This window comes from Odontesthes bonariensis, chromosome 24 (assembly GCF_027942865.1).
Source record: "Odontesthes bonariensis isolate fOdoBon6 chromosome 24, fOdoBon6.hap1, whole genome shotgun sequence".
In the NCBI taxonomy this organism is placed as follows: domain Eukaryota; kingdom Metazoa; phylum Chordata; class Actinopteri; order Atheriniformes; family Atherinopsidae; genus Odontesthes; species Odontesthes bonariensis.
This window is the reverse complement of record NC_134529.1, coordinates 20,472,830-20,544,918: the sequence shown is the minus strand read 5'-3', so window position 1 is coordinate 20,544,918 and position 72,089 is coordinate 20,472,830. Positions and strand designations below refer to the sequence as shown.

Here is a 72,089-nt window from a genome sequence, read left to right as displayed (position 1 = left end):
CAGGACGGTGTGGGAGAAGTCAGAACCTGTGTGAGCGTCCATGCCTGAGAAAGTGAAGGGACGGTGGAACGGAAGAAAATGAAAACCAACAACAATAATAGCACTATGGACACGATGAGTGAGAAGGAGAGAAACCAAGCTCCACAACTGCAAAACAAATGTGAATTAATAAGCCCTCGAGAGATTTTTATGTAACCTCAGCTCTGCCTTGCTTCAACATTTTGCAGGGGCTGTTCTGTGTGTATGTGCGTGTAACTGTGTGTGTTTCCATGGTTCAAAAAAGGTCATTCTCACTGCCAGAGACCACAGTCTATTTGTGTGTGAGCTTTCAGCACACACATATATTTGTAAGCCGTTTCTTGAGGAACTGCAAAACGTGGATGCTGTTAATATTCCGTGTTTTTCCTTCTATACACATGCATACGTAAACTTCATTTGCATAGCTGAAAGTATCATTATGAGTGCACGCATAGTCCCGCGTCTGTGTGAGTGTGTGTGCAGCGTTGGTTCAGAGGAATGCTGGCTTGCCTGTAGGACTTGGCGAGCTTCTCGGCGGTCACATTAAATGAGAAGAGAAACCCCCTTCTGCTTCCTGCCTGTAATAAATGGATCCCCAGCAACCATTAAGGCATATTTTAACACCAAATAACTCCCCAAAACCACACTAGAACAGACACGGTCAACCCCCGCCCTCTCAACATCTCTCACACTCTCATTTCTTCTATAACCCTGTCACTTTAGCACAGAAAAAAACGAGAAAGGCGCTAAATGTTAAAATAAGATCCTTTTGCTGGCACAGCATGATGTACTTCGCAGTCAGACCACAAGAGTGTTTAATGTAAGTTATACTTCTTGATTGCTCCTTCAAAAAAAAGTCATTTTCTTCAAACTTCTTCAAATGTTTTAAAGCTTACATAAAAACTTATGTTGTAACAGTTGGAAGTGCAGAGTTTGAAAACAGGCATCCAGCAGTTTTACACAAATAATGGAATTTAAGTCATTTTTATTTTTCAATCATAATCATTAAAGTGACTGTAACAACCAAAGATGAAAAGTGTTGCAACAAACAAGCTAACTCTCGAACATTAAGGACAACAACCAACATGTTTCTGTTATGCAGCTGCATGACTGCAGTGCATGTTGACAGAAAAGTAGTAATACACCCTGATCAGGCATAACAATGTGACCTTCTACTGAGTAGGTGCTCCTCAAGCTACCAAATCTACACTGCTGATGTCCCGGAGTGGGACATAAGCAATGGATCCTTTGGGTTATGTGGGTTGTGGGGCTGGCTTCCCACAGATGCAATCAGCTCCCATTAGATCCGGAGAGTTCGGAGGTTCCTCAGACTCTTTGTCGTGTTCTTAGAGGCCCTCCTAAGCAGTCATTGCAGTGGTCCACAGCTCCTCTGCTGCAAGATAGCGTTCATGTGAATGCCAGGTGGCAGGTTCTCCCCGCGGAACATTGTCATGTTACAGGACAAGCAGTGTTACTCGCATTACCTGTCAGCGGTTCTAATGTTGTGGATGTAAGAGAATGAAAAAAAAAATTCTGCAAATATATATTTTTAAAAAAAACAAATGTTTGTGTGTATAAATGGGTGCAGTTTGTCTGTCAGAGACAATGCTCCTCGTGACATCAGAAAAAAGAAAGCCAAACAATTTAGATCTGTTACATCGTGCATAAATTAGTGCATGTACTGTTCACACTGATGCTGAAATATAAAGTATTGAACAACTGTTACAGATATTGACTGAGATTTGTTAGTTATTGTAGCAACGCTTTGCATCCTAACATTGAACGTCCTTATTCATGGGTGTGATCAGCTTTCAGTGTGCTTTGGACCTCCTGTATGTTGTCGCAAAGCTGAGCTTCATCATGCGTTCTTATCAGAATGTGCTCTGAAGTTTCCAACAAATGTTTGTTCACTGCATTAATAACACCCTTTGACATTGCTCAATAAAGCCTGTCTGTATCTGACGTCGATCCCACTTAGTTTATCCAGAATGGCTGTCCCTGCCTGCCCTCTAGTGGACGGATCCCACAGATGCAAGACCAGTGCAGGCAAATTCAAATGCTCAATGGACGACTGAAATGTCAATCTCTTTCACTGGTCTCCAAATTTTTCTAAATTCTTTTCAATTTATTTCATATTTTTTTCATCTACCTTTAATGAATTACTGCCATGACAAAATGTTCTGTTGAAGTCGATGGATTTGCAAAATGCTGAGGACCAGTCCCACAAAATGAACATCAAACATCCCACATTCACCCCCTGCACACGGCCAAGTGTAGAGAAACAAGTTTGTAAAACACTGACACTTGTGCAAAGGATTTGGAGAGGCACAGGAAATAGTGGAATCAATAGAAAGAGTAATTTCACAAAACAATTCCTGTCACTGAGAGCACATTACTAGCTGGTGACATGTAACAGAGTTAAGAGGATGCAAGGATGGATTGGCAAAATGATGACACAGAGTCAGTGCTCTTCCATATGCTATCAATAAATTATATTTAAAAAAATTCAACCATTGGATCTTGTTAATCTTGTAATGATGTTAATGTCTTTCTTCTAAATGAATACAGGCCCAGATTTGTCATTAAGCCCGACGTGGCTGGCTGTCGTTTTCTGATGTCTTCATCAGGCTTCTTGACGGGCCATCATCAGTCAGTGCGGCATAGAAGGCTAAGTATGTCATCAGTCAGTGCCTGCATGCTGCTGTGGTTGACATCTCTCATGTTTTGTGGTCTCTGCTGCAGGGCTGCTGATTAAAAATGGTTCTCTGGGTTTCTAAACAGACAAACACGGAGCGGCTCTCTGGGACTTGAAGCTTTGAGTCTCCCACATCATACAGTGTGACAGCAGACTGCAGACCAAACCATTGCTACCCACAGGAAGCTTTCAGTGAGATCAGGTTGCTTCAGCTCTGAAATCAACCAGAAAATGGTACTCTAAATGGTTAGGGGATGTGTGTCTTGTGAGAAAATGATGTGCCAAGAAAAACTAAAATGAAGAAAAGGCCAAAAAAATTAAGTAGTGCTGGCTCAACATAAAGCTGCCTAGAATTCTTCACTAAAGTCTATACAAAGACCGTATGGAGTATCAGACGATCTTGTCTGCAGCACAAGTTGTCAAACATAAACATTTCAGATGCAAAAGAGATGTGGTTCTAAAATACTGGAGTTGTGAATCTGCGTAATTTTTCCTCTGTTGCCAACCCATCCACCCATGAAACATTTGACAAGACATGTATTTCATGTCCACTTTGTCTCTCCTCATGATGCTCTAAATGCTGTTCCAAAGTATTTACCACACTGAGGTGAGAAAAGTAACTCATATCATTGCACTTTGAATTAATTGTTTTGTCTAAAAAGTATTACAATTAAAAGCAACAAAAGGGGTAAAAAGTCTAAATGTAGAATAAAAACAGTATCAATTTCTCCACAAAAAAAACAAAGCCTACTTCTAGTTTAAGTGTTCAGTCAGTGTAAAGTTCTTTGGTGTTGTGGATGAAACATACACACCCAGGGACACCGTCCATCACACTTTGTTAATCCCACACAATCCCAACCAAACCTGAAATGGTAGCTTGTGTCACGGGTGGTTTGGAGGTTTTCTGCTGTCAACAGAACTCTGACAGGAACTAAAGACACAGAAACAGAGAGACATGGATGAGGACGAGCCCACCCCTCTGAGCTGAGAGGCTGAAAAGGAGCGCTGTAACAGCCAAAAGTGCACTCCCACTGTCGCTAATGTGGACCGTGTGTGCATATGCCCAGATGTGCGCCCTTGTGTGGCTACGCATGTGTGTATGTGTGTGCAGATGTGTGTTTATGTGCTGTAGTTGCCTGCTGCGCCGCTCCCAAATTGAAATGTGAAAGAAACGTGTTGGAAGGTGATGACAAGAGTGAAGTGAACCAGTCATTTCCTGAAGGCTCAGACCAGATGTGTCGCACACAGAGCCTCAGAAAACTGCTGCACATTGCTGCTTAATAACCAGGATATTTAACCAGGAGGGTGGGAGGGGGGGCTTAACGGGATGTTTTGTGCACGTGTGCTTACCTGAGCACACAAAAATGTGTGTGTTATTTGTTTTTGCCCGGGAACTGTGAGTGTGTGTGTTTTAGGGGTGGATGCAATGTGTGCTTTATTAGTTTAATTGGAGTTTTTGAGGCTGCAGTGTTGCAGAAAGTGAAGAAACAACCAGAGAGGCCTGACAGACCGATGCCACACACAAATACACACACACTGGGTCTATTCCATAATGTACTCGGCCACTGACCACAATGGCTGCCACTTCCTCTTGGAGCAAGCCCTGGCGCCTAAAATAACAAAGAAAATATTCAGCTTTATACTGTCAGATGTTTTAATATTTCCAACCTCTCTGTTCTCATATAGGCATGATTCATGGATTATAACTTAGAAATACAATCAGATCCTTTTCCAGTGATCCCTCAGCCAATTCAATAAGGCTTTTTTCAGATGTAACTGGATGAGGAAATAATGCAGGGGTGTTGAAGATTTCTAAAGGCAGTGTACTTATACGTTTTAACCCGGGAAAATGGCAAATACACGTTGGGTCTAATTTATAATAGAGCAGAATTGCACTGACTGTCATGTCTGTGCAGACATAGCTGAGCTGGAACCAGGGAGTATTTAAAAGTAGTAGCTTAGCATCAGCCGGCAGGGGAGTCTGCTTTTCTGGCATTGTTCTAATTTAAGCACTAGAGTTATTATATGTCTCATCAACCTGTTCAGTCAGCATCCGTGTTTGTCAGGCTCATAAAATGCTGTATGTGGTAAAGACTTTGATAACAGGCATTAAGTGCATTCCTTTTAGGATTTAAAGTTGAGAAGTTGTCATTAACAGTGCATTATATTTCAAACACTGATGTTGCTGCCCATGACCAACACGTTTTAAAACACTGACACTTCAAAGACCAACTGTGTTAAGAAAATACATTAATCCAACAAACATAATTCCTACCATAGTCTCAACCGCAGCACATAAAAAATATCCCTCAGTGGTGCTCAGCATCTCCCTATCACTTTTAGGATGCTACGCAACACAGCTAGGTGCTGGTTGTGTAGAAAACGTTTGTTTATTTTTGTTTATTTAGTCCCAGTCTGGCTATTTGCCCCAGTATGTAGGATAATTACCATTTTGGTTCTAGGACAGCCATGCTAACCCCAAGGAAACCCCATGAAACCACACTTACTTTGTCAAAAATTACCTAAATCTGCTGCTCTGGAAGCTAACATTGGACCAAAGCTAGCCAGGCTGTTGCTACATTTCAGCCTAAAAACCTAAGTCAAATCTGGCAGTCAAACAAGCTTCCCATTTGGTCTTACTGCTCCCACCACACAGGCATGTGTGGCAGCCAAAACTGCATTTGGATCACACGCTAAGTCATCTTTTAACACCATGTAGTGCGTGACATCCTGCCCCAATGTAGGGTTTGTTTGTGTCATCTGCTGCTGTATGTTAATGTGACATTTTTAGGCCCAGAAATCGGTTCCCCACAGTATGAATGCCCATGCTGTGCTTTCTGGAGAAGAAGAAGTGTAGTTTGTTTGGTCAGGAAAAAGCTGCTATTTACACAAAAGGTGTCAGACCAGTACTGCGTTCCTGTGTATGTGCGGGTAATAAGAGAATGTTTAGCTGTGTGGGTCTGTGTATGTGAACATAATCGCGCATGATATACTACACTATAGTCGTTTCTTAAATAGCTGCGTTTTAGGAACAGCCATTAATGCAGCTTGTAAAATATTCCCAACACCACGCCAAACACTCACTTCAGTTTCACCTCCTCCTCAAATACACACTTTCTGCAGCTCTCTATTTTCCTCTGTCCCTCTCTCTTTCCCTCACCTCATTTGTGGGAGAATTTATTAAACTCGTTAAAAACAATTCTGTGAATATTCCCAGCTGAGTGACCAGGCTTCCGTTTTTTTTTTCCTCCCCCCCTCTCTTTTCTTTTTTCGGTTTCTCTTTCTTTGTTTTTTTCTCTCTCTCTTCTCTTAAACTAACCTGTATAATGTTGTCAGAACTGCTTGAGAATGAAGTGCTAAGTGTTGCTTTTTATGGGGAGGAAACAGACTGGAACAGCATGTGCGTGTTTTCGGATGCCTTCTAAACACACATCCACGCATACACACACACACACACAACAGCAAACAAGCTACATCAGTATATGGCTCTACACATATACATAGCATGTTAAACATCAAATTAAGAAGTGTTTTTGGAAGACTGTTGTTTCATCCCTCCTGTCGAGCTCGAGGTAGAGGCTAAGACTACATTCATATTACTAGACTGAAGTGATTCAATTCCAATTGTTTCCATTTATGTGACTCATACCCTTTTTTTTTCCAGGGCTGTGTGGAAACAGAAACTGTGAATTCAGATTTTCAAATCCAATTTGTGTCACTTCAATATGTGGTCCCACATCATGAATGAGGTCTCTCTTATTGGATTCCAGTCACCTTTTTTGCCTACACGTGCAATGAGTGCTGTCATAAACCTGCAGCAGTACTACAGCACTGCAAGCAATAGCTGCTAAAACTGCAAAAGCCTGCTGCCTAGCTTTTTTTTGTCCTTGTCAATCTCTTTGTATATAGCTGGAAAAATGGCATCCTCCAGAGATAAATGCCAACCACAAGTCTGCTGCAATAGCTTCCATTTCAGAACTATTTGTGTGTCTCAATCTAATCTCCTTAGTGGTCTCACAAAGACGACTTTTGCTGTTGCTATTTTTGCTAGAGATGAAGCATGCAAAAAGGTATCTAGTGCACAGGTATCTAGTCCACTTTAATGGACAGTCATGTTAATGTGAAAGTTAGACATAAGGCACCTATATTAATGACTTTCAACCATCAAATCTGATCAGTATTTAGTGGAATTGAAGTGGACTTGAACTGGTAATGCCTTCGGGCCCAATCCCCAAGGAGAGGAACTGGGATTCAGCCTTATAGACTCAAAGCAAATGTTTGTTGTTTAACTCTCTTTAGTAATAATTGGTCTAAAAATAAGTCTAAGCACTCACACTTGCATTTTCCACACTCAGATGTCAATCATTTGAATCTAATGCTCAGCTGGCTTTTCATCTGTGAGGGCTTAATCTAATTGAAATACTTTTCTGACTCTTTCTCTGTCCCTCTCTCCCTCCAGGCCCTCCCCTGTCCCAGCTGACAGCTGGCTGCCAGCACCTCTGACTCTGCCCGATGAGATAAGCTTAAAAACGACTGAATGGAACTAAAACAATTCCTGTTCAAGTGCGTCAGCAGAAGAACCAGAATATACAGTAGCTGAGCTGTCAGAATACATTAAAACTAGGAGAACTGGGAATTATTTGAATCTATTCATCAAAGCTGCAGCAATGTTTATCGTCATCAGTAATAATATTGACAGTGGATCCATTTGGGATTCAAAGCAGATGGATGCTTGGATGTTGGGTCCCTTCATCTCTACAAACAGGAAAATTAATTATGATCAACAACACTCCTCTTTACAATTCAGCTTAAAAACTTGCTATTTCTTTTTTTTGGCCTGTTTGGGAGAATGTGCATGTGCAGCTGTCTGTGTGAACAACATTAGGTGGGTTGTTGCCTGTTAAGGAGAGCTAATAAAGTCTGTTCCCTTTCATTAGCGTGTGGTAAAATGGCCTGACAAAACTATTTTGTGTTTGTATGCGTGTTTAGGTGTAGGTGAGTTTAACGTTTTTTGTTAATTAGGTGTGTTGGAGCAACATGCCCTTGTGTGCCTGTGTGTGACTATGTGTTCATTAAGCATGTGTTATGTTGTTAACAGCACACCTCGTTGGCCAGGCAAAATGAGGCTGTTAAACTGGTGTACAACTGCGTTTGTGTAGTCGGACTTAACAAAGACAGGCCTTTGTTTGGAGTTGTGAAAGATGTGTTCGCATGTAAGATGCTAGCATGCCATAACTCCATTTTTTTCCCTCTTGGTTAATCCTAACAGACTCTAGTCTGTGAATTATAGCATCTATGGTTAGAAATTCTGGTCAATATAGCTAAAACTTTAGTACAGACCAAGATGAAGACTGTAATAAGACCAAATTTCATATCAAAGAGGAGTGAACGACTGCCGATATGATTGCATGAAAAGAGTTACACCTTTACAAGCTATATTTTTGCCATTTTGGACAATGTTACAAGCTATAAAGACAACTGCAACACATTACCACCTTATAAACTAACAATACCAAACAATAAGCTATTTAAACATCAAAATGACAAAGAGAGAGACATTAGCATGTGTTTGACATCAAGTTTCAGAGGATCTAGCAATTAAATCCAATATTTTACTGTCTTTTAATTTTATTATTGTCACCACCAACTCCTGTGGAACATATCTGGCTCTTGAGTTACTAAATTATCCTTTATGTTCACTCATAATCCACTCATAATTTAAACAATATGTAACAATCTTACAGTATAAAGCCATAAAATAAGTCATATCACCAGATAAACATATCATCAGACATTAAGGAAAGAGTTAAACTGAAACGCTGTCTTCTCCAACAACAATGTTAGAGCCAGGATCTTCTCCTTTCAAATCTGGCACTCCCTGATGGAAAGGTCTGTTTGTGTGTTTTATTGGCCTCGCTACTTCCTAAGTCCAGAGCCAATCACATTTCAACAACTTAAGTTGCCAGATAAGACACAAGGAAATGTCTCCAGGCAAAAACACATCATCGTGCTGTTATGGAAACAAGCGAAGGATGAGAAGCAGAAATAATTTTTACCCCACATAAAAAGCCTTGGCATCCATCACAACTGCTTTATGACCAAAGACGTAATCAAATAAAGGTCAAAACTGGAGACTCATTTGTCAGACGGGGAAGTCTTTAGGCTCTTATAAAACAAATCAATGTTCAAAACCAACAGCGATGGCAGGATACCCCCCGCTGTGTCTTCTCACGTCATCAGCACTGGGCAAAAAAACAGCTGCACTTAAACACACCACACGCCTTCAACTGCCAGCTATGATGTACAATCTACACCTGATCAAGAGGTCATCAGAGCAGTGCGAAATGCGGCAAACATTACACATTATTCATTAAAGTAAAAAAATGTGAACAATGTGTAAAGTCAGGTCATTGTAAGTTTAGTTTTTTGTATCTGACAGTTCTAGCTCAAACAAGCATATTTTAATATATTTATACTCAAAACCTGCATTTTAATTCAAACGAATACATCACAGGGATTATTTTGTACATATATGCATTTATTAAGCTTTTTTTTTTTTAAACACACAGACTGAAAAATACCACAATTAATGTCACATTAACATCCTACAGGGCCCAACGCAGCCAGTGGTTAATTATACAACAAGAAAGACAGAAGTTCCCTAATGCTCCAGGCGATTTTAGGCTTTCTTTGAGCATCATTAACAATCACTACTAACATTTGCTTCTGGCAGGTGAGCAGAGTTGTTAACCAGAACAGCTGCCCTGTGTTTGTCTGGGAACGATGCTGGTCAGAGGAGTAAAAATTAAACGAAGCCTTAAAGTTGCGAGAACAAAACCAAAACACTGTGCCAAAGACACAAAAATGTTCTGTGCGAGACACGGGAGAATCGGGTGATAAATTGCTGTGGATTTTTCTCTACAAGCAGCCCGCTCTGGATGATACTTAATCATCTAGATTATGGTTAATATAAAAACTTTTATTAGAGCACTTTAACCTTATTTCATGGGCCCTGTACTGTCTGGTATTTGAGGGACAGAACTTGTCTCTTCGAGTTATTCCTTTTATCAAGAGCATAGATGATGCTTTGTTCACACAGCTGCAATCTCAGATGTGGCAGTTTTAGCAACTTCTAACTGCAAACCTCACAACGGGATACACTTTATTACAGCGTGTACGCATGCATGTGCACACCCGGCACCCCTTTTTGTCAGGCCTGGCAACTTTGTAGTTTCTCACAGCTCGGTTTTAGAATCATTAAAAACTGGGGCCAGAAAAATCTGTGACAAGCTTCAATCAATCTCCACCCTTTAAACCGAGAGGGAGGATACTTTGAGCTTAATCAACTCTGTGCTCTTTTAACAAGTAACTTCAACAGCAACACACACTTTTAAAAATCAAATGTAATACTTCCTTACAAGAGAACAAGTACGTAGAGAAATACTGCGCTAAGTCTAAGTTGAGACAAAATTAACACAACAGAGCCTTAAAACCAAGGGGACCAAACTCTTCTTCCCACTGACCAGGACTTAGACACGACCCTTGATAATCTTATTCAGTTATATGAGAGGTTTTTGTTTTTTTTAAATCAGGCTGTTCGGGTTTTTTGTGCCTTTGCTTACAAAATGTTATTCACCCTTATAATCGCAGTGAAATTATACTGACAGAAATCCTAACCCATTGTGATAAGCACCTCCTGTGGCTTCATGCGGTGGCGTGGACAGAGATATTTTAAAACATTCTGTATACACTACATCCTACAGCAATTCTCCACTAATGTTCATGTTGGACAAAAGAACATCTCACAATGTATTTCCAAAGCAAACACTCCTGGCCTCTGCTTGGCAAGACTGAAGTCAGCATCCGATCACAATCTCCCGCTGACCGTTTGCTTCTTTTTTGTCTGTTTAGTTTTCACTGCGACCACGAAATTTCTCTAACCTCAGACATTTATACACAGATTTAGTATAATGAAAGAATTCAAAAATGTTCCAGGGTTTTGCAGAATTGTCCAACAGCCACATTCTGGAGAGCTTGTGTGTGTTTTTTTTTTAAAGCAGATAAAAAAGTGATTACAGAGCCAGTCACCCTGAATATTGCCTTTATTTTTTTGGAACTTACCCTTTGAGCTCCAGTGTTGCTCAAGTGAAGTCGAATTTAAGTTATTTTGGAGAATTTGGCCGTCGAGAACGATTGGATGGAAGTGACGTGTAGCACAGGTGAAGACATTGTGGGTCGAAGCTGCAATTAAACATTTTGAACCATTTGGTATGTGTATTAACTAGGTTCTTCCTGGTTAACAACCAGCTCCAAACATAAAAAAAAAAAAATCATCAGAATGCCTCTGAGCTTGTTAATTTCTTTATTGATGCTGGCAGGTGCTGCAGCAGTGTGCGCTGACTGCAAACCAACAACATCACATTCGTAGATACATATGCGCAGCCATAAAAAAGAACAACTTCTAATCAGTTCAGTATTTCTTTCACATGGTCTGCGCGGAACTGACAAAGACACTAAAACCAAAGTTTATTCAATTTGAGATTTCAGATAGTAAACACTTGTGTTAACAATGAAAACCTGTGTAGTGTACTTGTTTCTTCATGGAAAACTGGATCAAGAATTGAAAAAAGGAATATATAAAGAACCAAATTAATAGGCAGCATCAATGATAGCAGTGGAATCCATGAATTCTTATCAATGCCCATCTCCTATCCCAACCATAGGCTCTTGGGTTACCCTTTTTCTGATTTGTTCTCAATTGGCAACACAAAGAAATCCCATATACTTTAATAATTGTGAAACTTTTATGTAATTTCTGTAGATTGTGTACCTCCCTATAAGGTCCCTATGCAAGTAAGTCAGTCCCAACAGGTATGTTCATGAGCAATCAAAACCTAAGATTATTGTAAAACTACTGGTTTAAACTGAGTTAACACCGATTGGGTGTTTGAATTAAGTACTTCCTGTATGCCGCCTTCTTCTGCTATTCCTGGGATGTAGCAGTGTAATTTTCCCAATCATAGTTCATCGTTGTTTTTTATCAGCCATTAAAGACCACAGCAACAGTTGTCTAATTCCAGCTCACCTTTCTTCGTCGACACAAACGCACCCTTTTTAGTTGTGTGCAGCACTGGGACGGTTGTGTACAGCATGTAAAATCTGCAATCGTGAGTCAAGCTTTTACCATCTGTTAACGAATGTGGATGGAGTTTGCATTTAATTTAGTGCAACTTTTATGTTTGCCTTTAATGAGTCGTACACCATGTGCGCCAGTGTCATATGTAAGCCCGGGTCTTTCCCGTGGTGCCTGCCTGCCTCTTCCAGTGCTAATGTGCTAATCTGCTGTTTAGTCCAACCAGATGGCCCCCCCCCCCTCCTCTTTCTGGGGGTGGATGGGGGGGAAGGAGGGAGGAGGGAGTGGAGGAAGTTACCTGCAGAGATCTCCCCTCATTAAAAATCCCTCTGCCTAAATTACACACCCCACACTCAGCCCCTCCCTTCCCTGTCTCTCTGTCCTCCACCCCACCCCACCCCCCTCGACTGACATTCAAGAGAACTTTTATTAGGTTGTGACAGACCAGACACCCAAGCTCTGCTGTTTTCTCTCTGCTGTCTGCCTCTCTGTCCAGCTCTTCATTTCTTAATAACTGTTCTTTCAAATCTATCTGGAGCTGATGCCTGACAGCTATATGGCGTCAATAGAGTTGTCATACTTTGGCATCCACATCACAGGCCTGTTGGCATCTGCGCTGACTCCTCATAAAACTAACACATTCTTTGCTGTAGATGGGAATAAAATGAGTACTCGAGATGAAAGCAAGCTTGATCTGAGAGTTATATTGATACATATGTGTAGAAACACAATATGTAAAAGAAAGTGATGGAAAACACACATGAAACCAAATCAGGAGACCACACTAACTCTATCCATCGCATGCATACTTGCACAAGCTAACAGGTCTATTGTCGATAGCCTTTAACTGTCTATCAAGTTCAGACTCTCATGCATGAGCACGTACGACAAGAGCAGGGAAGTGCAGAAGGAAAGAATGATGAACAGTGGAGGATAAGGGCTAATAAGAGAAGACTGTTAACAAAAGAAAAAAAAACAAGTCACAGGAGGTCAGGAGTGCAGTGCTTAGAGCCAGTGCTGATTCTGAAGAGACTATTTAACAATGGAAACTCTGCCTTAAAAAGACTCTCCACAGTTTCCGTATACCAGGAGAGAAAAGGACAGAGGGAGGAAGGAGCTGCTGAAAACCATCATTTCAATGTTTGACTCAGGGAGAAATGTGACCAAGCTGAAGAGTGGCCATCTCAGCACACAACCCAGACTCCATCTTTCATCGCAAGACAATGATCTCTTTTCCTGGATTGTCTATGCGCGCACACACTCGAAACCACAAGTCTAAAATTGGGTTCTTGTCACAGTCCATTAGGAATATATTTGCTGTGTCAACAGTTTTTTCTCCCTTTCCAATTTCAGCCCCACTCACTGTGTTTTTATAACTTGTTAGCTTTGGTTCTCCCACTACCTTATAGTATTTAAGATGATTTAAGGGAGCCTCATGGACACATGACATCAGATGTGTTTTTCAAATGAAGAAGTGAACCCCTTTTGATCTACTCTTATTCTTATCTTCTTTCTCTTAAGCATAGAAAAGGCATCTTCTTTGCGCTTTCTTGGCAAGTTGTTGGCAAGAAACTTTGACAGTGATACAGCTAACGCAAGGGAAGATTTGTGGTCATGACCTCAAAATTTACATGAGTTCAGTTTAGATGACTTCCCTAAGCTCTAAGATTGAACCTTCACAGAGGATTTAACATCGTCTGTGACATCACTGTACGTGTGTATAAGTGCAGGAAGTTTTGATGGCTCAAACAGACCTATGAGGAATCATAGCATGACCTGCTTAGGGATGAGTCTTCCCTTTATAAGGGTATAAAGTGAAATGTGTTTAATTGAGATAATGTAGAAATAAGTGGTTTCACAATAATAATAAAAAATGCTGTAGTTCTTTTGCAGCAGTTTTTTGTCAATAAAAATCATGGCCCTCAAATCATTTGAACGAGGATGCAGTTATTACAGTTTTGTCTTTTGCTCGTTTTGATTAAGAAAAAAAAAGTCTGTAACAACAGGCTGTGGCAACAGTCAAAACAGCTCTAAGATGTGGTGAAGCAATTCTTGAAAGTAAAGCGGCAGAGAAAATGTGGTAGTGGGCTCTGGATATTTACAAGAAAATATTAAAGAAGCAATCAACCAAAACCCACACAATAACCAGAAATGTTTTCTGTTTTTCACAGCAGTTTCTTTCATTTCACGTTTGACACTCCAAACTGCACACTTAAGCTCAATTACCTGCTGTAAATTCGAGGGCGTGGCTGTCTCTGACCCGTGCTGCACATGTAGAGCTTCTGGAAAAAATTCATTAAAAAAAAATATAGACAGATAACTTCTTAAATATATATAAAAAAAACACATTTATGTTACTTACAGTTACAGTTTCTAAATGCCATCATCCATCAAGCTCTGGCAATGTGAAAGGTAAACAAAAAGAAAGACTAAGATGCACTTGGCTTAGTCCTGGCAGAGTGAGTATTAAAGGGGACATATCATGAAAAAAATATATCTTTTTTCTGTTCTTGAGTGCAACTATTTGGGTGTCTGAAGTCACTACCAACTGAAAAACTATTTTTCAGTGTAAGGTTATGTCACATGTCAAGTTTGCGCCGCATCGCTGTTTGGCCTTGACCTCTAAGCCCCGCCCACTCGGATTTAATCCTAGAATGATGAAGCCAGCTCTGCACAGAAATGTTTTTCCTGTCAGCTGTACTGAATGGCATGCATCTTCCATGAAGCCCCAACCTCAGAGGATATAAGAGCCCAATGGATAAGATTTATATTTGAGAATAATCTTCCAGAAAGTTAGCAAAAGTTTGTGCGTGTGTAGCAACCACTTGGAAAAGTTCAAAACTTGACTCCGTGGCCAAACTACACGCAAGGGATATGTAAGTATTTGAGAGTTATTACTGTTGATCTCTAATAGATTAACATTATTGTTACACCATCAATTTTTTAAATTAATATTTTGTCGTTGAACATATTCTGTAATTCAGACAACCTGCAGCTGTATGGCAAAAATTGGACTAACAAAAAAAATCACCATAATTGTAATAATCATAATGGCAAGACCACTTTTAAAAATTCAAAAATATGAACTATGTTTTATATATATATATATATATATATATATATATATATATATATATGCAACACAAAACTAACATATTACACAACATAAAAATATTATTACCTGTGCACCCTCTCCAATCTTCCTTACACCATCTTCCAGTGGTCTGTTCTGTTTGATTGTGCCTCAAACTCAAGTCCCTGCTAAACAATTTACCTTGTAAGTGTAAATGAAGTAAGTATATCAAATTGCACAGTAAAGGCCCAAGTTTTGATAACAGGTTAAGCCAAGCCAAGGGATATTTTGATCAAGAGCATGTCTCATACATTTTAACCAGACCTCAGGAAATGATGCCAACATGTTAACAACTTCTACTCCTCCTGAGCTGATTCTAAATCGACCCTAGGAGTGACTGTGAGCGTGGAAGGTTGTTTGTCTCGTTTGTCTTTGTGTGGCCCTGTCTAACTGGCGACCCGTTCAGGGTGTACCCTACCTCTTGCCCAGTGGCAGCTGGGACGTGTCCAGCCCCCCGCAACCCTGTATTGGATTAAGCTGGTATAGAAAATGGATGGATGGATGACTAGGTTAGCTTGTTCCAGGTGTTTGTTTCTAGAGACTCCCAGATGCCTTCATACTCCCAGCCTGCTTTTCTTGTTTTAAAGCAATGGCTTTTGCACTCATCTATCAAGCACAGCTCTGTGAGGTATAAAGTGGTCCTAAAGACTTGGCCATCTCTTTTGTTGAGCTTTGCTGCTCTTCAAGCAACCAATTCTCATTTCCAACTCGTCACATACTGATGCTTGGCTGGAAGCCTGCTATGTAAGCTTTGAGCATGCAGGGTACCCCTGAAGCATAGCTTTTTTACAGGTGTACCAAGTTAGTAACATAAAAATCATATCAACATCAAATGTATTGTTGTATGGAAAATGTCACGGAAGCATTCCACAATGCAATGTGTTGTATTGTGTATTTCAACACATATTGTTTTCAACCAAGTGTTTTCAAAGACTTAACTTTACGAAGTACTTTGGTTAGGTTGAGAATGAGAATGCATTGCCTTCAGCGTCAACTTTGGTCTCTTTGTTGCCTCTCTGATTATTGCCCTCCTTGCCTGCTTCATAAGTTTTGGTGGTCTATTTTGGTTTGGAGCCATTTCTATTCGACTTTTCTTTTTTTTTTTTTCAAATAGCGATTTTAACAATGCTTTGCGGGATATTCAGAATTCTCTATATGTTTATAAGCAAACCCTTGCGTTTAATTCTTCTGAACCTTGTTTTTGACTTGTTTGGCGAGCTCCTTCATTTTCACTGTGCTGCTTGCTTTGTGGTGGATTGCACAAAAGTGGACTTATGAACCTATTATATGACTTCGGAGACTAATTGTCTACACCAGATCTTAATTTATCATTTCAAAGAAAATGAGATGAATGCAAAGACACTTATTATTTGTGATTTTTTAAATTTCTTTAGATTTTTTTTCTTCTCCTTTCACTGAGGTACATGAATACGTTTGGAAGGTTTTGCACTACTGGTTAGTGGCATTAACTGTGTAATCAAAAGAAATTTGACATCTTTCCTTGTTTTGTGCATAAAGATGTGCAGGTTCAATGTCAGAATGCATTGCATGTTTTCTCTTTCTTTGAGGCATAGTCTGTGGGAGTGAACACAAAGGCCTGTTGGGAAGGGCCATGGGGCTAGGCCATCAACTTTTGGATTGTGACTGAACACAAACTGAATTCATTACTTAAACATGTAAAGGGTTGCAACACTGATCTGGTAAAATGTTTTTGTATTCAAACTTAATGAAAACCACTACTATATTAATGAGAAACATGAAGGTGGCCTTTAGTAATTGTTACCAAACAACATAACCTGTATTTTCTGATGTTTACCATGGATCACAGACACTAAAACCAAACTTAAAGAACACTGTTACAGTATTCTCACTCATCCCAGGTTCACACAACAGCTGTGTTGCTGTGCAACCCACAGGGGAAAACATCCACACTGTTGCTAAGTTCTGGAGCTGAGCCATTCTTAAAGTAAGGCTTTCCAAACATTTTCAAATCAGGACCCTTATAAAAAAATTAGCTTTTTGCCGCTTGGCCAAAACACATTAAAACTCAGCAGCAAAGAAGCATGACCCATTTAAGGTTGTAAACTACAGTTAACAGTCCATGCTGTAAATCACAACTCTGACTATAGCTCCAGCTTCAAAAGTCTAAGTAATGAAATTCACTGGCACCAAAAAGCATATATCAGCCCTCTATCTGTCTATCTGTGCCCTGTTAACTTTAAAGTGTCTAGTTTTAGATGCAAAGACTTATGGATAGCCATTGAATGCATGGCCACTACTCCACAGTATGTACTGGCCCTCTTTACACTTGATTATTATAATAATTACATTGCAGATAATAGGATTCTTTATGGTGTTAAGGGCTGTGTTGGGCATATTTGGCAGTAACAAGATACCCCGATACTGTGAGGCTCCAACTATCACTGTGCTATTTCCCAGACTGTTAAACACACATTCATCCCTTCGCAGCCCAAGAGACTGCCTGTTATAATTACTTTCTCTGCTCAAAGGCCATTATGAAAAAGAAACAAACTGTCATATACACCATCAACTGTTCCTATGACTTATAGAAATAGAGGGGTATTTTTATTAAACTTGCAAATGTTGTTTACACAGCCATAGAGTCACAAGACATGGACAGTGATGCTACCTGACAGTAAAGACTGCTTGTAGTCTGTCTTTGTATAATCAAGGGACTTTTTCTTGGCTCGTTGGCTCAGAACTTCTGAAACTGGGCTTTCAGAGCAGCACATGGTCAGGACAGATTGGACAGATTCTAGGCCAGGATGTTGTGGCTTTGAGTACTGAAAAAAAACGTGGGCTGGGGAAGTCAATGATCAGTAGTGTCCAGCTCCATTCTCACTTGCAGCTGAGCAAGGCACCAAATCCCCAACAATTGCTGCCTGGCCGCTGAAACTACAGCTGCCCGCTGCACTGGGTGTTGTTTCTCTAACGTGGGCACTGAAAGTGCTCAATGCAACGTAAAAGATACTTTGACAGACTTATAGGGAATTCATACTTTCAATGTCCCAACCGTTAGGGACACGCACACATATATACTACCTTTTGAGATAGTCGTTTCTATGTTCATCATGCATTGGCATGCAATTGGTCTATAATACTCTATAATACTAGATGGTGCCATTTCTCCTGCAATGCATTCATTTTGATTCCCTGCTTGTTTTTTTCCTTAACTGCAATGTTATTTTTCTGAATGGAGATTGATCCAGATGCATGCATGTTTGGCACGCTAAGTCTGTGAGGTTGCAAATATTTGGGGAGCAGGCGGTCAGCCACAGAGGGATCTAGTGGACCTTCACAAACTGGCAAGGATGACAACATTTTATGTCACACGGGCATCGTGGCCAAGCAGACAAGCGTGAACTCCCTTTTGGTCCATAGTTCAGTGAACTTTCAAGGATGTCTTTGTGGATCCTGAGTTTTTAAAAACACCCACAATCCTTTGGGCTCATCAAAGATGATGCGGACGGAAAAGTTACAATACACATTGTATGTTAGCACCGTAATCCGTTTAGTCATAGGACAACAGTATAAATTAACAGTATAAATAGCTGTTAGGCAGCAAACCAACAGCTATTTAACAATGATGTCAGTTTTTCAGCTGATGTGTGTTCAGGGCGTAATTGACCGTGAGACTGTTGCCATGACATTTGCCCACTTGTTACGATTGCAAGGAAGGACTGGCCTAAGAAGAACACAAAGATTCAGGCTCTTCTTGCATTTATTTGAAGAAGATGCCATGTGTGTTCTTTCTCGTATCTGTGTTTGGACATTTCACATCAGCGTCATTTAACTTTAGCAAACATCGTTTGAAATGTTATCTCATCTCCACAATAACGCCCAAACAAACAAGCATCACCTTGGGATGGTGGCGTGATGTCAGCCGCTGTGGTCAGCGCCGTCCAGCTGCATCCTACTCGGTGGGGTGTGAGCAACATCCTCACTGCCTCGTTAGCGAATCATAAAATCGCACGTGGGCATGTGTGGTTCGTGTGTTGTGTTTGTTGTATGCGTGTGTGTCCGTGCGAGGCAGTGCTCAAATGGTTAGTGCATGTGAAAGATGAAAGGCTGACAGAGTTGGCCAGCTGATGGTGAGTACAGTTGTGAGCACACATATACACACCCACAGTTCAACTGAGTCAAAGCTTAGTTAGAGGGCTTCGGTGAAGAACTTAACTACCAATGATTTGGCTGGTGTGGGGTGGATAGAATTAAGTCAACAACTCTCAACTTGCTTGAATAAATAAATGATGAATGGCTCGTGGATGCACAGATGGACTACTATAGCTGAATTGTAAAAGGTTGGATTGATTAATGATAGAGAAATGGATGGGTAAAATCCCAAGCACAGTCCAGAGATCTATCCAATAATGTTATACTGCTATGGAATAGAGTCAGCAAGTAACAGCAATATTCCACTCTATAAACATCTTTCCAGACCATATTCCCTGTAAAGTCTTCAGTTTTTGTATCGTTTTTCTGTCGCTACATGTGAACCCCTTATTTGCCGCCCTCTCCATCCACAATCTGCGTGAATCAGTCCCCGTTTTTGGAGTTTATTTGAAGCCACAATGACATGTGGTAGTTTTGTTGGGATGAAAAATATCCTCTAGTCCTCAGTATATGGCAAAATTCTTCAGTTGTGAATTCAGAGAGTCTGTGTAACACAAATGCGCAGTCTTGTGTGTGCAACTAGGCTATAATGTGTTTGGACAGAGCAGGATACCAGGCAGTGCCCGTTAAAGGTTCTAATGTGGCTGTGGTTTCATGGTGGTTGGCACAGATCAGTAGGAAGAGGGCAAAGAGATGGATATTAAAAAAGAGGGAGTGAGGGGAGAAGAAGGAGGAAGTAGGAATTTGCTCACAAAAAAAAAAAAAAGGAGGGCGGCAGTTATGCAGGCATCAAACTGTGGTGAATATGCCCTGACTTTTTCGGCATCCTCACTTCATTCTTTTCTCTTTCTCCCATCCGTCTCTCGCTTGGGGTCAGCGGTCCATTCACAGTGTGGTCCCGGGGCGATCAGAGTGGACCCTGCCCTTTCTCATTCTGCTTTCGTTCTCCCTCCGTCTTTCATCCCGTCTTTTCTTCTCTTTATGCCGTCAAGAGAGGAGGGGGCAATCCAAACAGTCATACTTCCCCAAAACTCATCTTTTATTAATCAGACCTCAGCAGTGTGTCAGGGGGAGTGGTGACGCACATGGGTTTGCGAGTTTTAAAGTGTTCACTGTGCACGAGGACACACAAGCACGCCCAAGAAAGAGCAAGAGTAAGAGTAAGACTGACCACTGACAAATGCCTCAGGGTGTTTCATATTTCCTCTGCTGCAAAACAGGCCATCGCAAAAAAACACCAGAGCTCAGTTTGGGTCTGAGTATGTGTCAAAGAAAGAGACAGAGAAAGAGAGAAAAAGAAATTAGTTGGACAGATGACTTGAAAGCACCACATGACCACCTCCTCCTTGTCATTCATAAAGCCTCCCTCACTCTCTCGACTTTTTCCTATCTCCCTTACTCACACGCGCACACACACACACACAAGATCACAGGCGGAGCAGAGCGGATATTCAGGGTGGTGTTATTCCAGGTGTGGAGTCGTTGAGGTCTCCATGCTGTGACCCTGTTATCCTGGGAAGAGGGAGAGTATTAGATGCATGCAGGGAGAGGAAGAGACTCTATATCAAAAACACATTTCTCCCTGAGGCTGTATCACTGCACTTACATGGCTACAGAGATGTCCACATATGAGCACACATGCACAAAAATCCACATGCAAGGTAAAAGCACTTGTGGGTATATAGTCTGCACAAAATCTACTGAGAAAAACATCGGCTAGTTGTAGATGCAGAGCAAATATCAAGTATAAAGCTGTTCGTAGAGACTTTTTACACCTGTCACGATGTTTTCTCATTTTTACATATGTTTCACAGTTACGGACGGGGATAAAAAAAAAAAAAACATGGCATTGATAACAGATCGGACCTCTTTTGAAACTCAATACCAGCTCATTCAGAATGTAGCTGACTAGGACGCAGAGATGCATCGCAGAACACACAACCAAACAGCACACACTGTAAGGGCTCCAGTCACTGATGTATGCTGACAACACAGTCTGAGAGTGAATACTAGGTGCTACAACATTCGGAACAAATGCACAGACTTGAGATGAGGGCACAAATTAACCCAACAACTCCACAAAAACATGAAAAGTATAGTTTTAAAGAAATTTACTTTGTATTTAGTCAGTATGTTGCTGTAAAAATGCCATGCAATGTGTGAATACCTATATATAATGTATAGAAACTAAAATGTTACAGAACTTTAAGAGAGTTACATAATTTACAAGAATTTTATGTCAAACTTACTGTGAATAGCTGAGTATTTTTGGTAGGATGTAAGAAAGTATGGAATCTAAAATTTGATTGTTCATCTAGTTGATCCATGCTGACCAAACACAAGCTATTTCTTTTCCAGGTTTTTATTTGGCTTAATGACCTACTTTCTTTGTCAGTCCACAGTATAAATTCATCTTGAATTCAACAAATTATAGAACTTTTCACACAGTGGTCACTTCATATTGGCAAAACAAAAGAGACATACTTGTTCAGAGGGTGCTGTTCACTTTTAGTAATTCTTACAGACCGAACAGAGGTGGCTTAGCACAATATCAGTGTGTGCTTTCACATATCAAGGAATCAGCTGAAAGAAAAGTTGGTAAGAGCAGTGTGTTACACCACCTCCCATTTAACACAAACATGCCAGTTCGACTCTTTGACTATCTCCATTGTTGAGTCAGAGGTGTGTCAAATTTGACCGCCTTCATGCCTTACAGACAGGATGGAGATGGAGAACAAAGGGACATCAGTCCAACCATGAACATGCTGTGGGAAAAGGGCTTGTGGAAGTCTATGTTTTCATTCAGAGAAAACTTTTTTAGTATGTCATAATATGTTTACAATACCACTGGTCCTAATCAAATGTAAACAGGGATTTACCAATGTGCTGCTGAACTCTTGGGGGTTGTCCTCTGGCTTTTTGAATAGAGAATCTCAGAAGATCCAGACATGTTAGAGTCCTAAAGTTCCCCATGCAGGAACCATCTGGGGATGTTTAATAGAATGACCAATTAATCTTGCAACGCCTCTAAATTCCTAGAAGATTTGCAAGATCACAGTCACAAGAGAACACATCTTGCCCAACCCCATGCTATCCAGCCAAAACACGACGTTCAGAGAAATCAGTGTCCTGTTCTGATAGCTACAGGTGGGTTTTAGGTGCAATGATAACTAACACTGACGACTCCTGTTCACTTTTCCACATAGTTTTGCATGGTTAATCTGACCGGTCGAAGTTTACTGACTTTGATGGACAGATGCTTTCACCATCATTCAGTAAGATATTTATTATTTTGGAGTGTCTGTCCTTTTCAAAACAGTTTCTAAGGAGGATTTCCCAGAAATTTCTTTGTGAAACTGGTCATTTGCATCATGTTCATCTACAATTAGTCCCATCTAAAATGTTATGGGCTGCATGTATGCTAAAAATATGTTGTTCAAAAGTTATGCTGGTTTTTTTCTTGTTGTTTTTTTCACTATATTGACCCTCTATCTGTAGTGTTAGCCAGTTTTTTTTTCTATAATTGAGCCTGTTCTTGTGTACCTGTCAGGTTATCCAAATAAAAAGGAAAGAAAAAGAACTTTACAAATCCTAAAAGCTTCTTGAAATATTCTTAAGTGCAGCTCTGAGAAGTCTGATAAATATGGTCAAACTGGAAATCATGGTTACTAGTAGAACATTTATTTAATTTACCATTAGGATAAAAAAGTTTTCTTTTCATATAATTATTACATTTTCAGTTAATTTTAAAAAAAAACTGTACATTGATATTAGGATGTCTTTGCATACGTGCATAAATGGGCATTTAATGTTTACAAGAGTGATAAGTTTGTTTGTTCAGCCCGAACACAAGTCATTTGTGAAATCCGTGAAATTACAGTAACTTAATGTTAATCACTGTCAAATTTTGTGTGTGATTTTGTTATTGTGAATCAATGTATATTGTTGGTGTTTGAATTTAATTCAGAGGTTGGTGTTTCTCACCACAGTTAAAACTGTCATTAAGTCCAATTAGATCCTAAAAAGGTTCAAAATAAGAAGGTAACCAACACTGATGAAAAACACAGAACTTTAAAATGTTTTTTGGGTTGTTTTCTTTTAAGAACAAATTGATATTGGTTTTGTTGGTAATTTGGTGTGCAAACTGTATATAAATACATCTATTTTGTGCACGCTTTAACGCCGACATTCCTTAAATACAGCAATAAAACAGCATTCCTTACATTTGAGCTTAACGATAGTTAGAGTTGGCCTGGATGCTGAATGCAGGCAGGGAGGAGAGGCAGGCTTACAGGATGCCTTGACCGCCAATTCTCAATTTTAATGACTTCGCTCTTTGATTAAAAAAACGGCTAAATGGTTCCAGTTGAGCCAGAGAAAGAGAAAAGAAATAAAAGTCGAACATCTAAGAGATGAAAATAGCCGTTGTTCTCCAGTTTAAGAGGCACGTGTGCTGAGGTTCGCCGGAGACGTCAGTTACGAGCTGCAGATGTTTGTATGGCTTTTTTTATGATTGTTGTTATTTTCAAATTGTGCCGTTTCTGTGATGAGCTTTGCACTCGTTAGGACTCTATGTTGTGCTGGTGTATTTATGTATGAATGCATATGTGTGGGAACAGACTCACTCAAAGTCTGGAGCTCTTTGAGCCTAATTAACCATAATTCTAATCTGTATGCTTTTTAGCAGCTCATTATCCAGCCTGATCAGAGGAAACTATAATTGTGATAATGCACATTGATCAACCACACACATACACACACACTCAGACAAATACACGCATTTATATATCCCAGTTATTTGGCAGTGAACAATAAGGGGTAATCAAAACGTACGCATATATAATCCTTCCTTCTAATGATCTCATACACACATGCGAACACACACACCATGCACATTGAGTCCTCACATTGTTTCACAGGTTATGAGAGGAGAAAATCTTTTCACCTCTTCTTCTCTGGATGGAGAAAACCATAAAAACAGCACCTGCTCACTTATTCTCCCCACACTGCCCCTCCTCCCACTCTGTCTTTGAAGGGGTGGGAAGAGGGCCGTGAGCTAATGAGATGAGTTGTTTCCTTGCTGTGTTGCAGCATTAAAAAACCCATTATCTTCGTATTTTACCTCATTTTCATCTGAAGCATCTCAGAATAACTGGATAAGTGTTTGCCACCTTGCTCACGGGCACAGGCTGGAATCAAAATGAATGTAGTTCACGCAGCTGGCCAGCCTGCCATCAATCCCTCCATGTGCGTAAACCATCCAGGTGAGAGCTATAAGGTGATGAAATGAGCAGGTTAACTTGGCAATAATATGGACTGACACCAGGATGCAATTTGGACAAAATCTTAAAAGTTTTTCTCTGTGTTCAATGCCAGCAAATTTATTTCCTCAAATTTAGACCATAAACTGTAATAAATAGGGCTTAGATCAGCCTGAAAAATATGATTTGGTTAAATATGACCGGAGCCAATCCTGCAGAGCTGCTTTGAAACTCTTTATGCAGATAATCTGGAAGGATTTATATCATGACACTCCCTCATTAAACTATGCAACAGTGCAAACCAAACCCAAAACCATTGGATCCCTAAGACTTTTACTACTTCCTATTCAAAAACCATCCAAAATCAAATCAACCACTGAAGCACATTCATTGGAATACAATCCTAACTCACTGGGTTTGGTGTATAAAATAAGTAGCAAAGAATTATTTGTACTCAGATTCAAGACTACTGCAAACACTGTTTGATTACCAAAAATCAATGTGCATACAGAAAAGTATATTGATCTGCTCAGCACTGAGACAAATGGTAACTAATGAGTTAACAGAGACTGGTAACTCACAAAAAGGAGGAGAGGTTATGTTGGACCTTTATACAGCATATGATAGACCAAGCTATTACAGTTACAGTAAATGTCATTATTTGAGTTTATCTGTGGCTGCATTGATCAAGAGTTATTGTGCCACAAGAACATGGATGGATGGGTTTCTTTCGTTTTCTTATAATGGTACTTTACCCTCTTGTAGTAATCTAGTATGTGGTATCTCTTGGGGAAGTTGTTTGGGATCCTTTTTGTTTTCAGTTTTTATCAAAGACTTGCGTTCTGTGGTGAAATATGCAGAAATGTCCTCCCCAAAATGTGCCCAATGGTGTTTGGGCAAGCAGATAATTACAGCCAACAATTACGTTAAAAGGATAAGCGACTTCTAGTGGCCATGAATGCAAATGCACGTGAAGTGTAAAAATGGCATGAGGGTAATGGTCGTGTTATCCTTACCATGATCCTTTCCTCACGCTACCCAAGTAGTACTGATTTATAACCCTAACTAAGTGATGTTAATGTCTACAGCCAACCAGGAAGTGGCAAAGTTTTTTCATAACATGTTGCATTTACATGTAACCAAGGCAACCAACAAAATGGCTTCTTTAAAGGTGATGGACGTGTTGTGCAAAAAAAAACCTTAAATAATGGTAAATAAAACCTATGAAGCATTTTACATTTTCTGTGGAACATTTTTGCCCACTGGTTTCCAACTAAACACCCTCCTCTGACATTGACACAACTGCTGCCAGACGATTGATAAACCCCATTAATTAATAACACCCAAGAAGCCTTCTAATTAGCCCTTCTCTGAAAGAATTCTGGTCTAGTCTGTCACTTTACCATACGGCATATTGCCACAGAATACTGTTGTGTTTTAGATACCGTGCAAAATAAAATAAAAAGTGCATTGTTTAGAAATTCTTATTTGATAAACTCAGCTAAACTGCTCATACAGCAGGTTTAAAAGGTCAAACATAGTTTCAGTCACTGCACAATGCTTTGCTCTGTGCTATCTCTGCTTTCTAACACTCGGTTTCAATGTAAATGCCTGAATTTCAGAGTATCGAAAAAAAAACGTAGCCTTGCTAAGTAAAGTGTATGTCTCCTGCACTTCTAGTCCCCGGTTCTCGCTCTGCGAAATCCACAGTCCCCTTCTGAGTCTGCGCATAAGAAAACTGTCTCACATTTTCTTTATCACCATAACCTGCAGTGCACTTTTAAGATCTCCTCACTGCATGCCTTAGAAGTCCTGAAATGAAGCTGCAGTCCTCTGTTCCCAACCCATCTGTGTCTCCGATCAAAACCAGCATTCATCATTAAACAATAAAACGTGCTTCTTTTTTTTTTTCGAAGCATTGTGCATTTTTTTTTCTCCCCCACAAAGTCTCTTTCCCTTCATATCCCACCTGCGCTCTAGTTTTAACAGCTCCATCTCAGGTTACCCATTCAAGACTTTAATTTTTGGCTAACGAATCAAAGACATTTCATCAAACTCATTCCACTGACTTTATTTATGGACAGCGAGAGGCCCATACTACCTGCACACATTAATCTAACACCAGTCCAACAGCTTCATGCTGACACTCAGAGGTGCACAAAGTTTGAGCAAGCCATCCCTCTGTTTCTGTCTAGCTGTGTGTGTCTGTGAGCCGGAGCGGGGCTTCGACTCGAATAACATCCGAGGCACACGGAGGCCTGAATAAAGGGCATCAAGAGCAGAAAGCGGCTCATAAAAAATTTCAATAAATGTCACAGATCCATCAATTTCTATCAAGCGTGTCAGTAAATACCACGTTTTCAATGGAAGGTTAACTTTATGAAAGAGAGCTGGGGTCACTTCACTTGGATGGCGAGTGACTCTGGGCCAGCACAAGCAGGAGGTGCTTGCAGGGGCCAACGTTGTTTGCTTTGCAATGTTGCCACAACTCTAGATAGGCAAGGATTTCAATGTATAGTTTGGAAACTGGAAGATTCTGAAGTTCCTAACTGGGACATGACCCTTCCAGGACATGCCATGTGCCAAGGGGCCCTTGAATGTGGAGGTGTGTGAGTGTGTGTGTGTATGGCTGTATAATTACAGCCATACAATTACAGCCAAACTGCATTTCTCTCTGTATAGCTTATAAGTAGGCCTACATTGGTCTGGTTTTCAACTGCTAGTTCTCTTCCTTGAGGTCAACTGCAGCACTAAACAACCGTGTCCTCAGGGAAGATAAGTATCACGTTATAAAACTGTGCAGAGGTATCACTCCCGAAACCAATAAAAACCACTGTATTACTACTGCTCTGTATGTTCTCCCTCCCTCACACACACGCATGCAAAGCAGACACACGAACTCAAACACCTTCCCAGCTTCTAATGCCACTTCCGCCATAAAAGCCCTGGCAATGCTCCACGTGCCCATTAGCACGCGCTAAATAACTGTTAACAATGTATTACCCAGGCTCCCCTGCGCAGGCCCTTGTAGCCTACCCAGCATCCCTTCAAAGCTCACCGGTAATTATGTCAAAGGTTTTTAATAAACAGCCTATTCTGCACGCTGTGGGTGACGCCTACCTTCAGAGTGACAAAATGTATTTTTTGTTTTGTTTTTGTTTTTGTTTTATAGAAGATATTTATACAAATACGCTGCACTCTGATTGGCCGAGTTACCCCCCAAAAGCGGCAAAACTCACGAGGCCAACCCGCACCCGCACCTGCACATCACAGGTCCTTAAGCTAATTACCAAACCAATGCATCACTGTATGGTCCAGAAGAAGAAAAATCCTCGAGCTAAACAGTCTTTTTTATACGGACGCAGTAGGCAATTTCAGCCCCAAAATGCCGTGAAAGGCAACTTTTCTTATAATCTAAATTAAATTCGTTAATTGTCCATAGTTTTTGACTTGACCGAGTCAAGTGAAAGCAACAGCCGGAGCCAAAATGGCGCAGCAGCACCGACAGTGGATCAATGACCGGAGGGGAAGCCTGCTGCAAGCAAACTGTAAATTACACTTGTGAAATAAAAACAGCACACACACATATCAATGTTAAATTATAGCTCACATCCATTTTGTCGTTAGATTACTATAGGCTATAGGTGTTGAAGGAGCGTGACAAAGTCGCGGTCTGAAATAAAACGTGCAGTTTTTCACTGTAGGCATAACGTGAAGGCAGCTACGTTAATGCAACCACATTAAGAGATGATTGTGTGGGCCTAGAACTGTCAGCGTGATGAAAACAGACAGATCAAATGAGTCTGTAGGCCTTTAGTCTGTAGGCGACTTCTACTATCTCGTCTATACTTCGCTATACTTTGTTTTTTTATGCCGGACCAAGGCCAAAGGTAACGAAATTGGCTTCGTGTGGAGTTTTAGCAGGGCTTCAGATTGTAAACCACCACTCTGTTGCGTCTGTTTCCTGCACTGTTGTGCTGTATGAAATTATCAGAACGCGCAGGCAAAAGAAGAATCTCTCAGTTAATAACGACCAAAGAAACTCATCAATTACTATTTGTACTGACCTCGTTCCACGTGCCCCCCCCCCCCCCCCGTGATAACTTTTCAAGGCCAGGTTCACGCAATTTAAATAAAGCCAGCCTATTTACAAGCCATGCGGCCTAATTAGTGTTTCACAGGAGTTGTTATTTTTCATCAGATAGCCTAAATGCATTTTTGGGGGGATTTAATTAAAAATATCTCTTGGCTTTTTGAAATGTAGGCCCAAACAGTAAAAATAATAATATAAAACAAAACACTGCATTACACTTAGTCCTATCAAACACAGTCAGAGATGGGATAGAACAGTCTGAATGAGCTGATATGGAGTCCACCGCCTAATAGATTCCAAGACGAAATATTTTTTTAATGCGTTCTGGTTTCCTTTTGAAATTTCCATCAAGTTTTTACCCTTTTCTCCCTACAAAACAGCACCAAGATAAAGGTTGTAATCTGCTATTTTACTCAAGTTAACGATATGTTTGCAGCTTGTTCTACGTCTTTAGCATTAAAAGTCATCATAAATTGAAAAAAAAATAAAATAAAAACGACTAATAAACCTGCAGCAATGAATAAAATGATGCTCATATCCCAATCATTTGTTCTCGAGCGATTTCGCTCATGTGTTATTTATATTTTAAAAAAAATAGCATCCTACTAATTTATGTCTATGTTCTGTTATAGCTGAATGTGTTGATGATTTATTTTCATTTCTGCTCGGGCATGTCATGTCATGGTTATATTTTTAACCCAACTGTTTTTAGTGTAGTACGAACCAATTTCCATGGGTCAAAGGCTTTTTTTAAATTATTATTCCAAATAATTTGTGACTCGTTAAATTCTCACAAACTAACAACGAAATGGGACTTTCTTTTCTAAAACTCCAGGGACGCGAATCAACCAACGCTCGATCTGATAAGCCTCGCGGATTATGCGCGCGGGGCTTCTCCTCTGCGTCCAGGCATTGGCTCCACATTTATGCCAATAAACGACGCCGCCGTACTGTTTATTTTTTACCAGCGAGCCAGCGGAGGCCTGGAGCTCCGACAAGAAAAATAACTCAGCCCTGATGTGAAGGATGACATTCAATAATCCCGCTAACGTTTTAACAGGTGACGCATTAACGGTTCTTACGGGCCCTTGGATGTTGCCGCGTGAGAAATGCTGTCGGTTGGGAGTTCGGCGGGAATCTGCGCAACGCCCGAACAAACGACTGAGATATTTAGTCTATTGTTTGACTCGTTTCTGATGTTCGGCTGTAGTTAGAATAATTGATTTTTTATGCTGTCACTCAAAATATGTAGGCCAATATATAACGAATAAGCCAGTGGCCTGTACTGTGAGTGAAACTGCATGTGATTCTATATTTTTTTTTCCAGTTAAACTACAGTGAAACATTGACCATTTGTCCTTTAAAAAAAAAAATACTATTACCAGTAATTATTACCATTACACTTTATGCCATAAAGCTATTTTCTAAGGTGGAACCATGTTTTAGGTGGCCGTGCAACAGGTGGTAGCCGATTGTTTACGATTTGTAATAAAGAATGCGCATGTGATGATTTTTTTCATGCATCTGGTGATTACGAATTGATGTCAGCCAGCCACTTTTGGTGATAGTCGCCACGCGCAAACATATCTTGGAAGTATGGACTCTTTAAACTCGGAAACGGGGATTTCTATAGGTGGTGGCCGCAAGTGACCACCGTAATGGTCAGATATGCAAAGCATGTCGGGCCGGAGTGTGAAAATGCGCACAATTTGCCCACAGGGACGTTCCTCTCGCTCCTTCGCCTGAAGGCATGATTCATGCACCGGCTCTGCTTTTACCTCATAAGGCGGCACGAGCGGCCCCCACAGCGGGCGGGACAAGCGGAAAGTTCCGGGGGGCTGTGATTCCTCGTGATTGGTTGGTCTGCGCTGTGACTGACAGGCTCGCTCTCTCCGAACTCTTCTCTGTGCTGCTTGCTGACAGTCTCCAAAAGTCCACACGACACCAACGGATAACGGAGACACTGTCCCAGCTCCTCCAAGGTCCCTCTGTTAGTCGGTTCCAGGGCGGAAAACTGACCCCCGCGCACGGCTGTGGATGACCGGCGGGGTTTGGGACTTTTCATTCGTTCCTGCAAGCCCGTGTCGCCGCGTCTTCTACTTCTTCTTCTACTTCTTCTTCTTCTTCTTGTCCTTCCTCTCTCTTTCCGCTTCTCCGAGAGTCGAGAGAAATGGCAGAGAAGCGGCGGTCCCCGTGCGCGCTGAGTGTCAAGGCGCACGCATTCTCAGTGGAAGCGTTGATTGGGGCGGAAAAAAGACGCAGAACGACCGGGGAGGATGCCGAGTCCCCAGGCTGCGAGGATGGAAATGATGTTTCGGATTTAACCGGGAGCCCTGGACTGCGAGCAGGCAGAGCGTGCGCCAACGACCGGGGCAGCGAGGCAGAATGTGCAAGTGACGGATCCCGTAAGTGATTATAATAAGAAGAATAAGAACAAAAATAATAACAATATAGCCTATGTTTAGGTGTGGTCATGCCAGAATAAAACTATTGTTTACGAACGCACCCCTTCTAACCACAAGGCCGTGCATTACTCTGTTGCTACATTTAAAGGGGGGAATGTAGCTAAAATCCGAACTACTCACTGACACTTTTCTTCTGATTTTAATGCACGTAGCGTTTCAGAAAAAAATACACTTAAAACAACAATAAATAAAAAATAAAAATTCCGTAGTAGTTGGCTCAAAATGCTGATTCCAAAAGAAAAACAGCGGCTGGCTTTTGTCAGAGCCGCACGGTGAGAGTTTGATATCACATCAGTGCCCTGGTCTTGTAAATATGAGCAGCGAGTGTGACTAATGTGAGAGGGTTTATGAGTTGTGCTGCAATCATAAACACGCCAATTAGCAGCGTATAAAGGCAGAGAAAGTGCCTCGGAAAGGATACCGAGAGGTCTGCGGAAAGCTTGAACCAACCGTCCCTGACAAATTGCAATCTATACAGGGAAGTTTAAAACGCATTTGGTAGATGATTTCTTTGGCTTGTTTGGCCCATAATGCCCATACATTCCTCCCCACATAGGCAGGCCTGTGTCGAGTAACGTGAATAACAACAGATACGAGACACATTCACATTAGGGTGTCCTCTAATCATATCCAGAATATCCAAATAAATTTCAACCCAACTCAAATGGAGATAATTATGTTCTTGCAGTAGACCTCAGTGCGGCTTTGTCTCAATTTTTCTCCTTTTGCTCTGCACTGCATATATCTAACAACCAGTGCAAAACTCTAATTGTTAGAGAGCCAAATAAGTCCAATGTTGTTGAGAGATTTTGAGCAGTATCCCGGTGGTATAACTTAATTAAAAAAGACTCCCATAATGTGTCATTTTTCTAATCATCTGGTAATTGCTTTGTGAATAAAATGTGTGACATTTTCGTTGGCTGTGCCTTTTTTACGTTACTGCAAGTGTGGAACTGGACAATTTTAACGATACACTCAATAATAAGTCACATTCATAAATATGAAATGCTGCCTAATTTTGGCTACAAATCTTTGGAGTTGACTTAATCCGGTTAATCCTGCTCTAATGTCACGGTGTTTATACTTTGGGACAAAATTCCTTGTAGGTGAGTCGTTGCTCGGCTGTGGTGTGTGTTGTTTACCCATCGGTGGTGTAAAATCTTTCCTCGTTCCGGTGCAGCAGAGAGCGGCGAAGACGCGCTGCTGGAGAGCCCGCAGCCCGCAGCTCCGTGCGCTGCGCCTGCAGCCGGGACAGGAGAGGAGACCCGCGTGGACCTGCAGGGATCAGACCTGTGGAAACGGTTCCACGAGATCGGCACGGAGATGATTATCACCAAGGCTGGACGGTAAGGCGTAAATAATACTACTACTAATAAAAGAAATGCCTGATGTTCCGATATTAACTTTGATGAGTGGGGGATAGGAAAAACAACAGAATTGCGCGCAGGAAAAAAAATGGAACACGCGGCTCTAATTTAAAGAAAAATGTTGGATACAATTATTTTATTTTAAAAATAAGCTAAAATTATTTATTAGAAAACTTAATAATAAGAGTATAAGTTAAGGGGCATCAGCTGAGATTTAGCAGAAGTGACCAATAATTATTTTTAAAAGGCCAACATCTCCAAAGTTTATGCGTATTAAGCCGCAATTATTCATAAAAAATAAATAATAATAAATAAATGTATTATTATTATGTATTTGACTTTCTTTAATATTTCCGGTGTTGAGGATTTATTTGTTTTTCCTTTCAGGCGGATGTTTCCTGCTATGCGTGTAAAGATTACGGGTTTAGACCCCCATCAGCAGTATTACATCGCCATGGATATAATCCCCGTGGACAACAAACGCTACAGGTAAGACGCAGGATGCGACAAAAAAAAAAAAAACAACAACTTGCGATCCTGTTCCAAATTTGGTAAAACTGAATCAGATTTGTTCTTCTTTAATTCAAACCAGATTAGAAACGTGTGAGATGATCAAAGTGAGCTGTTAGAGGCAGTAGGTTTTGTAGGACTGCAGAAATTGGCTTGTGGTCTTAATTTAGACTCCATATACACAGTTCGTGGGACAGCTTCAAGGGTTTTCAGCTCAGCCCCAGTTCTCTCCACAAATGGCGCTTGGCATCGGTGTTTTTGTCACGGCGGTTTTGCCGTCCCTTTTGGAGAGGGGCCTTTTGGATGCCTTTAACCTCTCTATTCTGGAGGGTCAAACCAACAAAAGTCGTTATAAAGCAGAAGAAAACAACGTGTGACTGCGGCGGAGTCAGTAATACAGTCTTTTGCGTGCTGTTTGCTCCGTCATTTCCAAGTTTCAGAAAACTTGTTTATGTGTGAATACGTTTTTATCGGCGTGGTGGAGTGATGGCTGACATCCCGAGATAGGTTGGGAGTTCATATTATGCGGTGTCCAAGCGGCTTTATGCTCACGCACTCACAGCTGGCCCGTAGGACGCAGAGTGCGGGTTCCATCCAAACGTTTAACAGCAGGTGATCAACAAACCCTTAAATAGTTTCTGGGTTTCTTTCTGAAGCTTAGCCGATAGCCTGTGAAGTGCCCTTAGCGTTTTATGCAATGACGCCCCTATTCTGCTGATTTTGGGGAAAAAAAATGGATAAAAAGCTGCTTTAAAAGAGGACGCTATTCTTTTCTGCTGCTTCAGTGTTTTCACATCAAATGATGCACAGATGTTAAATTGGTTTATTACATTGTTTATTTTTTAAATGTTAGCCATAACAAAGTCAGCAATTTGATCATAATAATGTGGGTTTGAGTTCTTATATTTAAAAAAAAAAACACTTTCCTCTGATTCCTACTGCTAATCTCTGTCACAAATCCCAATGAAAACAACACAGTTAATTACACGTAATTAGTTCCCAATAGCACACAAAGTAAAAAAAAATATGGATATATGAACTCTCAAAATGGACATGGTTTCCGTCTCCCCTCTCGTCCTGATCATTATCCCGTGTGTGTGAATTGTGAAGGTACGTTTATCACAGCTCGAAGTGGATGGTGGCAGGGAACGCGGATTCTCCGGTGCCTCCCAGAGTGTACATCCACCCGGACTCTCCGGCCTCAGGAGAGACATGGATGCGCCAAGTGGTCAGCTTCGACAAGCTCAAACTAACCAACAACGAGCTGGATGACCAAGGACATGTATGTCATATTTCTATATATTCTTATGATACGTCTGTGCTGTATACTTACCTTATAGCCAATTTAAAGGTCCATTATCGCATTATTATGTTATTTGTTTTTAGGATTTTATGTTTCTGGTGAAAATTCTGCACTAAGCTTTTTATGCTGCTGTGTGTAATAACTACAGTTTATCTAGCGTACGTTTATTAGGCGAAAAAATAATAAAGTTGGAGTGCATCCACGTGTCCGTCTGCCCACAAGTGTAAATATTATTGTTTGATTTCTATTGCCAATATGTAATTCAAGCCTTAATCACTCATTTCCCCTCCCTGCTCAGATCATTCTGCACTCCATGCACAAGTACCAGCCGCGGGTCCATGTGATCCGTAAGGAGTGCGGAGAGGAGTTATCTCCAGTGAGAGCAATCCCTGCGGGGGAAGGCACCCGCACCTTTTCCTTCCCTGAAACCGTGTTCACCACCGTCACAGCATATCAGAACCAACAGGTACAACAGCACAGCTCCTAAAGCCAACAGAACCGGACAAACCAAGCACAACACAACAAAGCACATGTCCAGCACGCACTGCTACGTGTGCAATGACCGTCAGCGGATAGATATTATGTTGTAGTTTTGGTGGTTACAGAACTATGTGGGTTAATGAAGTACATTTTTGTAGGTCACACTGCAGCGTGATATCTATAGCTACAAGTTTCAGGCTGATTTATGAGCAAAAGTTTAAGAGAAACACTTTTAAGCCTTAATAACCAGAGAAAAAGGACACTGAGACACTTCAAAGTCTCTTTTGCAAGCAAGTGTCTAGTGTCTCATAGTTTTTGGATTTTACTCACTCAGTTTCAAAGCTGGTGTCCTCTACAGGGGAGAGATCCAAGTGTTTTCTGTATTTTTGCACTGGACCAGTCAATTGGAGCTTTGAAGTACGGATATTAGCTGAGGTCAGCTGGCCTACAGTCCACGATGGCTGAAGTCAGAACATGGTGGCGATGGCAATAAAAGTCCCTTAGGATGCGGGTCACCGAGCTGGGCCTTAAACACCACCCACAGCCTGAGCAGCCCCTTGGCAGCCCCCACAGACACGAACAACTAAGAATGCACGCATACACCCACACAAATTCACTTACATGCGCGAGGAAACATGTCCACAAACAGACAATCAACAGTTAAGCATGCACACAAATGTATTTCTGTTTAGAGTTGATTGAAAGATTACAGAGAGGGAAATTATTCTGGCCGGAAAAAAAAAAAAAAAAAAAACTTCCACTGCAGAGTCTATATTATCGTGGACAGAAATTTTGGGAAATAATTGGAGTCTTATTTTGCTTTCAGATTACAAGGCTGAAAATCGACAGAAACCCTTTTGCCAAAGGCTTCAGAGACTCTGGTAGAAACCGGTGAGTTCATTTTAACCACAGAGATTTTCACATTATCTCGTGCATTAGGGGTACTGTGGGATGCATGACTGTACTATACCCTGGCTTGGTTGTGGTTTTTGTCACTACAATTTCATTCTGATTTTATGGGGAGCAAAGCCCAGTGTATATTTATTCATTTTCTAATGGAAAATGTGCGACAGGCCTTCATTAAATCCATCCTAAAACGGGAACAAACTAAAGTGAAAATCGCGAAGGTTAGTCGGTGATGCGTTTTCATTTGTACGCGCTAACTTTAAAAGCAAATTAATGTCGACAATTGGGCCGTTGCAGACACATGCTTTGAGAGGAAAACTCAAAGTTTGGCTGCAAAGCTTAATGGAGCGTCAGATTCCAGCCAACCTCAACATCAACAGCAAAATAATAAAATCAAGAGTGTCCCGAAGAAAATCTGTATAAACACATTTCTAAACATATATAAACACAGCATTAAAACAACACAGCAGTAAAACTCCAGCAGTCTCCAAACAGCCACTCCCCTGAGGCCTCACAGAAATCATTAGAGAGAGGAGAGGAGAGGAGAGGAGGCAGCAGGAGAAGGAGAATGTGTAGGACAGAAAATCTGAGAGGGAGGAAGGTAGAGAACAGCAAGCTGGATAACCCAGGGACCTTGACAGCTGACCCTATAAAGGCTGAACTCAGGAAGGCTGAAGAAATCTCCCCTTAAATATTACAGGAAGAGTTAAGCAGTTTGCTAAATAAACTTCTGCTCTGATAGGCTGCTTTGGAGCACACACAACCGCTCCGGGCAGCTTGTCTAAATTATCACCGAGGCTACAACCCCGTGGGGGGGGGGGACTTTTATCCTCACGCTAACGAGCGGTAACAGAGCACTCGCATTACACCGCCACATCAACCCTCCGCCCCACCTAGTGAAGGAGGGAGACTTGGATTGAGGGGGGGGGGGAGTCCCACCTCATAAATCGCTGCTGCGGCTTCCTGCTCCTTCGTCCTGATTCGCCCGTAAAAGCCGTGTGAAAGCAATTACCTCTAAGCACCCGACTGGCAGCAGCCAATCGCAACGTAGCGTTTATGCTCCTCATTACCCATGGTCTCCATAGAGATGGTAAGAGAGGCCCCACAGGCGACTAAGATGGCCGCCAGGTGGTTAGCATAACGTGCAAAACAGTGAGGCTTGCTGAGAGCTTCTGCATTTATAAGTCCGGAAAGTGAAAGACACGTAACATTGTAGATTCTGTTAAAGTCTGTGTCTGTGTGTGTTTTACAGGATGGGTTTGGAGGCTTTGGTTGAGTCTTACGCATTCTGGCGTCCGTCTCTACGAACACTCACATTTGAGGACATCCCTGGCATGGCTAAGCAAGGTGAATTTAAAGAGCTGGAGCCTTCTGGATAATGAGAATAAGTTATCCATAATTCCATCATGTCACAGTTGATCAATGCTTCCCACAGCATATATGCCAACAACAAATGTCTTTGTTTGGGTTTTTCTGCTTAAGGTTAGAGAAAACTTGTGAGGTAACATAAATATTCAGGGATTATTGTGCCCCCCCCCCGCCGACTTCTGACCTCTGACTTTGGCCAAGATTTTGCATGAACTATGAATCAGACTTCTATGGCTAATGCTTAAGATGGTCATTAAGTCAGAGTCGGTCCACCCCGTTTGGTTGATGCATCCCATTCCATCCATCATTTACCATATTTGAAAAAAAAAATAGCCTCACTTTCAGTTAAGTAAATGTTGGTTTCCCTTTTCTGTAGGAGTCCCAGGAGGTCATCCAGGAGTATCGTCATCTCACCTTCTCTCCACGTCCCCGTGCTCATCGCCTTTCCAGGTTTGCCCTCTCAGCCCGCCAGACTACACCTGTAGTCGGCCCACACACCCCCTCCACCGTTATGGCAACCCCCCTGAGCCGTTCCCCCCTCACAGAGGTCCATCCGGTTATGAAGGTGAAGGATTCTGTTCCCTGCCCCTCCCTGCAGCTCAGCTTGGCTATCTATCCAACCCCACACCGCAGGGCTACGCCGGTCTTCGCCTCCATACACCGCCTTACAGCCTGTATGGTTACACATTCCCCCCCTCACCACGCCTCGCTGCCAGCCCTGATAAAATGGCCACTGCCAGTCATCAGAGTCCCTTTCTTGGCTCATCTCCCAGTGGGACTTTAACAGACAGTATTGGCGTGCTCAGCGGAGGACAGCAGGGCTTCTTGTTTGACTCTCGGACTTTAGGAGTGGCCAGTAGCCAGCCGGGAGGAGGAGCATCACAGGTCACTGCCCATATGGGCTAAATTTGACTCGTGACTTGTCACGAAAAACAAAATTACTCCCCGGGTTGGGGAGGTGCTTTTGGCTCAGAACATTCTATGAATTAACCATCCATATGCTGACGCAGCATCAGCCTGAGCTGTGGACAAACAGAGAAGAGTGACAGATCAAGAAACTGCTTCAGTGAGCATATGAGCTTGTCAAAGTTGTATCTAAGGGGAATATTTTGTATCTATTGAGCATGGTTTTTACGACATGCGTGTGCAGCTGCAGTGGTCACTAAAGGAAACACACTTTGTGACCGAGGAGTCCAGGGAGCCACTGACACAACTGGAGCTGAATCCGGACTGGGCTCAAACTGGGCAGCTCCAGACAATCAATGCGAGCACTTCGACCCCTGGTAGGAAGCCCTGATGCGGTCACGCAGATTTCGCCTGCTTTTGGACAGAGCTCCGAAACAAGACGTGTTATTACAGGCCTCAGTGCTCTTTCAGTAAAGTGCACACATTGATATGCACTAGAGGCGCAGCCTTTTTCAGCACTCAGACTGAAAAAAATAAACAACAACCCTTTACACAACGTAACCACAGCCCTGACACATATTAACACGATGACATCGCGGCAATGAAAGGCCATTGGAGATCTCCCAGTTTTGCAGTAACGTGGTTAAAACTGTGGGAGAGTGATACATAAGAAACTGATCTACATATTTGACAAAACTTTAGCTCTGTGCACGTCCGTCTGAGGTTCAGAGACACAGACGTAAGGTATATCACTCTGTATATAGCGGGGAAGCAGGGGCGGGTGGGGGAATCGACGTGTTTATAAAGGGCCGTGTGACCCTTCGCACTTAAAAACCCCAATGCACCTGCTTCTGCTCTTTAGACTGGGTCAGGTGCGCGACGGCCTGCATCTAAAGTTGACCGAAAAGCTTTTCTTTGCAAAGACACTATAACAGCAAGCCCTTTGGCCCGAGGACATGAACGTGTTCTGTGACCTTTTTGAGCCAAATAAAATATGTTTTCATATCACGATGTTTGGAGGTCATCAGTATCTTACTAATTTAAATGATTTGCCATGGTTTTGGAGTGTAAATCAGTGTGTGTGGATGTAAGAAAATTCCTTTACGTCTTTCTCTATGAAAGCATTCAAAATGCAGCGTCTGCTTGAGAGGAAAAAAAAGGCTTATTTGTATTTGAAGCCATGCTTATGCAACTGTTAAAGCCAATGTTGTGCTTGTGATAAGAGCATTTATAGCTTGGACGGAGAATTATAGAATATCCACGAGACATGCCGAAAACTCAGGAAAAAAAACACGTGATCACACGAATAAACACGGATATACTGAGCGACTGAGACATCCACATCATCTTTATTGTGTAATGATCGTGTAAACCAAAACCTCCAACTCTGCAGAGAGAGGGTGTGTGGTGAATATTGATGTGGGTGGGAAGGTGTGGATATGAGTGTATTTGCGCACATGTGTGTGTGTGTGTGTGTGTGTGTGTGTGTGTGTGTGTGGCAACAGGTGGTTAAGTTGTCAGCGAATGTGTGACCTCGCAGTCTCAAAGTTCATGGAGATCCCTGAGAACTGACACCCCGCCTCCCACAGACATACACACGCAAGCTCACACAAAGTCATACTACACCGCCGAAAGCAAGAACCAAGATTCTTTGCATCGCCAAAGCTTGAACAAGCGTCGATCCAACTTAGCCTAAAACTAGGTCAATATGCAAAAAAAGTGTTTTTAGTGCGAAAAAAACGACTTTCTGAAAGAAAAGACAAAAGCATAATACTACAGCTGTTATGACATGTAATGGTAATTAGGATTTGTGCATGCAAAACTTTAGCAGCTGCTCATACTTGGAATCAGTTGGCTATAGTCTAAAGAGTTTGGAGACTTTCTAAGCCTCGAGAACACCCAAATATCCTTATAGACTTCCTGTTCCACACTCTGGTCATTATTTGCACTCAGATACATTTAAAGGTTAAGTATAAGATATTGTACAACCTCGATCCAGTAAAGAATGATGCCATGCTCCCTCTTTTTGTGTTTTACATCCTAGCTTCTCTCGGACAGTTTGTGGTAACCAGTCCAGCAATGCATTCTGGCTAAAGCTTCCCTTAGAAAGAGAGGGATGACAAGAGGAAGAAAAGAGGGAGAGAGATCTGTGAGCTGCTTGAAGGGCTCAAACCTTTGAGGTTTTGCTTTCAGTTTTAGCTCAGCTTATTCTGGACTGAGATTCTTCTGCTTTAGCGCGACATCCAGTGTGTTCTTCTAACGCACCTTTTAAAAAAAGCTCATGAAAACCGACAAATTGTCATTTAGCGTTTTATTGCAATCATTTCAAGCGTTTATTTTGGCCAATGCGTTTGCTGTGTGCTCCACGCCAAAGTCTGCTGAAACACGATTGGTCAATGCTGCTCAGGCTAGGCAGGACATCCGGTAGCAAAATCCAAATGTGCATAGGAAACATAGAAAAATGTGGGAAAACACTTTCGGTGCCATCAGTGCTTTTAATCCTTTAATGTCCTCCCATTCAGAAAAGGTTGATGTTATGGTAAAAGCATTCAAATTTTAAAAAGTACTGTCTAGTCAGTGACAAATTGTCCTCTGCCAAACAGTAGAGCCCGAGGTTGAAGGGTTAAGAAGGTTTGTAGGACTAAGCTGGCTGTCGCTTGTGTCTTGTACAGTTTTCCTGCAACAGGTGCCATTTTTAGCCAAATGTGGCAGGTTGTCAAGTAGCTTTGTAGTGACGAGTTGTTCCTAACTGAGCCCAGTGAAATACTGTCAGTAACCAAGCTGCTGCTATCGTCAAATAGGCAAAGCAGAAACACACAACCAGAGTCAAAAACCGGGTGAAACGATTCAGACATACTGTCAGTCCCATTTTTCACAAGTCTTTATTAAAAACCCTGAAATAACATTCTTGAGATTTAGTTATTACGTTACTGAGTCAACAAAAATGTACAAACCATACAATTTTACATTTAATAAAGAAGTTTATTACGATCTCGTGATCGTAAACAGTGCTCTTGCCGGCTGAATGAGCACGCTTCCATTAAAATTTGTGAAAAAACATCTATACACTTCAGCCTTTTTCCCACGGAGATAGATTGCAGCGAAGCATTTCTTGTTGTGGCGTCGTTGCGCGCCTTTGTTCATTCACTTTGCCCAAACAGAGGCCCCAGTGTGGCGTTTCAAATAGAATGGCTATTTTTCCTATTGCACAACATGCACGTCAAGAAGAAGCTCAAAACTGAGAGAGCTGTAACTGTAACTCGAACCGAGACCTTTTGATTTAGTTTTGAAGCTTCTAACTGATGTAGTACCAAATCTTTCACCTTTGGAAGTTTGCTGACTCTCTTCTGCTGTCATCCATTTCCTCAGCAGCTCCTCTGTCCCCCCCTGAGTTGCTCAGTTGTCTCCTGTCACTCTGAAGGTGAGAGGTGCTGACGAGATGAGCACATGTGAGTGTGGGGGGGACGCTTATTTTAGAATCCAAGAATGATTGGCTTGTTGTTTCTGAATGACTGCGGACGGAAACCCTGCCTGGTGTATCTGTAAAGCATTCACAGAAACACACACACACACCCGAAACGCATACAGACACAATTATACGTGATGCTGGTCAAATTTCCCTTCTCTTTGTCAACAGTGAAAACTTTTCACTTTAGGGAATAAAGGTACTAAAATTGGTTTAAACTTACGAGAACATCTTTGACACACACACACACACTCATATATTCACACAGACACACTTCTGCATGGTGGCAGTGGTCCAGTGGGACTTGACTGAGGTGGGGACATTAACACTTGTGTATGACCAGGTGCCGACGTGACAGATCTGTCACGCTATCTGCCTGGTGGAGGGGGATGGGGGGGAGAAGAGGGGACCTGTGTGTTTCCTCCCTTTTTCTGTGGCTCAAGATATTTGAAAGAAATGCTAAAAATGGAAGAATTCCAATTTTAGTCTTTTATTAATGTGCACAAAAACTTCACCTTGTGTTGCTAACGAATACTTTCTAATCCAAATTTGCATTGCTGTATGAACGCTTAGGTAAAGAATCATATTTCAGTGATATTTAGGATGATAGGAAAAAGGTCAGTGGGTTATCACAATCGGTAGGCATCAGCGTCTGGTGACAAAGAACTATGTCAGCACAGTGTAGGAGTGGCTACGCATCAGCCAGGCTGGTGCCTCAACAGACAGGACAGCTAAAGCAGCATCTGGAAAGATAAGATTCAGTCCGTATTAGAGGGACAAGGAGAAATAAACCAAAAATTCATATATATAGCCTTTTATTAAACCACGTGTTCCTTAGATTTGTACCACAAAAAGAAAAAAGAAGAAATACGACATTGCCTGCCCTGACAATGTCTATTTAGATGCACAGTTCAATTAATGGGGTAATTCAACTATACATGTCTGAACCAAAGAGCAACGTGCAAGCTACTTATACAAGTTCTGATCACATGGAAGTATCAAAATGGTAAAGTATTTCCTTTCTATCACTTTCAACCATATTAGAAACACAAATGTGATCAATAATGTGAGCCTTTGGCTTGGCAATGCTTCTAGCAGGCCAAATGATGTTAAGGCTAGCTTGAGCTTGTTCTCAGCTGTGCGTTGTAAGGTTGCTAACATGTAACATGACGTGAAAACTAAACATCTGATCATGATCAGGGCTGCCAAACAGGGTGAAAACACAGCTACTGAAAGATATACCTGTTTGTTTTTGGTGTCAGTGTCAAAATTTTTTGAAGCAGATATACAAAAAGTAAGGGGGAAAGAGTTTTGAAATGTCACTACGGTGTCTCCAAATAACCTGAATCCATTTCTCTTAATTCAATTCAATTCAATTCAATTCAATTCAATTCAGTTTTATTTATATAGTGCCAAATACAACAAATGTCATCTCAAGGCACTTAAATAGTATAGCCCAATTCAAGCCAATTGGAATTCAATTCATTGTAATCATAATTATTTACAAAATAATCCAATTCATTCTACTATATTATAGTTCGATGAAGCAAAACGCACCAAATAACTTTTCCTTGTAGCTTGTGCTAGCTTCTCATTTCATTGCAGTGCATGCAAATTAGCTGCAAAGCCCCACCCCCTCATGTAGTCTTCAATCTTCTACGTAGAATAGATCGTACAGGCTTTCAGACTTTGCCTTCCTGAGACAGCACGTGGTCATCTGCAAACTGCAAACTGAAAGCGAGAATCTCCAGCAACAGAGCTGATAACTGATTTTGTTCATGTTGACTTTTTAATACACAAAAGACCCATTATATAGACATGCTAGGAATGCTACAAATTTGATCTATATTAGAGGGGATACTCATAACAAAGTGAAAAATTTAAAAAAAGAATTCCTTAAAAATAATCATTTCATGTTGTAAGCTTAGATGTTCCTGCCCTGTATGTCAGCTATATCCTTGGCGGTGACACTCAAGAGCCGTGAAACTACTCTGTGCTACATATTGGAGAGTTTTAATCCGTCCAATCCGTTTTCTACACCCACTTTATCTTGTTCAGGGTCGTGTGGGGCCGCAGCTTGCCCCTGCCGTGTGAGAGGCGGAGTGCACACCGGGAAGGTCGCCAGTCCATCTGGGGTTATGCAGACACAGACAACCATGCACGTTAACACTCGTGCCACAGAAAGTTTAGAATCGCTAATTCTCGTAAGATGCATGTCACTGGACTGCGAGATGAAACCAGAGAGCGTGCAAACGCCGCACAGAAAGGCACCGGCTGAAATTCTAATCCTCTGGCCGCGAGGTGACCATGCAAAAAAAAAACACTGCTCCACCATGCTGCCACATTTTTTAATTTTTGTACTGTATTATTAAATTAAGCATCAATTACAAGTGATTTTCACATTATGTAATGTGGAAATAAGGTAGAGGCTGACTGTTGGCTGGCATTTTAATGTGTCACTACAACAAAACTCACAGTAATACAAATCAAGTTTAATGTATCATCTTTACTTGTTATATCTATTATTATCTGGCGTAGGCCACTTTGATTTACTGTTAACATTAGCCACCCATAAATCCACACCTCTCAGTGCTGCCAAAGCATCTCATCATGACACCGAATATCCCCAAAGGTCTGAGGCATCAAATCAAAGCTGAGAGATATCAGTCTTCATTTAGAGCGTGATTGCATGTATGGGTATGTATTCATTGCCAGGTCGGGCATACTAATATAGACGTCTAAGATAACAGCGAAGAATGAAAGAGGGAAATTAAGAGAAGTGTAGGATTCTTGACTGGATTACAGGCTCATTGGGCTTTCAGAACTTTGTGAAAACAGTTGTGGTCAGTCATGGCATTTGCTGATCCACAACAAAATGAAATGTTTTCACTTGATGCTCAGTGCTAAATTTAGCTGAATTGGTAATAAGCATGCCTGACCTTTATAGTTTGGCATCTAACCAACTTATTTGGAAAAGTCTGAGTCGATGAAGTTAAAAAAAGACAATGATAAAAAGGTTTTTATCAACAATATTTTTTCGAAGATTGGATCAAATTAGTCAACGCTAAACAAAACAGGAATAATACCATTAAGATAGGAAAACTGTCAATTTGATGGTCTGTGGCATGGTCAAACAGTAAGGTTTCCTCCTTCCCTTGGAGAATTCCCTATCCCGTGCACTCAACACGCAAGTTAGTATTTGCATAGAGGCCAGTTATGCGGTTTTAGCTTTCTGTGCGATTGAAGTTTTCATTAACATATGGGCCGAAGACAAGACCACGTGTTTGAGCATGCTCAGAGGGCAGCTGTGGCCTGCTGTGCGTGACCAAGCATACGAACGGGAGAGTCCACAGGTGAAGTCATGTTGGGCTGTTACAAGAAAGTTGTCTGGAGTGGAGGCTGAAGACTAAGGTTTGGCAAACTAAATTGCACACATCAGAGGCATAAAACAGAAAAGAAAAAAGGAGTTCTATTTGTAGATGATGAGCAATATATTAGAATTACAAATAGCACTTTGTGTGAAATGAATGCAAAATTTCTAGGTTTCAGACTCATGAACCAAGCAAGAGTTTTGGAATGATCGTAATAATGTGTGTTGACACTAGAGTCAGTTGGATTTCAGGGAAAGACGTAAGTCTTCTGTCATTCTTGTGTGTGTCGATTTAAGGAGCCTGAGATTTACCGAGGAGAGAGACGAGTTCAAGCAATGGGGCAAAGAGCCACTTGTGTCCCTGCTGCTGTTCTAAGAAGTGCACCTGTGCTCCAGGGGGCCTTCAGCTGGCGATGTGAGCAGGGTGGGTGTGCCGGTGTTGTCGCAGGCTCAGCTTATCTACGTCTGCGTGACCTGTTAATGGCCAAGCGAGTATTTGATGACAGTTGCAAGAATCTGAAGCTCAGGGTGTCCTTTACAGCCATTAAATTTTTGTCATCTGCCCCGGCAAAGCTGATTTACTGCAATCTTAGCACGCCGTGTTTCCAGCGTCCCCCCTCTCAGACAGCCAATGAACTTTGATCTATTAAGGCTGTTGTGAAATAGTTGTGACACAATATTTTCCTCATCTTTTCATGTCAACAAAAAGGACAAGAGCTCCTGGCCTAGTTCTCTCCCTGTTTTGACAGTGATATAAGGAGGCACATGTGATTACACACGCTAACTTCATAGTAAGTATGTAAGTGAGAGACACTGAGAACGTCTGATAGACTGTGTGTCGAGCCAGAAAGAAAGGAGAGGATCTGCGATGTCTCATAAATGTCTGTCAGTTCTTTAACCATGTGATCTGTGGCTCTGTCCCTCCTGAGTCCTCTGCCCAACACATAACCAAGCGCAGGACAGTTATTCACAGCTGCCTTAGCTGACAGTTTTAAGGGCTGAGGACTTTTTGGGAACTTGAATTACCCCCTGACATAAGCACTTGTTAAGCAGAGCAACCTTAAACCTAAGAAGAGAAGGGCAAACTGTTGCAATAATGTCATCAAAAGACAAATCCCGGTACTTCTAAAAGAACCATTAAAAAAAAAAAGACCCAAATACGGTGACAAAAGCTGTGATGGGTTCAGTACCCAGGTGAGTTTTTATCTGAAGAGCAGAAATGAAACTGAATCTTCTGAGTTCTTGTTCAGGCGTACCGAAACATCATAACAAATCACACTGTCATTCACTAATAACTAAAAATCCATTGAACTTAAAATGAACGTGATCCAGACTGCTCAGTTAAAATCTTTTTTTCATTGTCCTTATCTTGAGATAACAAAGCTCATTTTGTAGTGATAACAGGTTAGATAATTATGTCATTATCTCAAGATCACAAGGACTGTTCTATCAGTATAATGAAAATGAAAAAATTATACTGTTATCTCAAGATAAAGAGTTTTTTTTTTCTCAATTCAATGTATCAATATCTTTTTTGGAAAAAGAATGGATTGAAATTGCTCCAAGCTAATGCACAGGACTGATCAAGGCGAAAAGGTAACATTTAGCTTTAGTTGTTGAGGTGTCGCAGCACATAGTAAAAGTAACAGCTCACATTTATGTACTATTAGATCAGTTTTGTTAATAAATAAAGAAAAAAAAGCGACATATTGGATATATATAAGGCAGTTTCATCTCATTTGTTAGGAATTGTGCAAAAATGTGATGGTGATTACAGCCCACTGAGTTGCCTGTGGTATGAAATGCGCTATATAAATAAAGTTTGATTGATTGATTGATACCCTCTGGACAGAACTGATAACCAATATGTGGCTTTTTTTTCTATTTTTTTACCACTTTTTCCATGTTCCTCAGCAGACACACCAGGAAGTGACTGACAAGGTCATGCCTGCATGTAAGTAAGTGTGTGTATGTGTATATTTTCTGAGTGTATGCCACTATGCCCTCCTTGGGCCCCAGCTCAGGCATTTTGCTGCTAATAGGGATGGTGCACGTGAGACTCCATACGTGTGTGTGTTTATGTGGATGTAGCCCTTGCCTGACCGTGGCCCTGTCGAAGTCTTAGCATGCTCATTTATAGCCAAGCAGCCCATCAATCTTAATAGAGGAGAGAAGTGCAAAGAGCTGATGAAATGCCAGACATGATCACTATTCACTCAGTGGGGGCAAGGAGAGGGGGTGGAGCAAAAGGGAGGAGGCTGTGGGGAAAGATGAACAGAGGGGAGACGGAGGAGGCAGGGTGAGGGAGCAGGGAGGGAGCAGAAAGGGAGTGAAAGTGAGGAGGGAGAGGAGAAGAAGGATGGGGTGAGAAAGACAGAGGTCGCAACTTGTTTATCCCTGTTGGTGATAATAATGATCTGATCCTCTCTCCTCCGTTCGTGTCTCTCTGAGTGACGGCAGGCAGAGCCTCCTGGAAAAACCTCCATGAGAACACACTGCTGCCATACACACTCCCAGCCATTGTCTTCTTTTGTTTATGGTATTTCAACTATAATAAAAGTGCGACTTTTTTTTTTTTCTTGTTTTAATTTAGTGAAACGGTTGATTCATACAGACAGACTCTATCACCAGCTGAGCATGACAGGTCACATGCCGGGCGTCACATCACACTGTGCTCCAAGACCTGGTCTTGGAATGAGGTGGTGTGTGCGTGTCAGTGGGGGTAGGAGCACTGCTGTGAGGTGGGGAATGGCGAGAGGATATTTGGCAATGTGCTGCTATACTGTGCTGACACAGGACACCGCGTCTTCATACAACAGAGCTATCACTCTCAGGCACAAGGTGCAACAGGGATTCAAAAAGTCAATATTTACATTTCAGCCATGTTCAACGTTCACATTTATATACAGTGAGGGAAATAATGCAAGTGAAGCTGCACTTGTAATGTCATTAACAACTCTAAGTATAGTTAAAGTAGGATGTTCTTAACCTTGGAGGCACTCAGAAATGTGTGCGCGAGTAATTGAGACACCTGCAGTGCATTTTTTGCAGCCTCCAAAACTCTTGGCAACTCCCACTCATAAACTGAGAATCATTAATGTGCCCGCTTCAAATGATGCCATCTTCTCTTTTTTTAGTATCAGCCTCCGAGAACATTGTGGCCTCCTTCTGTTTCTCATATATATTACCTCGCTACATTAACAGTAAAAACTTTGAAGGGAGAAATACATTTGAAGAAAACAATATAGAACTTGTGTAACGTAAGGACAGTGAAGTACAGAGTGAGGCGGAAAATGTTTAAGACGTCGAGATTCAAGAAAACTACGGAACACCTCTTGCGACAGTTGTTGGCCATGGATAAGTAACGCATGGGAAAATGTGTATCTTGTCTCTCATTCAAGTCATTTCTGGTGACATGCTGTTTTGTGGGGGTGGCAAAATATTTTGTTCTCCGCACAAGTAGCTAGGTGTTGAAAAGTAAGAGTAATTCAAGCAGACTGAGTATTTGGAGTGTAAAAACCAGGGGACATTTTCAAAGGGAGACATTTCCTCATGATAAAATGAAAAGATTGAAGGAAACCTTGAAGGAATTTTGCCCACCAGAAAATCTACTTATGGGTTGTCATGGTTAGCTGTGAGTAAGAGGGCAACCATGACAACCCATTATTTTGTAAATTATTATGCAGAAAATACATCACCTAATGACATAAAATCCCACTCTAAGATATTTGTAAATGGTGTGAAACAGGAGACAATTATAAGAAAATCAGAATGAGTCAGACCATTACTTTTGACAGTGTATAAATACAGTGTGCAATTATTATAGTTTTATTACATTATCTAATGCTGAGCTGGGGCTCTGAGTCATTTTGAAGTAATTTACGAGCCCAAAATTAGCTAATTTGGCTAATAAAAGTGGCTAAACTAAACTCATAGTCACATTTGTACTGTGCATGACAGCTGATTTGGAACTCAACAACTTACGACCTTGTTAGATGCAAACCGGTGGATGCAGTTGCTGGAGGGATTTTATTTTCGGTGGTTCCAACCTTGGAGTATTCCACATGCAGCTTTGAAATTGCCAGCAAACCTGGGTATTTTTTCTTAGCATTTGTAACTCTTTCTTCTTTGTTTTGTTGAGCCCTTCTTTCAAATTTCTTTTTACAATTTTAATTGTTTTACTTATATCAAGTTTGACATGTAATTATCCCCTCAAATCAGGGTTTCAAGACAGAAACACATAAAACAAACGTATAGTATTAGTACGTTTAGTATATGAACCAGAGGACTGGTTATGTTTGTGCCTTCTTGTTAGCTTCCGATTTGCCGTGTGGTGCAGCCACACACAACTAAGTCTACTGTATCGCTGTACATTTGTTGACGCCAAACCGGGTCATTTGTAATTATGTAAGGCATTTGTAGGAGTCAATTCAAAAGTTGTCTCCAAATTTTTTCAAACTTGATGCAACAGCTGTGAGAGCTTTGTCGTGTTGCTCTTGTGATTACTCAGATCGAGGCAGTTGACAGAGAGACTGTCTGAGCAATTATACTGAACCGACATGCAAACAAAAATATTATTAATCCCTCGAGAGTCCTATTATCTACATCTTAATGTTCCAGCAATTTAGAGAGTGACATGAAAACATGTTAAAAATGAGTGGGTCTCAAATCTGACAACGAACTGGCTCAGATAGTTACACACCATGGAATAATTTTGTGAAAAGCCAGCAACGCACAGTGGAGGTTAAGATGCTATGTGCCCACCCTGAGTATCTACGATCAGTGGATGCTCAGCGAAGTGATTTTGTGCAGAGCCATAGTGACAGAGTTGAGGGTCAACACCAACGCCCGCCTCATTTTTCACCCAGTAGTTTCACAAACTTCTATGATACATAGCTGGGATTAACGTGCACACCGTTCTTACCCTTTTTTACCCAGATTAACTCTCCCTCAATCTGGCCACGCTCACATTATGGTTATATCTCTGCTGAATCTTCAGTGGAACCTGCCCGCCTTGAAAATGTAAGCTGCACAATTTAACAATGTCGGTAACTCAGTACACAGCTGAAAGGTGACCGCAACGTGTAATATTTGCAGTTTATTTCAGTTAATACAAACTCCTCCCTGTTTTCCCTGTCAGAGTTAGTCATTAATGTGATCTGAGAACTGTCAGTCAGCATCTTCATTCATATCATTTCATTTTTATATGATTCTTGCCAGTTGTTCAATCGCGGTAGTGGCTGGTTGGTGAAAAACACATTTTTCTGAGATGTGATAAAACTCAGGAGCCATATTTCTTTCTGCTTTACTTGAACTTTAAAATCAACTATATCTGAGTTGATGTAATTTAATAGACAAACAGTTAAAGAAACCATATTTTCACATTTTGGGAGATAAATTGTTTGTTAACTTGAGAAAGATAAAGAGCTAAATTACTCTGAGTTAGTCCGAGCTGATTTCCTCAATTCCGCTAAGTGAGGTTCCAAGGTAACCAGAAGGGGGGCTTTGGATATACAGTAGTTCCACAAATAATCCCACAGAAAAAGAATTGAGTTAATTATTGTGCTTTATAATTGCTTGTAGGTAGACTTTGTTGGAAACAGGCAGGATTCTTATTACTAGTTTTATATTTACAAAAATGTACTTTCAGTCATCAAAAGATTGTAAATTACATTACCTTTTTATTTAGTATTCTAAAATATTTCATAAACTCAGTAGACTCAAATAAAGCAAAACATTGGCTTGGTTGCTTAAAAAGTGGTGCCTGAGCCATCTTATTTTTGGATGAGATAGGTTCACTTGTTGAAGATAAATCAAGCACACATCAAAGCAGAGCAAATATTTAAAACCCTATTCATGTCTTGTATATTTTGCCTTCAGGTCTGAAAGTTGGGACCACAAGAAGGCAGTGTGGTGAGGAGAACCTGGGAACGCCTGCAACAGCTGTGAGAAACCATCAGATCTGCCATTCCTCACACTTCAACAGCCAACAAGAGAGCGATTTATGACGGCCGGAGAGGGAGAAAAAGAGACGGAGGAAAAAAAGGACAGACGGGGGAAAAGGAGACATAAACAGACTGAACAAGGGAGAGAGAGTGAAATAAACAAAGAAAAGAATACGAGGAGTTGAGAAGAAATGTGATAAAGGAAGAAAAATGAAAGGAGGGACAGACAAATAGGCAGAGAAAATAGAGAAGGAGTGACAGAGTGAGAACTGGTAAGGAGCAACATGGCTGAAATGGCCATGTTGGCGTGATGGTGTGTTCTACACAATGATTGCGAGACAGGTCGATCAACATTATCTCAGCATCATTCATACAACAGTTTCAAGGACAAGCTTTCACAGAGGCTGATGTGACCTGCAGAACAGCAGCATATGGTAGACATCTGTATCTTTTATGTGTTTTAATTTCAAAGATTTTAAAAAGAAGAACTACTATTGCTACGGTAAGGATAGAAGTGAGGTTAACAAGAGAATTCTGCCACAAGGGCCCTTCAACTGTTCAGGTATGGTTCATCTCATCCAGCTGAGGAAGAGTCAGCCAACAAAGTCTTCCAACCTGCTGCCCTGAGAAATGAAAGATATTTCCTCCTGCAGATCCCCTCCAACTCCGCACAAGCACACATTTCCTACCATCGCCTTCTTCTTTTCTGTCTGCTTGTCTTGTCTGCGGTGGGTTGGTGGTGTGAACACTTGGTTTATTTGGTCTTTTAATACAAGCTGACCCCTGTCCCCTGATGTGTGTGTGTGTGCATATGTGTGTGTGTTCATGTCGGTCTAGAGAGCACTCTCCCATGACAGCTACGTCAACGACCCGGAGACGGTGTCGAAAGAAGACCACACCACACTGGGAGAAAGCACACATCGGCTCAGCACACAAGCATACGTACATGCACACAAATAAACCGCAGCACATATACACTCATATATCCAACAAAGCAGGATAGCACATTCAAAAGGAATATGTGGTGTCTGTGTGTGTGTGTGTGTGTGTGTGTGTTTGTGTGTGTTTTGGTCTTGAGGAAATCTTTGGCATATGTTAGATAGACCCCCGGGGCTCTCGCTTAACCGTGATTGGCTGATCGGCTTTGCCCCGTTTGTTTCCACAGTGACGGAGATGTCACTGTCTTCCGCCACCCAGGTAGAGCTGTCAATCACACTGGCCCACAGCCAACCAGATGCAGGTCTCATTGCAACCAATCAAAACAGAGATACATTTCTCCACAACTGCCAAGTTATCATCAAGCAATGATCATGAAATATGAAATCCAAGAGGAGAAACTTTTGTTAGATATAAAGGAAAACGTGTACCAACTTTCTGCTTAATGCTTCCAATAACACTGGGTTGTTTTTTTTTAATTGGATTAAAAATTAGGGTGTTGTGATGTACTTCTTATGGTCCCAACTCTATGACCAGAAGGCAAAATATACAAGACATTAAAAGGGTTTTAAACCATCGCTCTGCTTTGATGTGTGCTCACAGAACCAGGGCTGGCACATGCCTACAAAAATAGAAAAGCGAACACATGACCTCAGAGAAAGAAGCAGAGCTAGCACCTGCTAGCTAAGCATACTGGAGCTGCACTGCATGATGGCAGCGCTCAAACCCAAAACAACAACAGCTAGCTTTCAGTTGGCTGAAATTGATAAGTGTGTTGCTAATTATGTTGTAGTAGAGATGGTACTGTTAACGTCTTTAGTCGCCATCTCTCCATAAGATTATCAATCAATTAGGTACATACAACTTGTTTGGGTATATGTATTATCCCACATGCATTTGGTTTCATATGTATTTGCAAAGATAATCATATATAAAGCTTTGCAATGGAGGTGTTTGTAGTTTTGGAATATGGAAATGGAGTCATTACATTAAAAAGTAGATGTATTCTCAAATCCTGAACAAACCACACAAGGAACTGCAAAGGAATACTCATATTTGGTCATGCAAATGTGCTCTTAACAAGTTACTGCTCTCAGTAGCTAACTTAGTAAAGTACGTTCTCATTCCACACTCATCGCAGTTAATCAAGAGTCTATCACGTCAGTGTTCGTCACATAGGGAACTGATCTACAGCTGCAGATGGACAGTTATCCTTCTGCAGCTCTAAGTGATGCAAAAGCTGCACAAACAGTAAACGATCATAGAAAAATGTCACGGAGGGGGCTTATCAACAAGAAACACTGGCCGCACAAGGGTGAAAATATTCTTGTCTTTGTTAAACATTTGCATGTTTATGATGACTACCTCACATTTGGAGCATCAGTTGTGCACTTCCTCAGACATTAATAATGTAAGATGCAAAATATTTAGGTGACTGTGAGCTGTAGCGAAGGAGCCAATGTGTCCGGATATCCAAAGTCTTTGAAAAAGGTGTTTCAAATATCATCTATAATTCTACAAATGTCAGTTTTTCTGCCATGATCTTCACATCAACTGCTAACACATGGTGGCATGGTGGCCAAGTGGTAAGGCATTGGTCTCGTAAACCAAAGATCATGGGTTCAACCCCCATCCATGCCTAACTACTTAACTTGCAATGCTATGATAGAAGGATTGTGTATTTAGACATACTTTGTAAAGAAAGTCTGTGAAACTGCAATATTTAATATATTTAAAAGTGTTGATAAGATCCAAAGCATCAATTGGCTTCACAACATATATTAATGACTGGTAAGGTTGCTGCCCTTCATGTGGGGGTCAGAAGTTCAAATCCTGACCTTCCCCCTGCAGGAGTAAGGTCCAGTAGGGGTCCTTAGGCAAGACCATCTTACGCTACCTGCCTGCCTGGGATATAGGTTTAAGTCGCTTTGGATAAAAGTGTCTTCCAAGTGCATAAATGTCAATACTAACCTTTTTTATTGTTTCCTTTTAATGTTCACATCCTGTACATCCTGTAAATCTGGGAGGTCTTGAGTTCACTATTGTGCCAGAGGAATCCTCCAGTAACAGGTGTAGTACACTGGCAAGTGTGTCAAACGTTACACCGACATGTAGCCAGTTAACCTAAACCGAGATTAAAAGGTTAACGTGAGGAAAACATTGCGGTCAGGTGTTGAAATGCAAAAACTTTGCCAACATATCCCAGGTTTCCATGGCAATACATCCGAGAAGTTTTATGTTATCAGCTCAGACAACTCTGTTTGACCAAAAGTGAAGCTTTGGGGGTTACCCTCTCAAAAACAAAGCAACAAGCTCCTGACCGAGCAGCAGTATGTGACGATTTTGGAGGGAGAACTAGTTGCAGAGAGACATAACTAGTTATTTTCTAACAGCAGTTTTCCAACATCCTGTCACTTCCAACAAATGTTACCCAACACTGTTTATGCTGAGTTTTGCAGAGCTCTTTATAAGACCCCCGTTATTTCACACAAATGGAAACCTACTGACATGAAGCCAAGATGAGCAAGGGATCAAACCACCAAATCTGTTAAAATCATAACTGCTACCTCCCTCAAGCTGGCTCATAACCAGCGACCTGCAGATATTCTGCATGCTTTCATATCTCTACAGTCTTCTGCTCCACTAGCTTAGCTAAAACATGAGTTAAGCAATCTTTTTCTTTTGTGTAAGTGGATAGGGGTTACACTACCTGGGTTACATTACCCTTGACAAAGAGTGAAGAAAAACAAACAAACATTTTATGACAGGTCTTAGCATTTCTAATGCACTGCTGAAAAACAAGCTCTCTCACAGTCTCACAATTTACTGCACACGATGACTGAAAAATTGAATGCGTTTGCTGTTGCTAAGTAAATGCAGTCATGTATTATGTGTGTGTGTGTGTGTGTGTGTGTGTGTGTGTGTGTGTGTGGGTGTGTGTGTGTGTGTGTGTAACACGCATGGGTTTCGTGTTAATCCCTGTCCTTGCTCAGCAGTCACACACACTGTTGTATCCACAAAAAGTGGCTTGTCCCCTGTGGGCTACAGTTTCCCCTTTAGTGTGTTTGCATGCCTGCTGAACTGAATACTGTAAAGCTTTTTCACTGTAACAACTAATCAATAATAATGATCAGAGGCTAATCATCCGTTCCATCTGCTACCAATTGGTAAATAAACACAACACACTGGAGCCTGACAGCAAACAACATATAGCTGCTATATGTGTTTTAACAGCATTGCTTGACTTGTTTCATTTATAATTAGACTTAATACAGTTTGAAATAAAAGGAAAACCATCCACTCAAGTATACCAAAATGCATCCCCCAAACACAGGCCTACAGTATGAATCCATCATTAAGGCTTTGAGCCGGATGTTGCTGTGACCTTTCTCCTTTCAGGCCTGACCCCAACAGATGACCCTGGAGAGGGATTAGTGTCTGATATGCCTAATTAACCCCACAGCACATGGCTCAGACCCACTTAAGCGCCGTGTTCCTGTTATATTTCTAATTTCCTTATTAAGTTAATTTAATTCCTTCTTTTTTGGTTTGGTTTTGGTTCTGGCTTTAAATTTCAAACATCTTCTAAAAAAGAAATTGGAAAAAAACCCAGAAACGTTTGTATTCCAAACCTGCAAGATCCATCCTCACACTTTACTCTGATTTACCTGAAATACGCCTCGTAAGGGCCTTTTCAAAAAGTTTTCCATTCTGACCCATCCACTAATACTCCTCGGGCCCCAGCTAGCCCCTGTGTAATCCCTACGAAGCCTAAACAAGTGTATTTTGACTGTGGGGTGCGCAGAAAGGAAGCAGAGGTTGGATTTCCATGGGAGTTTTGAACCGACACAAACAGTGAAGCCTGCGGAAATGAGCCTGTTAACATAACACACAAGCACATGCAGAATTGCACGGAGGTTAACAATGAAGGCGGCACCAATCAGCTTCAGACTGTGCACCTGTTATTGGAAAAGTATCCAAGAATTCACTCTATGAAGTGAACTAAACCATTTTTAAATCACTATCCACCACGTTTTCTGTTAAATACAAGTCTTTTAGCACCAGAACAGCTGCTATTTTAGCTGGAATAAAATAGGATGAGTCAAATTAAAAAACAAATTTGTCATTTTGTTGAGGAAATCCAAGAGTGGATGACATATTTTCCAGTTTTGCCTGCATGTTTTTTCTGCCACTGTGGTTTACTCGCTCACATAGCTAAGCACGCTTCACTTGAATTGATTGGCGGGTGGTTGAAGATCACTCGAAACCCCGATCTCTAATGACAGAACTCTGGGCTGTCTGTGTCCCCCATTTTTCTTTTTTTTTTAAAGTTCACTAATTTAAAAAATCTTTGGCACACTTCACACAGTGGTTGGCCAGCTGAAGATCTGAGAATGCCTGAAGGGTTTCTCAACCTCAGGAAATTGCATACGTTTGCCACTCGCAGATATGTAATATTAGATCATCAGATGTGTAATGTCAATGAAACCAAGACACAAAACCCATAATAATTCGTCCGACTTTGATCACTGATCCAGAATCTCAATTTTGTCATCAAATTTGTTTGGCAAAGATTCATAAAGTCTATTATTACTATTCATACTAGTTTTCGCCTCACTTTAGACACACACACACACACACACTGATATACACACATAAGTATGTAAAGGTGCTAACACAGCTGAGGTCATAATCACAGTCACATGCACACACATGCAGCACAGTATGTAAAGTATCCCTGGTTGTGCTCAGACGACGCAATTCAACACCAAGCTATTAAACAGTTGCAAAGGAACCCATACTCTATTTAGAGGGTTGCTAAGCAACACATCTCCAAGCTTTTTTTTTAATAGACTGCTGTTTTATTTGGTTGGGTTAAGATACTGTTTATCTGTAGATTTATGTGACATATACTAACAGGCTCTGATGCTGTTCACACGTCTTGGGCTCTTGCTGAAGTGTATGTGAGTCGCCCAGGAGTTGTTGCTACCATGAGAAAATTAGTTTTCAGTTTCAGTTTTTTTCTTTTTTCTCTCTTTTATTTTTGTCCTCGGTGCAAAAAGATTGCAGTCGGCACACTTTAAAAGATACTGTGGCCTGAATCTGCGGTCATTTTGTCAGTGAAAACGGACAAATTTGAAAAAAAAATCCATTCTGACCATGATAAGAAAATAAGCGTTCGTTGAGAAAACAGATTTTTTTTTTCAGTGAATTAATCTACAAGGGACTGAGTATTAATGAAGAAGTGGCAGCAAAAAAGCTGAGACAAAAGCATACATACAGCAGGATGACATTCATAAAGTTATCAGCCACTGGGATTAAGTACTGGGAATGGGAATGTTGTGTTCCAAATGTTTTTTTCAGTTTATTGCAGCACTGTGTAAAAGTCCCGAGCTACCTCCCTGATTGTCAGCCTAGCTCTGTCCCTTTGTCTTTTTCCCCCCACTTCTCCAGCTAAGGACATGCTGCGCAACATGCTAATGTATGCCAAACAATGTGTAAATATGCTAAGTTCTTGCCCAAACGTTCAGTGGGAATCATCTTAATGGTGTTCAAATTCTGCTTTATGTCTGTCAAATTGTGTTTGTCTTTATTTTCATGGAATTCACCCAAAGAAATGTGAACAAATGACATGTTTTTGTAATAGGTTGTAAAACAAATGTACACACATTCCTTTGAGACAAGTTTGGTTCAAGTGCTGGACTGAAATCAAAAAGTGACAGAAATCCTGGAGAAGTATTGCTCAAAAGCACTTTAAAAGATTACAAGAACAGACCTGGTTGTTTAGATACAAATATTAAGAATGAGAGATGGCTCAAGACCTTTATCCTCTTGGTGAGAGGAAGCTGGAGTTTCCTCTACTTCTTCTTCTTCATTGTAAAACTCAATTATTTGCAGATTTTGACGTGACTCTGGGCTGACTTTAGCCTTCTCAAGCTGGACCTCAACTCTATCATATAAAGTGAATATATTAAACAAATAATTGCAACTCTGCAGTGCCGAGAGCACAGAGGTGTGGTGATGCTAATGATGAGTAAGAAATGACTTTGGAGTGTACAGTGGAACTCAGATTTTGGAGATGATCAATAGATTTACTGAGAGGGAGCCACCCTTCGCATTGTTGCAGAGGAGGGACCAAAGGATATTCCGTGTGAAGAAATACATGGTGGCGTTTCTGCTGACCTCCAAATAGATGATGACCCCTGTAACCGTAGCAACAATATGCCAGAAGAGATGGGCCCAAAATGGCTCAACGATCAGTCAAATTTGAAAATGTATCTTAAAAAAATCTTTTATTTACCTAAATTAATTTGATTACAGTTTGACTAAAACAAAAATAGATTTTCACGACTAAACCAAATTATCATCAGATGTCAAAATGATTACAGGCTTTAATAAACCTATCATCTAACACTCCTGCTTCGGCAGAAACACACTGGAACACCGGAACCTTGAACTTCACAAATCAGCTACAGAATATATATTCACAGTATATATATATGTGGGTGTGTGCGCGTTTATCTCTTTGCAGAAATTCTCTACAGCCGCATCTTCTCCAAGCTGTATCAGTTTGACAACTGAACTGTGAATGCCTGGCTTTGTCTCCAGTGCTGTATAGAAAGCATATGTGTGTGTGTTTTTGTGTGTGTAAGTCATCCACTGAGGCAAGTGTCCAGCACGCAGGTGGGAAGGTGTGAGAGAAATGTAATAAACTGCCTCTGAGCACTCTAGCGTGTGTGACCTCGTGTACTATCTGCTATTGTATGTCTCATTGCAGCTTCACGTGTCAAAATAATTCTACGCTTGTGTGAATGCTGATGTTATTATTCAGTTTTTTTCACCCTTTCAGGACAGCAGTTGTCAAGCAAAAATCATTTAAAAAAAAAGAGATTTTGAGAGTGCGTTTCTGTCGTCAGATGTCTTCTTCTGCTTGTGTGATGCTAGGGCAGAGTGTCCCAGGTGGTTGAGCGCGGTGAGGGTGGGGGTGGAGGGGTAGCTGGTTATTACAAGCATTCAGAGAGCAAGACAGATGGTTAGACACTGGTCAGGGTTACACAGCAAAAGGCTGTTAAACAGATATGAGAAAACCATGTGTGACTCACTTTGAAACACATACACGCTCTCCCACAGATGCGCAGATATTACACTTCCACTTTAATTGCACATTTGCTGAGGTGATAATAGAAAAAGCCTTGTAACAATTATGTCACCATATCAACTGCAGGATCCAAGGTGCCAATGACACTGCAAGAAAATATAAGCAATTAAACAATCGGATAGCTGTCATATACAGTACTGTGTACAACTCTAGATCCACCCTAGCCTGATTAACATAGACTTTCAAATCTCTTCGAGATTCTGGTCTGACCAAGACCATAACGAATACGATTCGAAATGGCCTGGTCAACCCGCCTCCCTCGGGTTGCTACTGGTTGTGGGCAGAAAAGGCTGTGCCTAAGCTTAAGCCAATCACACCACTCTTTCTTCTGACGTATGATTTAGCTACCAGCGGGGCTAACTGGTAGATTAAACTCTTACCAAAGCCAGTAGGGAGCAAGCCAGGCGAAAACGTCTTTCCTGTCAAGAAACGATTCAAGGGCTGTTCTTTGCTCGATTTTAAACAAGAATCTCCCGTCGAACACTTTCATTACAGCATCTACAGCAGTGTCAAAAGCTTGATGCTGCTCCATGTTGATATTGAATGAAGCGCTTCCGTGTACAATCCATGGGTTGAGTGGCAGTTCAACCACGTCACTACCTTGAACCCGCCTTGGTTGGCGCTGCTCAAAGTTGATTGCTTCCCGACAAAGTGGGTGGAGTTCCCATTTTTTCGGGAACTCGAATCCACCTGAATGAGCAGTTGGCCTGAGTAAGTGTAGCAGAGCCGAAGGTGTTGCGTCACTGCGAGGGCGGAGCCTGGGTAGATCCACCCCTAATTTCTTTACATTTAACCTCAGAGGAGCCATATATATACGAGGAATATTTTTAAAGTGGTCTCTCAGTTTTCTGAAGATCTTTCAAAGATTTTCTTTTGACATTATAATTATTTTACTTGACAACTTGCAGAAGAATGTGTCTCATCGTTTGTTAAGCCACTCAGCACTGACCTGTGAATCACTCAAGCATAAAAAGGAACCTAACAAGTGCTGAATCTTGTGTCCACACATAACAGATAATTTTGCAAATTATGTGACAGGCCTGAGAAAGCTATCTATAGCAGATGAATAGTATCTGAAAGTGATGCCCTGAAGAAAAAGTGAAAGAAATCCAGCAAAGACCCGACACAGGACATTAGAGATGCATCTGAACTGTTCACTGAAGCCTCATCAGAAATGGTCTCCATGGAAGGGTGGCTGTCAAGAAGCCATTCTTAAGGAGGGAAAACGGGGAGAAAAGGCTGAGGTATGAGAAATGACACAAAGTCAGTAGTAACAGGTCTTATGGAGGGATGAATCCTCCCCAGAGCATCAACATTATTGAAGCAGTGTGGTATCATCTTGACAGAGAACGGAACAAAAGGCAGCCAACATCCAAAAAAAAAGCTTTGGAATGTCCTTCAAGAAGCCTGGAGAACTATTCCTGAAAACTATTTAAAGAAATGACAAGAAAGCTCGTCTAAGAGGGTTCGGGCTGTGCTGAAGATGCTCATACCAAATGTTGACTTGTGAGAACTCAACTCGTGAGAAGATATTTCCCAGGTTTATAAATACATTAAAGTTTCAATGTACATTAGTGTACCTGTTAGTGTGTTTACTTATTAATTCATGTGACAAAAATGTCACGCGGAGTTTCCTCCGCATGGTGTCTAGGCTCTCCCTAATGATGCGTTCAGACCGGACGTGGCGCAAATTTTTCGTGCGACGTGATTACATACAAAGTCAAAGCAAAGACGCGAATTCAAGCCGGTGGCGCGAATGACGGTTTTGACGCCGCGCGAATGACGCAAATACCGCCACGCGAATGACAAGACGCGAATTCGCGCAAGTTCAGAAAACTTTGGCGAAATATTCGCGTCACGACAGGCTATCAGCGTTGAGATTCTGGACGACAGTGACGTCATGCGTCCCGGGATCTTTTTAATTGATTTATCTGCCACTCACATGAGACAGATGGACAGGCGCTCCGCAGCTGAAATGGAGCGCCTGTAGTTGGTGTCCTTCCGAGAGATCACGGCACCAGGCTCACCAGGACCCAGGTCATCAAACTGGGTCCTGGTGAGCCTGAAATACCGCTGGAAGCGGCCGTCATCCAGACGCAACTCCTGGAGAAGGCGGTGAAATTCTCCGAGCTGAGTGCACCTCCGGATGATGTCACTGACCCAGACATGACGGCGTGTGCGTTTCCGACGAATCTCGGACTGCCACAGCAGGTACAAGGACGCGATGGTACTTATATCAGCCATAGTTGATGAGAGAATGAAATGGAGGGAATGGGGCCAAATAGCCCCTTGAGCGAAAATTCGTTGTTTATTCAACTACACCCGCGGCAAAACTCACGCGAGTAACGCGACTGCGTCCGGTCTGAACGCACCATTAGAGATAGGGTGAGAAGCTTGGTCATCCGGGAGGGGCTCGGAGTAGAACCGCTGCTCCTCCGCATCGAGAGGAGTCAGATGAGGTGGCTCAGGCATCTGGTTAGGATGTCTCCTGGACACCTCCGTGGTAAGGTGTTCCGGGCCCGTCCCACTGGGAGGAGGCCCCGGGGAAGACCCAGGACACGTTGGAGAGACACTAGCCCCTTTCACACTGCGACCCGCTATCTTAGCGGGTCCAAATTGCACCTTCGACCCGCGTCGAGCAATGTGAACGCTTGGCGTGTTGGTGACCCGTGTCGCCTGAAGCCGAGTTCAGGGGGAGTAGCCTAGTGGCAGAGCGTCACACGAAACACATAAAATGCTGGGCGTGTACAATGACGTAGGCACAAGCCATGCGTCGGAGGTAGGGTTAAATACACCTGTCTGCATCAAATTTTTCAAACAAACGATGGCGGGACATCTTGAGAACTCATTTTTGCAATGCAGTTCATGGAGATGTTACTTTACGGTGCGTCTTGCTGCGTGGGAAACCGCGCTCTCCCATCTTTCTCGCCAGCCCTTCCAGCAGAGGTCCATCTTTCACCGTCCCCGAAATGTAGCGGAAAATAACGTCCTCTGCTCGGGGGCTGAGGAGCTCGCGGACCTCCTTGTCTCACCAGTTGGCCATATTAAAAAATGTCTCCAACTTGATGTAGGCTAAAACAGAGTAAAACTTGTCCTCACCTGTCGCTGTTGTTCTGAATCAGCTGTCCATTCTGTCTTTTACTCCTCACATCACGCCCACGTCCGACCCGCGTTGATTGCGTTCACACCAAACTCGGCTCGGCAAAAAGACTAGGGTCCGACGCGGGTCGAAAGGCGAGTCGAGTTGACGCGGCAGCCCGGGTCGGCAGTGTGAACACAACAGCGGACACGCTAAATTCGTGGATTAAACGCGGGTTATTCGGCAGTGTGAAAGGGGCTTATGTCTCTCGGCTGGCCTGGGAACGCCTCGGGGTCCCCCCAGAAGAGCAGGAGGAAGTGGCCGGGGACAGGGACGTCTGGGTTTCTCTGCTAAAGCTGCTGCCCCCGCGACCCGACCCCCAGAGAAGCGGAAAATAATTGATAAGTGGATGGATGGAAGTCTGACTTCAATAACTAACAATAACCTCCTTTCATCAGTGTTTCGTCTAGTTGGGCCCACGACACCTCCAGGAGGCCAGACAGTGATCACTGGCGTCCCAGAATCACTCCCGTAATGCCAGCCATCACTGCCCCTCACACCACAACAACCATCTTTTTTTCCACAACCACAAACTACCCCAGCCTGTCACCAACTGCACACCAGTCATAGCGGGGTGGGGATACAAACCCTGATTGAGGTAGGGGATAGAAATAGAAGGGTAAAGATAAGTAGGAATGGGATTCAAACCCTGGTTCGGGCAGAGGGTGCCTGAGGTGGAGGCATGACAAGACACACTAGAAGATTCAGCAGACAAACTCACCTAAACAGTCCTACAATTACTAAAATGCCAGCAAAAACAAGGCCATACAGGCCAACTCACCTAAAATGGCCGCCTGGTTTCAAAAGGCTCACATGGGCCACACCCTCCACTTAAATACATCCTGGCTTTCGTCCTTGCCTCTTCCAATAGTCTGTTTTCCCTAAGTGCTCCCCCTGCTGGGCCCCTAGCTACTATTGCTTCGTCTAATCCAAATCCACTGACTGGACTTTACTGCCTCATCTGACACTTCCTTCACTATTTTCCTCACACTCTGTCCACTTACACCCAGCTCCCTCAACAATGAGACAACAGACTTTGCAACACATCCTACTTCCACTGGACATATCCTAACTTTCCATCCTCGCTGCTCTGCTTCTTCCCCCAACTCCACATACCTAAGCTTTTTCCTTTCATGTGATTCTGCTATTAATTCTTTCCAAGGAATAGTCAGCTCTATGAAATAGGAAATAGACTCTCATTGTACTCCTAGACCACAAGACTATATCAGGCCTTAAATTAGTAGAGGCCATCTCCTGGGGAACAACAAGCTTATTTCCTAAATCTACCTGCATCTCCAAATCACAAGCATCCTCTAAGCTGCCTTGCCTCCTTATTGTCTTATTAACTTTCTCGCCCTCTTGAACAAACTGAATTGACACTCTCTTCACCTTCACCTAAATTGACCTGCCTTCATTTTTCTTCAATACCTGCAGCTAAGCTTCTTAATACTTGGTTATGTCCTCAATAATATACTGGTATTGTGACAGACTAACCTTACAACCTGACAAAATATGCCATAGAGTTGCAGTACCTGAACATAACGAACATAACAGGTCTCCATTTACCCAGAGTTTTAGGTTTTTGGGAGTTGGCAATACATCATATTTTGCCCCTATCAGAAATCTAATAATCCTTTCCTCCATACTCCACAGCTCTTTCCAACTAAGCTTTTTCTTCTCTATACCTTCCCAATGCAACCACCGTCCCTGCTTAGCCTAAGCCACTGCCTTTGTGCCCCTTAACATTTGCTCCTGTCTACGAACCTGCTCAACAACTAGCTTTCTCTTCTCCTTGGGACCTGTTCTACTCCACACCGGTTTGCCTGGGCCAAGCCCCAAGCCTCCCTGACCTATTTGAACATTACCCACAATCTCTGTATGTCTAAGAGTTGCTTCTGCCTCCTGAGCTGCCATTCTTGGATTCCATTTCCTCCCCTTGGTTGGGTTTGGAACCACCTTACTAACTAATCTTTACTCCCAACTAACAGGAACTCTGTCCTAACTTTAGTACATTTAAACTCCTCTACTAGACTAGATACTGGGAGCTGGAGTATGCCTTTCCCATACAGTACCACAGTACTTAAGCATCTAGGAACACCTAGCCACTTCCTAATGTAAAAGCTAACTAATCTTTCCATTTTTTCTGCAACAGATAATGGAATCTCATACACAGACAGTGGCCACATCAACCTAGGAAACAATCCAAACTGCAGACACCAGAGCTTCAACTTTCATGGAAGCCCTGCTTTATCTATTCTATCCAGTCACTCAGCAACATCTTTCCGAAACTGCACTGCCCGCTCTCCATCATTCATGTCTGCCAGGTACCACCTACCTAAACTCTTTAATGCCTTATCCCTAATTATTGGAATGATTTCTTCATCTATTACAAATTTTCTAAAGTAAAGTAAAGAACCTGAAACTCACAGTGCAAAAGATGAGAGTTGTTATTTTGAATGGAAATATCTACTGTTTGGGAGTGGGTCACAATTTAAGATGGGTGCTATCTCCAACTTGACCACTGGACATCAGTAACTGTGCCACACTGTTAAATGTCTTTAAATGTCAATATAATGGAAGATTTATACTACGTACATCATCATCATCCCATCTGTAAACCAACATTAAAAAAAAAACATTTTCAGTCTTTGGAAACATTGATCATTTGAAAAAGATTACACTTGGATGTTTATATTATACAATACATTATGAAATTAACAACACAGCAAACAATCATATGATTTTGAAAATACAAAATAGTCCTATTGACCATTCTTTTTTATATTTTGTTTGTTTGTTTGTGATGACAACAGCACTTGTTTTTTCCCTTGGTCTGTTTCCAAGAGGAAAAAAACATGGACAAACACCACAAAGAGCTAAATAACTCACAGAAGCATCAACTACCTCTCCTCCTCTGCTCTGCTCTGCTGTCAGCACCCTCAGGATCCGGGTGACACATCAGTTCACTGGAACCGCAGACAGGCGCCAAGGACGAGCCTAATCTGCTCACACATCTCTGTCTCTTTCTCTACTTTGCTTCCTTTATCTCTCCGGGTCTCTCTCTCAGCCTATCTCTGGATAGTCTTCAGTCACACCAAAGCGCTTACACTTACACCTGCAGCAATGCGAGTCTATCCGAGCAGGGATCTTCACAGAGTGATGATGCGGGGGGTGGCAGAGGAAGCTCCATCTGTTTCATCTGTAACCAGTTGCTGTGTGACGGGTGACGGTCACTCTTGGGCTACTGGATGCGCTCTGCTTAGGCACGTTTATAGGCTGTGGTGATGTGCGTGCTTGTTTACAGCGGTGGTTGTTTTGCGTGATGCTAGTTGTGTAAGCATCAACTTACCTCTCCCATATTAATACGGGTTTTATCTGTAATCTCGTCAGAAGAGGTTACACTTAGGCCAGTTAACACAGTTGGATAATTATGTGAAATGAACGATGTGTATGATGAAGGTTTAGTGAAAGTTGAGAAATCTAACCCTACAGGAAATTCGGTAAACATTTAATTGGTTTAAGCGATGATTTTATACTCCAGTGTGGATAAATTGCTCAATAAATATGGATTAAATCTCTATTCAACTGCTCAATGATATTATTGCACATACACATGTATTTATTACACTGTATGTCTTGCATTGTTTCTACTCTTTCCTCCTTCAGATGGCCAGTAAGAAGATAAAATAAAAGAGGACAAAAAAGGAGAGAAAAGAAATGAGGAGCCCATCAGGAGCTAGTCGTCTCACATCCCCGCCTCAGTGTCAGCTGCCTCATGTGAGCGCGCCTCATTCCCATGACCGGCCCGCTGCAGGAGACTCTGCTCAGAAGGACACGGCATTCGGACACCAATGTAGCATGAGCCCCTCTCCCAGTAATAACGCACACTAATAGTCTCACGCACACGTGTGTGTATGTGGGAGTATATTTGTGATATCATCTCCCGGAGCTGCTGTTACCCACACCTTTCCATCCGGTTTAGACCCATGACCAAATAAACACCGTTCACACCCCATCTCAGTCCACACACACCATGCATACATCCCACACATACACACACACACAGATACAAGGCTTTGTGTCTGTAATTGAAATAAACTTGAGTGTGAGCAAAGGTTATGACCTGGTGGTTCTGCTGACGTGCTATTAACTGCTCACCCAGAGGAACTATGGTCTCTCTCAGATGCACTTTCTCTCTCACATTCCCACCATCTTTCATACATCTTTTCAGTCTTTTCATACATGAATTCACCTCCCTAACTTGTCACCAGTGTATATTTAGCATCTAATATAAATACCTCTCTGTGTGTGGACTATTGCTGCACTTCTAGTGAACCCTAAAATCCCCTCTTTTTTTCCTTGCAGCATTTTTGTATTTAACTGCAGGAACTGTGGCGTGAGCAAGGGGGTGGGGGGTCACAACAGAATGACACAATACACCAAAATGAAAGCATACGTGTCGATTCACCCGCTAATACAAGAAAACTGACTCCTTTCTCATTGCCAGCGATGGTGTGATGACCCCAAGCGCTTTGAATCTGGTAGAATAAAATCTCTTTTTATCAGGCAGCTTCGCAATGTTGTTTCAGAGTCTCCATAAGAAATGCTTTGTTTGGTAAATGAGGGGACATTTAGTGGAAAAATTACTTTTTGAAACTCTTACTCTTGTTCTGTTTCTTTGCTTTTAAAAGCAAAACAGCAGTGAGTTAATGAGGACATCCGCAAGCCGTGACAGATATGTGAAAAGGGCTATACAGTTCAATAAACTGAAGAAACAAATGAGCTGAAAATGTTCTACCAGTACTTTGTTTATTTGCTTAAGACTATAACAAGGAATTAGAATATTTAGGTATTCTTATTTCCCACTTTGTCCCATGTGTTCCCATTTATTTATCGAATATTGTCCATATAAACAACAGCTCTTAATGTTAGCCTCCAAAACTGTAGACTAAATACAGAGGAATGGAGTGACTGGGAAGTCCAAACTTTTATGGAGCAGCTATGTGATGGAGGAGTTACAATGTGAGTTCTCAGAGGAATAATTAACCGGTCAGCGGTTGTTGTGTTCAGGAGTGTAGCTTTTACCACTTGGGTCAATTCAACTCAGAGCCGGAAACTTCTTTGAGTTTCAGCTGTGTGGCCCTTGGACCTGGAGTATTGCCCTAAAACCCACCCACAAAACTGCATGTTTGTGAATGACATCCAGCCTGCAGCAGTTCCAGAGTGGGAGTGTGTGCCATTTACACACAACAAACAGCAGTAGTAAGTAACTGCAAAATTGCAAAAGGTGTACGCATGCTTATCAGTATCAGCGAGGACAGAAAAATAAAGTACTCAGTAAAACATATGTGTAATTGTCCCTCAAAACAAACAAAAAGATGCTCAAAGTGTCCACCATGGTAATTTTGTTCAAATGGCACATACAATGTCATGTATTAGGCTCTGGACATTAGAGATATTTAAAAGCAGACATTTTATAGATGCCATAATGAGCCTCACATAGCCAAAAGGAAGATGCAACATTGTGCCATTGCCCTATAGTTAAATATAGCAAAAATGCACAGACAAAGATAACCTTTAATGAAGCTTTGGTTAAAGAAACACTAGAGAAGTTTGTGAACCTCAAAACTATGTGATTGTGACTAGTTTTGAAGTACACTGACTTTTGTCATGCACATTCCCAGGACTGAAACTGCCCTAAAGGACCCGAGGGCAGAGATACAACAGTTCACAACTTTGGTTTCCAGCCCCGCACACTATCTTGGCCCTTTGTCTCAAGCTACGGGCTGGTCCCTCTTTTAGTGTGACTCAAAAGATCTCGACTGTTGGGATAAGCTTGTCAATTGGTTTGCTTATTTCAAGAATCATTTTCTTTCCTTCAGCTTCCAGCATGTTGCCATTTTCCAAATCTCTTCTTCGCTATGGCAAAAAATGTGCGAGCTGTTGCATTTTGGTGTTTTTTGCTTTTATTTTCTCCAAACTGGGTCAGCACGATAGGAAACAGGTACAGTTCCACATAGTTAGGTTTAGCAGAACAATAACTGCAAAGTTTTAATGTGATAGAAGAGTGCTGTTGCATGTTGACCATCCATTCCATAAGCCACAACCTCCGCTGGTGCTTCAGGAGTTTCCAAACAATACGATACGGATATGACTAGTTGTTGACAACCTTTAGATTAGCTACCATTAACTTCCTGGCTAGACACACTGAGCAACATAAAATCTGGCCATTGTGTTTCTTCCTTTGGCCGCTCACAGATTCAGTCCACAAACTCAACCCATTCACTGTTCGGTTCAAACGCCCCAATGGAACATGATGAAACAGAACGTATCCTAAGTTGTTTGACACTCTCCCCTCCCGGCTCATTCTCCCACCTCCTCAACTCTCATTTGTTTTCTCCCAGTGCTAATCAAAATTCCTCGTGAACACCTTCCATCACACAGCTGATGATCCGTGCAGAGCACCCTCCCAGACGAGACCATTTCATCACTCCTCCGTACGCACACACAATACACAACGTATTTTGCTCCTGGCCTTGACCTTTGACTTCACCTCCCATAACTCCTCTGTGTTTTGATCCCTCACAAACTGGCCTCTGTGTGATAACAGATAAATCCACTGGAGTTTCACCAACATAAACAATGGACGTTTGTGTATGAGTGTGTGTGTGCATGTGAGAGACAGTTTTTTTTTTGTCTTGCTGTTTGAATGTATAGTGTATGTTTTATAATGGTAAAAGCAATGCAACCAAGCTGACTATGTGTGTGTGGCCAGGAGCATTCTCCCCTCTGAGAGTTGTATTTAATTTAGGAGCATGGCAACGACTCCCTTGGCCGCTGTAGGCGTCACGCTCTGTAACGCCAACGGGGCCCACAGAGGAAAGGAAAGGAGGAAAGAACATGCAGACATTTGCTCAGTTCTGAGGCTAACAAGTCTAGGGTTACGTTTTTCATTCGGTAAAACATGTTACATAATAGACAGAGGGCCTGCCATTTTTATCTGTTCAATGTACTAACAACTGGCTTGATAGTCAAGTTAATTTCAGCTGTCATAGTTTCCCAATAAAACAGTAATTTCATCAAAATGATTTAAACTAATCCAACTCATAGTGTTTGAGCTCAGTATTCGGAGCAGATAGTTTGTATGCAAATGAAAAATGAGTCTGACTACGACAACAATCGGACTCCACTCGACCGAAAAAAATATGCTTATCACGATGGACATGTTGTTTTGAGAAAACTTTAACTCTATGATGAGGTGCCATGGCTTCTAATCTGACAATCAGCTGTGAAAGTGTGGAAATGATATCCTCAGGTGAAGTGAAGTAAACATCACGTTTTTACTCAGCTGACAACAGCTTCACTTTTAATGCAGTGCAATGACTCCCGAACGGAAATAACACAAAATGTTCATTAACCTTTAATATGTAGAAAAGTGATATTTTCACCTAATTTCATCCCTTATAGATATGTTTTCCACAACCACTGCCCATTTGGCAAAATAATATGAATTATTATGGCAATAAAAATGTGAGAAAACTGTGACTGTAAAGACTATTACATTACACCTCACTTTATTTTCTGTCCATTCTCACAGGACTCAAAAATATTGCACACATCCTGGCTCTTTCCATCTATGTCTGAAACGAGGAACATGTGAGGACCATTAATGGAAAAGTGTCCAGGCATAAATGACTCAATGCCATTACTTTAACAGACTGATGAAGCCATCAGTCTTACATCTCATATGCAAAAAGGGCTCAAGCGATGTCTCACTCGTAAAATAAACAATAAATTACCCTTTTTAGATACATTAGAAATGTTATTTTTCTGCCTTCTCTGCCAAAAAAAACAGTTATGACTGATTTAAAAAGAATTATTAAATTATTATCGTTCACCCACGCATGTTTTCTGTCACTTGGTCGTTGGGGCAACAGTCTGAGAAAAGATGCCTAAACCTCTATCTCTCTAGCCACTTCCTCAAGCTCTTTAAGTTCGAAACCTAAGCTTCCTTAAACTAGTCAACAGATATAATCTCTCCAGTCCTGGGTCTTTGCAGAGGCCTTTTACCAATGAGACTCGTCCCAAAAACCTCCTCTTCGAGGCATCTAGAAGGCATCCTGACCAGATGATCAAATCACCTCAACTGACTTAATGCGGAGTGACTTTACTCTGGGACCCTACAAAATAACTGAGATTCTTGTCCTATTCCCAAGGATGAGCCTAGACTCACTTTGAAGAAGCTCATTTTGTCTGCTTGTTTTTGTGATCCCATTCTTTTGGTCACTACACATGGACCATAGGTGAGGGTTTGAATGTCGATCAGCTGGTTCTTGACAGCTTCACCTTTCAGCTCGACTTTCCCCTCATTGTGACATATACTGTCGACCTGTCAATCTCCCATTCTACCTCCTCCACTTGAGGAAGCAACTCACTTACAGCCTAGAGTGGCCAATCATCCCTTTTCCGACTGAGAACCTTAGCCGCAGAGTTTGATACTGTCCTATCCCTGCCAGAGGTCTTTGCTTGATGAGGTCAACAGAACCACATCGTCTGCAAAAAGCAAATCTGTAATTATAGGCTGATAGGTGATAGTCCTGGCCGGAAGCAAAGGGCCCAGTACCCAATATTCTCTAAGCATCTCCCACAGGACACATGGCATATAGTCGTGTGCCTTCTCCAAGTACACAGGATGAATTATTTACATCAATTTACAAATGATCAAAACTGAAGCAGAGTTTACAGTTTTGCAGAATATTCTTCCTACATATGCTCTAACCTAAGACTTCTTTTGTCACAAACTACTCGGAGAGACTGAGGAGGAGATGGATCGACCGTAACAAATTATTTTATAAACTGAAAATGCAACAACGATACAGTCAAGATCCAATCTTGTTTTTTTGTTAGTGGGGCTGCATATGGTATCTAAAACTGAGGATAATGATGGTTCCCAAGTTGTTTGGTAACTTGGAATAATAAAATGACACTCTAATTTAAATCTACTTACTCTTTACTTAAAATCCAACTACGCCAACATACAGTTCGTGTATGCTGTTTGCATGTGGGCTGCGCAGATGGATACATTTTCCAAAAAAAGTGTGTATGTCTATGTGTGCATTTGCATCTGTTGTCTCTTTGCCTATATGAGTATGGCATGTCTAAACAGGGCCGTGTTGAAGCCTTGTAAACACTAAACATAGTGGGCTGGGACCAGCATTCTGCCATGCTGCTTGTGATTAGCAGGTTACAGCAGGGTGATCAGAGAGAGCCAGGCGAGCGGAAACCAGAGAATGTGTTTTATGTGGATCTTATTTTAGCATGTATTTCCCAGAATTAGACCCATCCTGGCCCGACTAATTTCAGACATAGGGATGTTAATGCTAAATATAACACACCAAACATCTAACAGATGCTAAGACAGAAGCTAATAAAATGCAAGAACTTCTTTGCCAAGTTGCTACATAAATGTGCATTGATGTGGAGCACATGCACACACACGTCCACACACAAAGACATACACATGGAGTAGATGCTGTGGGTACCATATTTAGTTGTGCTATATGTGTTTGCTGTAAAGTTTTTCTTGAAAAAAATGATCATGAACTCGACAAGATGTCCAAAAACACAAGGACGTGTGGAAAATGTGGCCATTTCTATTTGTGCTCCTGTAAGGGTCCAGGCTAAAAACCTCCACTTTGACCAAAGGTCTAAGGTCTCTCATTATCAAGTTCAGAAAGCGGATTTCTGTGTGCGACACTTCCTAACATGCAGAGGTGCTAAGTGAGGTAGCGTGGTGGGATCAAAAGAGGTGTAGTCTGAGCAGCCCATTACTGTCATAAACACACACGCGCGCTCTAACACAACTTCAAGTACCTCTTACCCCCTGATCAGCACTCTTTGGGCTGCTGTTGCCCTGTTGTCCACATCTGTCAGCAACCTCCCTGACAAACACACACACACACATGCACGCACTACTGGCATAGGGGCACATAGGCAGTCAAAATACAGTTATCTGGGGGTAAACATCGACATCGCTTATCGCAGAGGCAGAGTGAAGGAGGAGGGGGGTGGGAGAGAGAGAGAAAGCCCAAATGAGCTAGTGGGGAGCGTTATCAGTTGTCATCAGCCAGGGAGAGAAGGTGTTGAAAGGAGAAAGCCCCAAATCCGAGACATCTGTATCTGAAAAAGCAGGAAACGCACATTGACACAAGTGAAAAGTAACACCCCGTAACCACCGAGAGAATTAGGACTCCAAAAACACTCCACGTAATCACAAGTTAGGGCAGATGCCGTGAGTTTGTT

The 72,089-nt window shown here is 41.7% G+C and overlaps 1 protein-coding gene, 1 long non-coding RNA gene and 1 other non-coding gene across 5 annotated transcripts; all 3 read left to right on the top strand.

Annotated features, from left to right (window-relative positions):
* The first annotated feature begins 30,384 nt into the window (after positions 1-30,384).
* tbx18 (T-box transcription factor 18) lies at positions 30,385-38,780 on the top strand. Of its 2 annotated transcripts, none has more exons than XM_075458779.1 (8): positions 30,385-30,872; positions 32,116-32,278; positions 32,687-32,788; positions 33,920-34,091; positions 34,411-34,578; positions 35,419-35,483; positions 36,751-36,845; positions 37,243-38,780. In XM_075458779.1, exons 1-8 carry the CDS (start codon positions 30,638-30,640, stop codon positions 37,770-37,772), a joined length of 1,530 nt encoding a protein of 509 aa, XP_075314894.1. In that variant the 5' UTR covers positions 30,385-30,637; the 3' UTR covers positions 37,773-38,780. The 2 variants fall into 2 exon arrangements, with proteins under 2 accessions (XP_075314894.1, XP_075314893.1); XM_075458778.1 differs by having other exon boundaries at positions 32,113-32,278.
* A 5,784-nt stretch (positions 38,781-44,564) lies between these two features.
* Positions 44,565-52,047, top strand: LOC142375313 (uncharacterized). 2 transcript variants are annotated; one of them, XR_012768923.1, is made up of 5 exons: positions 44,579-44,649; positions 44,906-45,032; positions 46,526-46,562; positions 49,547-49,630; positions 50,489-52,047. It is a non-coding gene; the product is annotated as an uncharacterized LOC142375313 (long non-coding RNA). The 2 variants fall into 2 exon arrangements; XR_012768924.1 differs by lacking the exon at positions 44,906-45,032 and having other exon boundaries at positions 44,565-44,649; positions 46,523-46,562.
* Positions 52,048-53,058: 1,011 nt separating this feature from the next.
* On the top strand, positions 53,059-53,130 carry trnat-cgu (transfer RNA threonine (anticodon CGU)). Its single transcript has one exon. It is a non-coding gene; the product is annotated as a tRNA-Thr (tRNA).
* Positions 53,131-72,089: the final 18,959 nt, after the last annotated feature.

Excerpts from the sequence above, each read along its gene's own strand:
- tbx18 (XM_075458778.1), top strand. The coding sequence starts at position 30,638 with ATGGCAGAGAAGCGGCGGTCCCCGTGCGCGCTGAGTGTCAAGGCGCAC. Across the intron at positions 30,873-32,112 it reads ATGTGCAAGTGACGGATCCC|CAGAGAGCGGCGAAGACGCG; the intron begins GTAAGTGATTAT and ends GTTCCGGTGCAG. Across the intron at positions 34,092-34,410 it reads AGCTGGATGACCAAGGACAT|ATCATTCTGCACTCCATGCA; the intron begins GTATGTCATATT and ends CTCCCTGCTCAG.